Genomic DNA, 72,089 nt, shown 5'->3' with positions numbered 1-72,089 from the left:
CTGATCTGTTTTGGACCGCTTGTGAGAGCCCTGAACAGATCTCACAAACGGAAACCAAAACGCCAGTGTGAAAGTAGCCTAAGTCTCCTGCTGGACAGTTCTGATCTGCAAGTTACTTTTCAAAAGTATAAAAAAAATCTAATACTGTGGCCAAGTGGAATTGATTCATGGTCATATCCACTATCTACATATCATTAGAAAATTATGGGTTTGTAGAAGGGGCCCCTATTCAGAACCTCAATTAATAAACCAGGCTGGAGAGCAGCTAAAAACAAGTGCTTGGGAAGACCTTGCCTGTCCACCCATTACATGGACACCTCATTGATTTCAATGAGAACCTTGTAACTCTTCATTTACCTAGTGGTGGTGCTTCAGAACAATTAATCACTTCATCATGATCTTTAGCTAGTTAAAGGGTTATACCCTTAGACACTGATTTTGAGTTGATTTGATTCAACTTTATTGTCATTACACATGTCAAGTACAGGGTAAAGAAATACAGTTTGCATCTAATCAGAAGTGCAAAGGGCAGCAAGTGCAATAAAAACAAGTTATATATAGATAAGGATAGTGTAGAAAATAGGAATAGTTATGTACAGATTATGTACAAATGAATTAAGTATACAGGTGTTTATATTGCTATATAGAGAGCAAATATACAGATGTACTATGGACAAATATACAGATGTGCTGATGTATACATATATACAGATAAACTGTTCTATTGCTATACAGATGGCAAATACACAGCTGTACTTTGAACTAGTATACAGATGTACTATGAACAGTTATACAGATGTGCTACATATATACAAATTTACAGATGTATAGTAAACAGATGTGCAGAATGCTATGAATATAGCTCCAGAAGTGGAAGAGTAGCGCTATGGACAGACTGTAATAGTGAACAATGTGGTGTAAGTACGTACTATAGCAGAGACTTATGCTATGACAGTTTCCCAACTATAGCAGTAACCAATATGAACATACTGTGAATGTTGAGAATAAATGAATGACAGTCATGGTCATAGGAAGGGATGGAGGGAGGAGGAGTGTAGAGTATGGATGAAAGGGTTCAGCGGGGGACTGAGTTCAGTAGGGTGACAGCTGTGGGGAAGAAACTGTTCCTAAACCTGCTGGTTTTAGTCTGAAGGGTCCTGTAGCACCTTCTTGAAGGAAGTAACTGGAAGAGTTTATTGGCAGGATGAGCGGAGTCCCTAAGAATGATGCATGCCCGACGTAGACATCGCTTGTTGTGAACATCCTGAATAGTAGGAAGTGGAGTCCCTGTGATACGTTGGGCGGTTTTCACCTTGCGGTCAGCAGCAGAGCAATTCCCATACCAGACTGTAACACAGTTGGTCAGGATGCTCTCTCTCGCACAGCGATAGAAGTTATCCAGTATATCAGCAGTCAGGTGGTTTTTCTTCAGTGTCCTCAAAAAAAGAGGCGCTGATGTGCCTTCTTGACAAGGCTACAGATGTTGGTTGACCAGGACAGATTCTCAGAGATGTGGGTCCCCAGGAACTTAAAGCTGGAAACCCGTTCAACAGCCGTTCCAATTATGTGGATGGGGTCATGGGTGTGCAGCGTCCCACTACCCTCGTGGGTACTGCAAAGTTGTTGTATTGTACTTTTTATAGCCTGTTTTTATACTGCAATGTGTCCTTATGCACAATCCCTGCTAACAGGTGTATTAGAATGCGTTTACACTGAGCTTACCACTAGGGGGAGATAATACCTCCCATATATATAGTTCAGCTCAGGCCTAGCCAGGGCAGACAAGTTCCTGTTGAGTCTAGAGTGGCAGTTGAGAGACCAGTTGTGTGAACTGCTGTCTGCAATCTTTATCCCTCAGCTAAATTTCAGCCCAGAGCTGAAGAGCTTTATTCACTCAGAAAATACTATAGAAAGGAGACCCCCAAAGGGTTATGGACACATCTTACTAGTGCCTTAGGACCTTTGGACTCCACCGTGAAGGATTTACCAGCCTTTGGCCACTTCACCAGCCTGAACCAGGATCACCAGGACCATAGAAGAAATTTTCTTCTGTATGGCCATACAGTATTATCAGGGGCTTTTCAATGCAGGTACATCACTTGTTTCACCATACGCAATACGGGTAGATTCACTCTCCCTTCCTCAGTGGTCTACCCGTAACGCGTATGGTGAAACAAGTGATGTACCTGCATTGAAAAGCCTCCGATAATACTGTATGGCCATACAGAAGAAAATTTCTACAGTAAAGGATTAACTATTCTTATCGTCGAAAGCTGCACCGAAGGAAATTGCGGAACAGAGTGGCAACTCCCTCGATCTTTGGAACTCCCGCGAAATTTAAACCAGCTTGCTGTATGGAGCGACTGAATAAGCCGGCAAATATTTAAAGCTCCATTGAAGCAATAGGGAGACAACAGACGCTAGACGGTAAGCCAAATATCGATTTAAAGTTTTCTTCGATTCAAAGCTCATATCGACCTTAAAAGGATATGCTATAAGAGACTTTTCACATTATCAGGATTCCTGTGGACACTTTATGAACATATTACGCTCCCAGTGAATACACCTACAACATTTTCAGTGACATTCAGTTTCCCAAATTGGGATAGAGCTCTAGAAGATAATACCCCCTCTTTCCCAAATAACAGCATATACTTGAAGTTTTTTGGTGTGATATATATTATTGAATTTATCGACACTATTGAGTGGTATTGAATATTCTATCGAATATTTCAACATTGAATTTTCTACTATTCAATTTATTGAATATTTTTATCGAATATATTTTTATCGAATATAGTATCGATTATATCTACCACAATATATGTGACTGTAATGTTGTATATTATTGCTACATTGTTCTTATAAATTTTATTACGTGTATTTTATGGGGATTTAATAAATATTTTCTGCACATGTCAATCTGGTTGCCAAGTGTATGAGTGCTCGCTCATTTTCCTATTACTACATTTGCCTTTGAGAGGGTGGGGTGATTCCCTCTATATGAGCTTGCAGCACCATACCTTAACTACTTGCTAGTGAGCCACCACAACCTACCACTATTTCATGGTAGGAGACATGTTGATGAAATTTAGGTATCACTGACTTTAGGTTGGAGTGGTTATAGTCACCAGCTACAATAAATGCAGCTTCAGGGTGTGCAGATTGTTGTTTGATGACCGCATAAAGTTCATTCATAGCAAGCTTGGCATCAGCATCCGGTGGGATATATGCAGCAGTTATTATAGTGGAGGTGAACTCCCTCGGCAGATAGAACGGTCTACACTTAACCATGAGATACTCTAGGTCAGCTGAGCAGTGTTGTCCAACAATGACAGAGTTCGTACACCAAACCTTGTTAACATAAATGCACAGTCCTCTGCCTCTTGTCTTACCGGAATCATCTGCGATTCTGTCCGCCGGAGAGTATGGCGTCTGACCAGCTCGACAGCACTGTCAGATATTCCGCTGTGTAGCCATGTTTCCGTGAGTATCATGACATTACAATCCATAAGTGTCCTGTTGTCAGCGATCCATAGTCGTAACTCATCCATTTTGTTCACCAGGGACCGTACATTAGCAAGAAAAATGCTGGGTAAAGAAAGCCGATACGGTGTTAGCCTTAGCTTAGCTCTTAGCCCGCCGCTCTTCCCCCGCCTTTGTTTGCGGTCCCTGCGCCGTATTCGAGCACTTCCGGTCGGCCGAGAAGCCTGCAAATCATTGGGTGTTCTTCTTATTTCAGGGATGCTTTGAAGGTTACTGATAAAACAGTCGGAGTTGTGTAATCCTATATCCAAAAGCTCTTGTCGGGTGTTGGGTGTAAAAGCGAAGCTGTTCTGAACGAACAGACCCGAAATGAGCGGAAATAACACTGCTAACTTCCAAAATCTAGAGACACTGGGCCTCGTGTGGTGCACGCGCCCCCATCTTATTCTATGGTCCCCCGCATATTGCTAGGATATGTCGTCAATGTTAGATAGGTGCGGGTCCCAGAAGCAAGCTCAGCTATTTTTGGAAGTCCCATAGTGGTGAATGGAGAGCGCTCCTTGCATACATGGCCACCTCTCCATTTACTGCTAAAGGATGACTAGAAATAGCCAAGCCAGTTCTCGGCTATTTTTCTAACTCCCACAGCAGTGAACAGGAATGTGGCCGTGCATGCACAGTGCGCTATCCTTTACTGTGGGGACCCATTCTGGAGATAGGAGAAGGTCCAAGAGGTTGTCTGAGATGGGAATACTGCTTTAAATAGAGATCATGGTGTTCATCTGAAATTGCCAATGGAAGCCCTGAGCACATGTGGCCCAGGGGACCAAGCTCAGTGTGGTTCCAACAGTGGGGCTACCTGAGATTAGTTACTCTCATAGGGAAAATACTATGAAAATGCCTTCACCGCTGCAGGAAGAATAAAGCATTGGAGAGGAAGGGGGGGGGGGGGGTCCGTTGATATTGTCTGTGGATTTCTTTGAAGGTCTGCATTCCTCAAGGTTTTACCGTTCTTTGACCCGGTTCACAGCTCGTACTAATAGGCAGACATTGTGAGGTGTACTCAGTTTCTGACAACCCCATAGGAATGTTTTATTTATGCCCAAATGGATGAAAATTGATAAGATGATGTCTACTATTGTACAAAGTTGAAAATGGACTAGCTGCCCGTGCTGCTACTTTGATAAACAGTTTTCTATACGTTCAGTCCATATCGTGTATATCTCAGGACGGCTTTGAGTTCCAGATAGCATACATCTCATCTGGATGCTGTATAGGTTTGGACTGTCCTTTAGATAGACTTTGAAGAGTTTCTGTGTATCCTATTGCTGAGAACAACTCTTGTAGTTGAGGTTTCATTACTTTACGATGCTGCCATACTGTTCTGTCTAATGTAGCACTTCTGCATCACGATGATTGCTAATGGAGTCCATTACTGCCGCAAATCCCAATCTTCGTATCCACGGCCTTCCTTAATGGCACCTTGTTCTGGTGCCAGGGCTTTTAGATGTTTTCCAGGTTTTAACATCTGGTACATAAGCAGAGCAGCCTGGAAGTGACCAGCATCTCGTTATTTAGTCATTTTATACTTTTATGTCCTGGTCCATGTTGTTAAGGATGTTTTTGGCTTGCTGACGGACCTTCATCACTGTCTCCAAAAAAGGAGAATAGGAAAAAGTTTGTCTCTGCTTGTATGAAGCATCAGCATTGATTGCCAATGAGTGGTGGACAGGGGCGTAAGCAAGGGCTTGTTAGATTGTCAAATCCATATTATTTATTTTTGCGGAGACTTTTACCTGTATACAGGAACTTAGTGCCCCTTTTGTCCCACATAGAGCTAAAGGGTCTCCCTATCAGTGGCGTACCTCCAATAGAGGCAGACCACGCTGCTGCTATGGGGCCCCTGGGGGAAGGTGGCCCGCAGTGGAGGATAGGCCCCGCCCACTAATTACACTTGTATGGCTACCTGAGAAAGTAAGAGGTGGCGAAGGACCTTTGGTGATGTCATCAACCATGTGACCAGTGCAGGAAGCCAATGAATAGTAGAGCAGCAGAAGTCTAAAGGACCTTTGGTGATGTCATCAACCATGTGACCAGTGCAGGAAGCCAATGAATAGCAGAGCAGCAGAAGTCTAAAGGACCTTTGGTGATGTCATCATCATGTGACCAGTACAGAGGACTGGTGAAAGACCTGTGGCATATCACTGTGAGGGGGCGGGGCTTCTGTGTGGTGCCTGAAGGAGAGGTTAGTGGTGTTCTGGGATAACATAACATCCTAGAAAAGTTGGGAGTTGTAGTTTTGTCGTATTATATGTTTCTCAATGTAATTTAAACGTATGCCCTAGTACAGGCTGGTAATGCTGGGAGTTGTAGTTCTCTCCTCTTATACCCCCTCTTTGGAATGTATACTGATGACCCATAATAAGTCTGGCCATACTGGGGGTCATAGTTATTTCTTTTTAAAGCTCTTACCTGGCACAACTAGATGATGTCCTATAATCTGGACATGCTGAGAGTTGTAGTTCTCTTTTCTTAGGCTGGATTCTCATCACAGTTTAGTTTTCCGTTTTGCATGCAGGACTTTTTTCTGTCTAAAATAACGGATCTCTGACAGAAATGGCATAAAAGGATGCCAAATGTGCAGAACTGATGCTTGAAATACAGGATCATTTTTTTTTTCTTTATTTTTCTGTTTATCTGACGGATCAGAAGAACTGAAAACTAAACGGTGATATGAACCCGGCCTTATACTCTGTATAATATCTACTTGTATCTGATCATAACAGCCTGGACAGGCTGGGAGTTGTAGTTCTCTCCACTTTCACCTCTCCCTGTGTTGCTCCCTAATTTCCAATAATAATCTGGTGATGATGAGACTTGTAGTTCCCTTGTCACTATTATAATGTTCTGCAGCAGCTGAGGTGTGTATTACTTGTTCACTTCTGTGCTGGTGACGGTCGCTGTTCTGCCGTCATAGGAGCACAACAACGAAAATCACTGCAGTTCCAGATCTGGCACTTCATGGACGACAACACCTGACGGATCCTGCTGACTATGATGAGATCTGTCAGGTTTCCATCTTCCAGGCTATAAAATTGTGTCCAGCATTTATGACCTGATCCACGAATGAGGCCCCAACACAGATGTGAACGAAGCTTTATATGTTCTGCAGCAGCTGAGGTATGCATTAGGAGGTTCTGACAATTCATAAGGCAAGGGGGGGCTATGGTGGCACTGGTATACTATTATGCCAGCACCACCATAGCACCCCCTGTGTGCTGCTTATAGTGGACAGTGCCCTCAGACAATGAATGGGGACAATCAAAAGCGGGTTTTTTCCCGGTATTGAGACCCTATGACGGATCTCAATACCGGAAAATAGAAACGCAAGTGTGAAAGTAGCTCCTAATGTCTACACGGCTGCAACTGCTGGGGGTATGGCAGGGGAGAAGCCAGGGCAGGTGGTGGGATGGGCCAGTGGACCGAGTTAGTGGGGCCCCATTAAGATTCTTGCTATGGGGCCCAAGGATTTCTATGTACGCCCCTGGGCACTATCATAGTGTAGGAGCAGTAAAGGGGGCACCATTACTAGGCAGAGGGTGCTAAGGGTACACTATTACAGTGTAGTGGCAATAAGATGGCACTATTACTGTGTAGGTGTAGAAAAAGGTCACTTTTACCGTGCGAAGGGCACTAAAGTGGTACTCTTACTGTGTTGAGGATAGTATTACTAAATTGTATTGATGCCACTAAGGGAGTACTATTACTGTGTTGAGCAAAAAGGTAGGCATTATAACTGTGTAGTGGCAGTAAGGTGGCACTATTACTATATAGTGGCAGTAAGGTGGCACTATTACTGTGAGGAGGAGAACACTAAGTGGGCATTGTCACTGTGTAGAGCAGAATGGTAGTCACTGTGTAGGGCATGGGGGAGTATTATCACTGGTGTGGGGTATTATTACTATATGTGGCACTGGTATATTGGTATTACATGACAACTGTATGACTTATTTCGAGGCGTGTACATGCTGTACAGCCTGCCCTGGGACAGAACATTTGCTGATTATGACAACCCCTAATACATATGGTCTCCTAGTGCAGCGTCCCACTCAGGACACGTGGGAACTGCAAACTTACTGTGAAACGACATTATCATATTGCATGTCATTTTGTATTACAACACCTGTTGTATCCCTGTTCATAGGCTTGTCTGGTGTAATTTATACATCCCACCACTAGATGGGGATAGCACTTAGGTCATATAAATACTTAAGTCGGGCCTAGTGTAGAGAGGAAAAAGGTGGAGAAGCAGTGGCGTACCGCCAATATAGGCAGACCACGCCGTTGCTATGGGGCCTGCAGCGCAGTACTAGTACAAACACACACTGTGGGCGGCGCAGGCACAGCGCAGGCCCGCGGCACTTGCCTTTGATTGGCGCCCGGGCCCCTCCCCTTGTATTAACCTGCTCATGCTGCCTCACTGCTTGAACTTGATTCTCCCGCCCGGCCAGCCTGCAGGTGTGTTCTAGTTTTCACAGACACTGGCCAATCAGCGCAAGTCAGCAGCACAAAGAGGCAGCTGCTGATTGGCCAGTGCATTACACATTCATTCTCTGAGTCTGTCTGACCTGAGCTGAGCCACGACTCGGGTGAAGTAGGCAGCCTGCACCCTGCACCCTGCATCGATCCCTTCCCAGCCCCAGACTGAAGGACTGCTTGCCCGCTCCTGACCAGACACGGTTGGTGCCGGTGGTTTGTTATATTGGGAAGGGTCCCCAGGGATAGATAGGATAATGCAGGCTGCAGCATTGCAGGCCCAGGCAGCAAGAGAACTCATAGGGAGGGGGGGCCCATAGAGGACATTCTGCTTTCCTCCTACTCTGTCCTGTATGAGCCGCCCCCCCCTGAATCCTCTATGAGCCCCCCTAATGCCCCCATTACCCCAAAATGTCCAGGGGGGGAGGAGTAGGAGGAAAGCACACTGTCCTCTATGAGCCCCCCCCCGAGTCCTCTATGAGCCCCTCAACCCCTAATGCCCCCCAAAATGCCAGGGGGGAAAGGAGTAGAAGGAAAGCACATTGTCCTGAGCATTTTGGGGGGCATTAAGGGTTTGGGGGGGCTCATAGAGGACAGTCTGCTTTCCTCCTACTCTGTCCTGTATGATCCCCCCCCCCCCCTGAATCCTCTATGAGCCCCCCTTATCCCAAAATGTCCAGGGGGGAGAGGAGTAGAAGGAAAGCACACTGTCCTGAGCATTTTGGGGGCATTAAGGGTTTGGGGGGCTCATAGTGGACAGTGTGCTCTCCTACTCCTTTCCCCCGGGCATTTTGGGGGGCATTAGGGATTCTTTAATGGGGGTGTGGCATGGGAGGAGCCAGGACAGGAGGTGGGATGGGCCAGGGGTGGGTAGTGGGCGGGGTTAGGGGGCCCAATTCAGATGCTTGCTATGGGGCCCAGTGATTTCTATGTACACCCCTGTGGAGAAGGTAGAGGAGGAGAGCCAGTTGTTAAGCTGAGGCTACACACCACAGAGTAGTGGGTGAAGCCTGATGCAGAAATGAGGTAGAGCCAAGTTATGAGGCATAGGAGAGCGTTTTCCTCCTGTGATCCTCTTAGTTCCTACATCCTACAACCAGAGGATAGTGTTTTCGTCCATGGAAGAAAACCAAGTAGAGAGACATCGGTGATAACTGCCACTACCTAAGACTTAATGGGAACCTTTGTACATGGTGAAGGACAATCTAGCTACAGGCAGCCTCACCATACATTGAAGAATACAGATTAGCTACCTGATCCCCAAAGATCTAAGGGAGCTGTTTTCTAGAAACTACACCCCTCTCTTGAGTCGGATTAGGGAAGACCTTAAAAGATGGTCCAAAGGCCTGTATACTTGGTTTGGCAGGTGTGCCATATTTAAAATGAATGTCCTCCCGCGCCTGTTATACCTATTCCAAACTCTCCCCATCCACATACCTTCTAGTTTCTTTAATACTGCACACCGTGACATCTTCAAATTTATCTGGGCGGGAAGAAACCCGAGACTTTCTAGATCCCTGCTACATGTTCCGAGGGATAGGGGGGGACTGGGGAGACCTGACTTAAGGAAATATCATGCTGCTTCCATGTTTCAGCGGGTGGTAGATTGGTGCCGACACGTTCCATTCAAACAATGGATCTCCATTGAACAACTCTCATCCCGGACCCCGCTGGCTCTACTGCCATGGACTGACTACAATTTCCTCCCACCCTATCATAGGCTCCACTCTACTTCAATTCCACAAATACCAACACATTCCCACAATCCCCCTAACACCATCCCTAATGTTCCCTATTCTGGGACATCCAGACTTCCCAGCAAGTAGTTCGGGAGGCCCATTTGTGCAATGGAGACTGAGTGGAAGGTGTCGAGCGCCTTTCTTTAGAACCTCTGGACGGTGGTTCACACACGCTGAACTCTTGGGACAGTCTGAACCCTGTACTCTCGGACCATGGAGAACTAGGCAATTACACCACTTCCTTTCCTCTATTCCCTCTTCCCCGGGCTTTGATAGAGCTCTTACTTCTTTTGAAAAAACATGCATAGGCTCAGGAATATACCGCCATTCTCTCTCGGAACTCTATAAAACGTTGGTAACGCCCGAAGTAGATTTCCACCCCTCCTATTCTGACAAGTGGACTCAAGATTTGCAAGTTGACATCTCCTCCGACCAATGGCTCAAAATATTCCAATTAGCTCACAAATCTTCCATTGCCAGTAAGTATCAGGAGGCCAGTTATAAAATACTATCAAGATGGTACTATGTCCCGACCCGTATCCAGAGAATGTTTCCGACAACGTCCCCTTTGTGCTGGCGTTGCGAAACGTCCCAGGGCTCGCTTCTCTATATTTTCTGGCAATGTGACAGTCAAGCATTTTTGGGACTCAATTCATAAGGCCTTGGCATCTATCCTCTCTTTTCCCATACCACACAAGCCAGGATTTTTCTTATTTCTCTCAGATTTACTACTGAGCTTATTCCGTCGATCCTGTCTGCGCCACTTGGTCATTGCGGCTAGGTCTTGCATCCCAGTGAAATGGAAATCCCCTATTTCACCATCCACTGAGTTGTGGATTCAAAAAGTGGAAGAGATCCGGAGAATGGAGGAACTAACAGCGTCCTTAAAGAGTAATCACAGAGCCTTTGTTACTACTTGGACCCCTTGGTTTGTCTTTCAGGATTCAACGGAGTACCAATCCTTACTGGCCTGACGGGGTCATCACTACCATTTTCGTCTGTTTAACCTTTCTCTTTTGCTTTCTTTTACCATATGTAACCTATGCTTCCTTTTGTGGGTTTGTCCTGTCTTCTCCCCAGCTGTATTCAGTCTTATTGTTATTATGATGAGGCTACAATTGTTGTACCACTCTCAGAGCGGTTTGTATTGTTTTCTTTTTTTTCTCCTCTCTCCTTCGTGTTACTCATTCATTATTATGGCTATCATATACTACATGTGTTTGGACCTTGTTGTCAGGATATCAACATGTTACTCATGACTGTTTGTCGGCCTGGTTCCGACTTTATCATTCTGTTATATGTGAATCAACATATTACAACTTTTATCATATTCTTGAAACTTATAAATAAAGAATTTCAAAAGATTAGCTACCTGTTCAAGGGCTTGGAAGATACAGAAACATACATGAGCATACTAATAAGTATTACAGGCAACCTCACCAAATTATACTGGTTTAAAAAGGACCTTCAAGCGAAGTTAAAACCCAGCCAAACCTATTAACAGTGGATCAACAGAATTCCTCTAAATCACAAGAGACTGTATTCTGTCTGGATGTATATGCCGCAACTGGAACCAACATCAGTAAAAGTTGTGAGTTGTATCCTACCACTGTCTACCTTATTCTTCAATATTACTACCACTGGTTGTACCACCATTAACGGTACTGGTGTCATGACAAATACCACCAAGGGACCCAGCCGCCACAAGCACCCGAAACACCACTGCCATCAAGGGCACCTCAACCTCCATCTTGGCTGGTGCTCCCCTACCACAGAGCGTGCCCCAGAGGATTTCGTGCTGTCCACCTCAACACTGTGCTTCCGGCCCAGGGAGTAAACCGATGAACTGTACTATTATTTCTCTCATCCTCCCACCGTGCGCCTCACGTGTGCCCCTGCGGTTCTGTCTGGCTGCATATTTTTATTGGCGTCACGAACAGGATTTTAACCCTTGCGCCTTATTTGAAAGACTGTCGCATGAGAATAAGCCCCTTTATTGCGAGACTTTTACTTATTACACGCTGTATTGGGCCACAGAACTGTTTAAACTGTTAGAAAATTGCATGGAAGTGTTATACTAGTCATCAACATAAAAATCGCAGGATCAAAAGTGAGAAAATCAGACATTTGTGTGTTACTATAACGGCTTGCTGTCATTGAATAGACTGTTTTTATGCATTTAAGATGGCCGCCGGAAGCCTTCTTGTTTGAAAATATACTGCGCCATCACTGTGGATAAGTTAGTGACACCCCCTGAAGAGCGGGAAAACCTAGTGCCGCCCACTTATGCAAAATTGTCCGGCCAGCCTGTCCTACCTTTGCTGTATCAATTCTGGGAGGCCGAACCTATATGCAAATGCAGCGCCACCTCCTGTGCCCTATGAAGAGTTCTACCATAAAGACAAAATGGGTGGAACCATGTGTAGAATATCGATGTGTCCACCTATTGGATGTTGTGACAAAAACGCAGCCACTTATGAGTATCTTAATGCACAAAAGACTGCTCCATTATTGTCTGTCACCAAACCACCAAACCCAATTGGAATACTGACCATTGTTTCTCCGGACGCCCGATTCCCTGAGACCGCCCCTTGTACGGTGGATAATGGTTGCGTCGCCCCTGTCATTCATACAGACCTAGGAAGAGCGTGACGTGCGTGCGCACGTTGAAAAGGGAGACGCGGATTGCTTCCTAAAGAGAGAAGTGTATTGCCGAAGCAGCATGGCGGAGAAGCGAGTGAGCTTTGTGCAAGAGACTGGATCCAAAGGGGACCTTGTCGCCGCACCGACATGGACCCCTACGCCCATTACTCCTGAACTACAGGTCCGTGTCCAGGACTTATGGGATCGCCACTGGAGGGAACGCAGTGTGGATCGCAATGCTGAATCGGCGGATTACAGTATAGGTCAGCATTTTCTCCCAGGCTGTGAGCTGTGCGCTGTGATTGGCCAGCGCTGCAGCCTAGGAGAAGGAGACGCCCACAGGACAAGGGCAGACACCGCCTACTATAACTTACAGAGCAAAGGTACCAGAGGGCATAACGGGAGAACGGAGCGGCGCCCGGGGATAATAGTAAGTGCAGTGAGATCCCTGGGCGCCGCTCTACATGGCAGCATACTTAGTTCACATAGTTTATACAAGTTAAAGGTCCTCTTTAACCTAACCCCTTCCCTTCTGCCCATGGTCTTTCGGCTGCCCCTCTCTTGCCCCTACCTGGTGCTGCCTGAGGCGATCCCTCACCTGGCCTCATTGGTGGTGCACCCCTGGAAGTAAGAGTTAATTGTTCATATTGAATTTTTATTTCAACCACGGTTAAAAAAATGCTTTGTACGCCCTTTGTATCCTACATTATGCATACAATCATAAAGCATTGTAAATGTTCTGAAATTCCATCTACAAAGTGTCATTAAAAATGTGACCACCAAACAGTAGCACAAATAATGATGTGTGGCAATAGTGTATACCGCACCAAACTAATAGGACCACACATGTAATCCAAATACATACTTTATTACATAATATCAAAATAGACAGTACAGATATACAGTAAATTAATAAAATCTATTACAAATTACAGTACAGATAGGCGTTATGTATGATAGTGCGCCAGCCAGACTCAGGGTCTGCACTGCCCCGTCCTCTAGGATCCCTTTACATACATAAATGGGGTAGTGTTATGTATAGGCAGTGAGCCAGATAAAAAAGTGTATGTACAAGCCCTGTTATGGCTAAATCCCAGGAAATTATATAGTCTAAAGTGCAAAAATCTTTCACATAATATGATCCAACAGGGGCATAGAGATGCCAAATCAAGGTACAGTATATCTACCAAACACAGGCGGAAAAATATATTAACAAGTGCACACTGGATAAGTCAATGATACAGACGAAGAGCCTTGGGGGGCCAGCAACCCTGACGTATGCTTCGCCTCGCTTCCTCTTGGGGTCCATATTCATTTAAACCATTCCAACACTTTATATATCCTACAGGATGCAGATTATCCCTCCCTTTTAATAATCACACCACCATTCACCTGTAGCATCTGAAAATGGAGGTGAGCCATGTATCACCGCAAGTAGCGTCTCACAAGATGGTGGCAAGATCGCGCAATATCTCGTAAAGGTCACGTCTGAAATCACGGATATGTGACCTTAAACATCGCGATATTGTGCAAAGTTTCTCCCGGGCTCACTACCTGCATAAGGGTCCATTCACATGTCCGTCAATGTGTCCGCAGCCGTTCCGCAAGTTGCGGAACAGGTGCGGACCCATTTATTCTCTATGGGGCAGGAATGGATGCGGACAGCACACAGTGTGCTGTCCGCATCCGCATTTCCGGAGCGCGCCCCCGATCTTCCGGTCGGCCGCTCTGGAAAAAAATAGAACATATCCTATTCTTGTCCGCAATTGTGGACAAGAATAGGCAGTTCTATGGGGGTGCCGGATCCGCAATACACTACGGACGTGTGAATAGACCCTAAACTGCATTAGTATGCGCATGAGAGGACACAGAGAGGAGGAGACCCAAGCACCAACCCCACAGCTGCAAGTCCCACCTCCTACTCCCATGTGACACGTGATACGGATAAACACACCATCTTGGAAATGGGCAATCTGCCAACATCGCAATACTATGTCATTATAGCCGTATGACCACGCAGGTAAGAAACGCCATCTTGGAAATGGGCAATCTGCCAACATCTCAATACTGTGACATTAAAGCTAATCCGTAATCAATTAATTACAATCATCTACAAGCCAAGCATGTTAATAAATGGTCAACAATATATTCCTAATCCCGCCACCTAGGCATATAATCGTCATATAATATCCATGGGCATATGGGTAGGGCTTTATTTTCCCAACTTCTGTCTATCGAATATGCATAACTATAAATATCAACAATGGAAGTTCATAATAAATAATCCATAAGTATAAATCATTATAAAAAAAATACAGTACAGACCAAAAGTTTGGACACACCTTCTCATTCAAAGAGTTTTCTTTATTTTCATGACTATGAAGGCATCAAAACTATGTATTGACACATGTGGAATTATATACAAGTGTGAAACAACTGAAAATATGTCATATTCTAGGTTCTTCAAAGTAGCCACCTTTTGCTTTGATTACTGCTTTGCACACTCTTGGCATTCTCTTGATGAGCTTCAAGAGGTACTCCCCTGAAATGGTCTTCCAACAGTCTTGAAGGAGTTCCCAGAGATGCTTAGCACTTGTTGGCCCTTTTGCCTTTACTCTGCGGTCCAGCTCACCCCAAACCATCTCGATTGGGTTCAGGTCCGGTGACTGTGGAGGCCAGGTCATCTGGCGCAGCACCCCATCACTCTCCTTCATGGTCAAATAGCCCTTACTTTCAAAGTTTTCCCAATTTTTCGGCTGACTGACTGACCTTCATTTCTTAAAGTAATGATGACCACTCGTTTTTCTTTACTTAGCTGCTTTTTTCTTGCCATAATACAAATTCTAACAGTCTATTCAGTAGGACTATCAGCTGTGTATCCACCTGACTTCTCCTCAATGCAACTGATGGTCCCAACCCCATTTATAAGGCAAGAAATCCCACTTATTAAACCTGACAGGGCACACCTGTGAAGTGAAAACCATTTCACGGGACTACCTCTTGAAGCTCATCAAGAGAATGCCAAGAGTGTGCAAAGCAGTAATCAAAGCAAAAAGGTGGCTACTTTGAAGAACCTAGAATATGACATATTTTCAGTTGTTTCACACTTGTTTGTTATGTATATAATTCCACATGTGTCAATTCATAGTTTTGATGCCTTCAGTGTGAATCTACAATTTTCATAGTCATGAAAATAAAGAAAACTCTTTGAATGAGAAGGTGTGTCCAAACTTTTGGTCTGTACTGTATATATAATATGATAGTGGTCCGGCCACCACCAAGTGCGGTTCCCATAGAAGTGAATGGGAGCACACCGCACATGACCGCCCCCGCTCTCATTCACTATGGGTTCGATGGAAATAGCTAAGCCAGCACTCGGCAATTTTCAGCAGCCTCATAGAAAATGAGTGGAGGGCGGCTGCGCATGCACAGTGCGCCCTTCACTACTTTCGGGGATCCATTCTCGATGTAGGTGAGGGACCCCCACCTATAAGACAATAGGGGCATATCCTAGTGATATGCCCCCATTGTCTGTGATGAGACAACCCCTTTAACCCACCTTCCCCCTCACCAGAAAAGAGAGAGAGCTCTTTGACGGTTCACACCACCAGTGTTACACTGGAGTGCCTAGGGTCCACCTAGGGCTAATATTACCTGACCCCAGTACACAAACTCCCAGACTATGAATTCTCCATACACTTAAATGGAAAGGTGACTGTATTTGTGTACTGCCATGTCTCCAATTAAAGGGGTTATGTCACGAAAACTATTTTACATTTTTCAAATCAACAAATTGATTTAAATACTTTTGTACATGCATGTAATTAAATATTTAGTATAGCCAGTGAGCCATTCAATACAATGTATATGTGTAGCGCCACCTGCTGGTTGTTCTTTTCCGTATTTCTTATCCACCTCACTGTGCTGGTCGCACATGCTCAGTTTATATTTTCAATTATTACCAAGAAGCTGTGGCAGTTACAGGGAAATTGCTGCAGCAGAAAGGACACATCCCCTGAGATGCCAGCTTGATATCAATCTAGCAGAACAATTGGAGCAGTGAATGTGGAGATCTCTGGACCCATATGAGGTACAGGGCTGGTTCTAGATTGTGATGTACTATATAAGGTCTGATTTTGATATTTTACATCAATCATGACATAACCCCTTTAGGTACTGTATATGAATATGCAGGTAGGAATTGGTGGAGCAGCATTGTGCAGATAGGTGATAATATCAGAGGGGTGCAGTTCTTATATTGATAGCCAGCAGTATCACTCTCAAAACCCCACGATCATTAACAATCAATTTTAATACAGATTTGTGTTAAACCTGAATCTCAGTGCGTTTTTCAGCTTCCGTGTGTTTCCATGTCCTTCCGGGTCCATGCCTCCATGCTGCACACAGATTGCAGATTGCGGACCCATTGAAGTGAATGGGCTTACACCGCAATGCAGGGAGATGGCAGCGATTTGTGTGAATGCACCCTTAAGAAGGTTCCTTGTGTAATGTAATCTGTGTGGGAACCACTATTCCCAGCAAGTACTGAAGTCCTATAGCTGTCAGGGGATTCTAGGAGTTATAGTTCACCATGCAAAGTTAAAGGGGCATGGGGGGCTGGAAGTCCACTCCTGTCTGCTGTGGGCCAGTCCAAGCCTAGACACCACCCTTGGAAAAGTGGTGGGTCAACATTAGCTGAGGTCTTCCTTCTGCATGGGCGCCATATCAGCTTCAGGGGTTTCCTTAATGGCAGGGATGCTCAACCTACGGCCCTCCAGCTGTGGTAAAACTACAACTCCCACCATGCCCTTCTGTAGGCTGATAGCTGTAGGCTGTCCGGGAATGATGGGAGCTGTAGTTTTGCAACAGCTGGAGGGCCGCAGGTGGAGTATGCCTGCTTTATGGTATATATGCCCCTATATATGTTTACTTGGAGTTTTTTTTTGTGATTATTTCACTGTAGTTGTGTTCGTCACCTCTTCCATGGCTACCTAGCGGCCTAGTGACTCACCTGAGCTGCACAAACCTGTGAAATGTGATCAAGTCTAAAAATGACTATGGCTATGAATGAAACATGAAGCTCAGAGACCGGTGCTCCACTATATCGCTCTGGTCTTCTCTATACACTTTTCATCCAATCTTCAAGGGGCTCATATTTCCTATGTTTCCTGTGTACATTGCTTGTAAAGTAACTTGGACTAAGGGAGTCTCTGCATTCATTCCATACGTTTGTCGGAGGTGTCAACACAGCAAAATGTTATTTTGCATGAAGCCAGGGCTGCCATCAGGAATTTCAGGGCCCCATACAGGCACATTTTGTGGGGCCCCACCCCTCGACCTGTGGGGAGGTCACCTTAGGAATGTGGGGGGCAGTGTATGTTGTGGGGGTCATCTCAGAGATGTGGTCGCTGTCTCCCCCTTTCTCCAGGATGCCCAGGCGCGGGAAGCCACTCTGCAGCCGGCATGGCAGCTCCTTCTAGCCCAGGCTGGTCTCCGCCGGCTTGTCCGACTCCCACATCCTGCACACAGTCCTGGCACGGCCACTTCGCACATCTGTCATTTCCCACCTTCCTTACAACACGTCCCCTGATGTCACGGCTCGTTTATTCAGAGCTGCAGCTGCTGTCGGCAGCTCCGTTACCGCCTGCCAATAGCTGTGTGTTGTCCAGCGCCCTCTCCTGGAGACGTATGGCAGTATGACGTTTCATGCATGTGGGGCCCCTCATTTAGTAGTAGTGATCCGACCAGGGGCGTAGCTAAAGGCTCATGGGTCCTGATGCAAGAGTCCAGCTTAGCCCCCCACCCCTTCTCTCAGTGCTTTGTGGCAAGGAGCAGTGGTGAACCAAGCCTTTCTGCTGCCTAAGGGAAAAAATTAAAAACGCCCCCCCATGCCAAATTCTCAACCTAACCCCTTCCCTCCAGCCCTACTGTTAAAGGGGTTGTCCTCTTTTTAACATTGATTACCTATCCTCAGGATCGGTCATCAATATCAGATCGGTGGGGGTCCGACCCCCAGCACCCCCACCAATCAGCTGTTTGAAGAGAAGGCAGAGCTCATATGAGAGCTGCTTTCTCTGCTCTGCTTACCTGCTTGCCGCAGAAATTGCAGTGTTGAGCAGGTGTAATTACAAGTATGGCGTCCCCATTCGCTACTATTGGACTGCTCTGTCTGTAGAAGTGAATATTACAGAGCCGTCCTATAGAAGTGAAAGGGGACGCCATATGACGAGCAGGTAAACACAGCAGAGAAGGCAGCGCTGCCTTCTCTTCAAACAGCTGATCGCCGGGGGTCCCGGGTGTTGTTCCCCGCTGATCTGATATTGATGACCTATCCTAGGTCATCAATAGTAAAAAGCGAACAACCCCTTTAAATACATACTTAGAAAACATTACGTACAGCGCTACAGAACATACAGGGTAATACAGCGCCCCATACCTCTTACATTCAGTGACATCTCCTCCGATGTAGATTTTGTCTTTCCTCATCTTCTCCTTTCAGACCAGACCACCATGATGACACCATGATGATTTCTTTCAGCCATCTCTTCTCTCTGCAGAGTTTGACAAACAGACATCTTATTTTCCAACTTTTCCATCATCCTCCCACCTTTTAAGCACCCCCATCCTGCCACCCCCAATATTGTGTCTGCTGTGCACCCCAATTGTCACGAGGGTGTCAAGAGCCACGTCTGACTCCGTTATACCCGGTTTCAGGAAGTCGCAGCGGGTGGCTGCGCGTTCTATGTATAGAGATAGTGCTGTTTCGTAATTGTAGCTTTCTGGGTTTGCCTTGCAACCCTTTTTGGCTCACTCAGGGATCCGTAGCTCCTTCTCCTCAGCTGTTTCTTGTCCAGCACTCCCAACCTCCTTATATTCCCCTCTCTCACTTCTCTGGTTGCCAGATATAGAGCTTCCTGCCTGGACTTCTATACTGACCCACTGGAGCTGAGTAGCTGAGATCCCTGGTTGTTGTTCCAGAGTGTTACCCTCCGGATCCCTGTTGGGCCTTGGTGGTCTGCTGTTGTCGCCCACCTGGGATTATATGTTTGTCTGTATTGTCTGTCCTCTCCCTGGTGTTTTCCTCTTAGTGTCAGTGGTGCGGACTAGTGATCCCACCGCCCCGTTCACTACTTAGGGCTCATCTTAGGGAAAGCCAGGGTTTAGGCACGTGATCGGCGTACGGGTGAGAAACCCGTCTAGGGACGTCAGGGCAGTCAGGTGCCAGCCGCAAGGTGAGTCAGGGGTCACCACCTTTCCCTCTCCCTTGGGCAGGGCCTTCCCATTTCCCTCCCTGTGCGTGACAACGGTCATTACACCAATACTATACTGCTCCGTTTCATCCTCCTGAGCTGTGGTAGGTGGAGCATGGACACGCCCCCTTAGCTGTGTTAGGGAGAGCATGGGCACGCCCCCTGAGCTGTGATAGGGAGAGCATGGACACGCCCCCTGAGCTGCAGCAGAAAAGACACTCCCCTTGAGCTGTCAGCTTGATATAAATCTAGCAGAGCAATGAATGGGGAGATCTCTGGATCCATGTGAGGTACAGGGCTGGTTCTAGCTGTGTTAGAACAAGATTGGCATGTACTATATGATGTCTGGTTTGAATTTTTTACATTAGTCATAGGATAACCCCCTTAACTCTTTGTGATGATCTCCTGGGTCACTGCACATGCACCATATTTGGCAACTTTTTTTTACACCACAATAGCAGCATAAAAGCTTTAATAAATGTCCACATTATCTGTTCAACCATATATTGGGGGAGATTTATCAAAACTGGTGCAAAGGAAAATTGACTTAGTTGCCCCTAGTAACCCATGAGATTCCACTATGCATTTTTCAGAGCTCTTTTGGAAAATGAAAGGCTCACTATGATCCTTTGCTGTGAATAGAGGATGGCTGCGCATGCGGGGCTAGATTCCCTTCAGTTAGGAGGCCCCGTTCTTATGATAGGAGGGGGTGCCAGAGGTGGGACCAGCACCTAGCTCACATTTGTGGCATATCCTAGACATATGCCACAGATGTTTAGAGAGAAATACCCCTTTGATTATGATGGCCCAGACATAGTCCCAGTGGCAAGAGATGGGTCATGGAGTCCAATGAGGAACCATAATTTGACCCTAATTTTAACAATAGTAATGCATGCTGTCAGTCATAACCTCAGGTTATGTATGGTGAGCCACATGTGGCTCCCAATTAGTAAATGAGGACCACTGGATACTAAAGCGATACTTACCTACTCCTCTCTTTTTCTAATGCCACTCTACGTTCTAAAGATCCTCCTCTGCACAAGTTTGTAATCTTCTATTATTTCTATAACGTTCCCAAGAAATAATATAATCTGTCATTTTTTTTTGTAAAGTCTATGACCCTGCTGGGAAGGACAGTTACAGCTCGGATTACCATCTCAGTAGTGTTCAGGAAAGGTATCTCCCCTGGGAGCTGAAATCTGAAAATCCTAAAAACTAATAATTGGTCCTGCACCCTTCTGAATCTGCTGCATGTTCTCTTCTGACTTCCTGGAGGCTGACATAGTGGCTGGCTATAGGAGATAGAGGGAAGGTTTTAGTCTGAAGAGACACATGAAAAAATAATTGATACTTTTTTACTATATTTTATTCAACGTAGCAAAGACACAGCTTCATGGTGCTGATCGGCAGTGGAGTCCGATCCCCCACAGTCAAATATTGATGACCTATTGTAAGCATACAGGAGCATAATGTAGTGACAGACCTACTGATTTCAGTGATTGGTCCTTCCTGTGACAACATTGAGCACATTAAAGGGGTTATCCAAGACTTATAATGCCCCCCCCCCCCCCATATGCCCGGGGGGCCCCTCACACAGATTGTACTTACCTCGCTCCCCGGCACTTGTGTCGCTTCCGATGCCGGCACAGCCGCTGCATCTCCCAGTCGCGCGGTTTAAAACATCCGGCGACGGGGTGGTGGGGATTCAGCCAATAGCAGGCTACGACTGGGACGAGCCTCCCTATCATCGCGGGTGACAGATTTTGGTATTTTCATGGTTGCTTCACTAAAGTGAGATAGGATGGGGTTTATAGATTGAAACCCTTACATGATGAGAGGATGGAATACATAATGAGGAAGGATGCATGTCCCAACTCCAAGAACATTTTTTACGTTCCTCCTGCAGCAGACAGGCTTCTCAGGAATCTGTCTGCCAGGTGCTTTAGGGCTCAAGCACATGACATAGCTGCGTGCACTTACCTTATATAATACAACATGTGATAGGACAATTTTTGAGAAAAACAACTGGCGTCCTTCTGTATAAAATGAGAAAAAAACCAGAGGTGTTGGATGATCCGCAGTCTAGGATCTAGCAGACATGCATTGTGTAGTCACAGAGGACTCATGTATCAGCACATTTATTGAACAGAGCTCTAACCTATTTTTGCTCCTTTAGCCCCTTGCAGACGAGCGTGTGCGGATTAGGTTCGGATACGTTGCGAATGCGTTCAGTGAAAAATGCGCGATTTCGCAAACAAAGTCATTCAGTTTTGTCTGCGATCGCGTTCAGTTGTTCAGTTTTTACTGCGCGGGTGCAATGCGATTTAATGCGTTTTTCATGCGCGTGATAAAAAACTGAAGGTACACAAACAACATCTCTTATCAACCATCCGTGAAAAACGCATCGCATCTGCACTTGCTTGCAGCTCCATTCACTTCTTTGGGGCCAGCACTACGTGAAAAACGCAGAATATAGAGCATGCTGCAGGAAGAGAGAAGGGGGATGGCACGTGCATACTGCGCACGCCGTCTCCTTGTGCAGCTGATCGGCGGACCCCCACTGATCAGATATTGATGACCTATCCTGAGGATAGCCCGGCAGGAAACTCCTTCTTCTGTACCTGACATGATAACACTACATTTTCATGCAGCTGCCACTAAGGGGAGCTCAGCGCAGTCTATTACAGCTTCCATTGCAGTCAATAGAAGCTGTATAAATTCCTATAAAATGTGCCCCCCCCAGTGGCGGCAGTTTAGTAATGTATTATATGAAGGAGAGCAGTGATTTAACCATTTATGCCATTTGTCTGGTGTGAATACATTGGCAATCTGGGTGGGGCAGGGGGGCCCATAGTACATTTAGCTGCGGGGCCCAATGAGATCTGTGTATGCCTCTGGCGACTCCCCCGTTCCCACTGAAAATGTACGTTGTATGGGGAAGGGTGTCAGGAGGAATAGCTGTAGTGTTTGATCAGATTAATGAATAGTATAAATATTCATATAATACATTTTTATATAATAAATACTGTTATAATATTCATATGATACATACTCAGAATATTCTTTAAAAAGGGGCAAAATGGGTTAAAAACCCCAGCAAGCAATACTTCCCTGATCCCACGCAGAGGCCGAGACATCACTTATTGGGGCCCCGCTGCCTTTTGACTCACAGGATCAGCGAGGTGAGTATCGGTTTATTTTTTTTTAACCCATTCTGCCACTTTTCTAAGAATTCTTTATCTGATGGACAAGCCCTTTATAAAGGGGTCGTTTCACTTCAGCAAGAGGCATTTATCATGTAGAGAAAGTTAATACAAGGCACTTACTAATGTATTGTGATCGTCCATATTGCTTCCTTTGCTGGCTGGATTCATTTCCCCATCCTATTATGCACTGCTCGTTTCCATGGTTATGACCATGCTGCAATCCAGCAGTGGTGGCCGTGTTTGCACACTATATAAAAAAAAGCATCCGCCTCTCTGGTGGCCGGGACCGTGAGGAGTGTGCATGGCGCCTGTGCTCGCTCCTACAGTTACCAGAAAGGCCAGAGCTTTTTCCTATACTGTGTAAGCACGACCACTGCTGATGGATTGCAGGGTGGTCATAACCATGGAAACGAGCAGTGTATAATGTGATGGAAAAATGAATCCAGCCAGCAAAGGAGGCAATATGGACAATCACAATACATTAGTAAGTGCCTTGTATTACCTTTCTCTACATGATAAATGCCATTGGCTGAAGTGACACAGCCCCTCCGCACATATCTGTCAGGACGGAGGTGCAGTCCTCCCTCGGCTTCCCTGTCAGCCAGGCGGGCATTCTGCTGACGGATCTGGTAGGCGCCTGACTGGGAATTGGGATGACATGTGTTTGGCTGCCAGCAGGGGGCGCTCCTACACACAGTCACTCTTCTCTGTAGCCGCTCCTGAGAGGTTCTGCAGCAGTCGGCTGGGCAGGGCTGGGGTTGGCACTGCCTGCCGTGTGACTGGCCCTTTAACAGCTGAGGAAGGGGCTGCCCCCGGAGGAGGAGGAGGGAGCTGCCTCTGTCTGGTTTGTTTGTATCTGCCGTACACTGCTGTGGATGTGCCGGACATGTAAGCATCGCCTGCACCGACATGGACCGGGCCAGCCTTCCCGGGGGCGTGCGGGGGGACCCGGGGCAGCTCATCCACAGAGCCCTGGACTTCAAGACCCACGGGGCGCAGTGCTACAAGGACAAGAAGTACCGGGAGGCCATCGGCAAGTACCACCGGGCGCTGCTGGAGCTGAAGGGGCTGCCGGCGGAGCAGGACGGCCAGGAGCCCCGGCTAACGGAGGAGCAGCGGAGTGCGGCGGAGAGCATCGAGGTGGACTGCTACAACAGCCTGGCAGGTGGGTGGCGGCGGGCATCACTCATCCTGTGGGCATAACGGTGATGCCACTCGTGCCAGAGCACCTGCGTCTAGTGATTATGTCTCCCTGGGCAAAAGTGGCTGACTGCATACTTCATCTCTGGGGGAAGATTGCTGGCTGTCCTGCCCAACCTGGGCACAGTGTCTGGCAGCCATTCATCTCCTGGGCACAGTGTCTGGCAGTGATACATCTCCTGGGCACAGTGTCTGGCAGTGATACATCTCCTGGGCACAGTGTCTGGCAGTGATACATCTCCTGGGCACAGTGTCTGGCAGTGATACATCTCCTGGGCACAGTGTCTGGCAGCGTCACATCTCCTGGGCACAGTGTCTGGCAGCGTCACATCTCCTGGGCACAGTGTCTGGCAGCGATACATCTCCTGGGCACAGTGTCTGGCAGCCATTCATCTCCTGGGCACGTGGCGGGCAGTGATGTATCCCCTGGGCACAGTGTCGGCAGTGATGTATCCCCTGGGCACAGTGTCGGCAGTGATGTATCCCCTGGGCACAGTGTCGGCAGTGATGTATCCCCTGGGCACAGTGTCGGCAGTGATGTATCCCCTGGGCACAGTGTCGGCAGTGATGTATCCCCTGGGCACAGTGTCGGCAGTGATGTATCCCCTGGGCACAGTGTCGGCAGTGATGTATCCCCTGGGCACAGTGTCGGCAGTGTTGTTTCCCCTGGGCACTGTGTCTGGCAGTGTTGTATCCCCTGGGCACTGTGTCTGGCAGTGTTGTATCCCCTGGGCACTGTGTTTGGCAGTGATGTATCCCCTGGGCACTGTGTTTGGCAGTGTTGCATCCCCCAGGCATGTGGCAGGCAGTGATGCACCCACTTGGCACAGTAGTGATGCACCCTCTGGGCAAGTGACGGGCAGTGGTGCATCCCCTGGGTAATAGCTGCTGACTGTGATGCCTCCTTTGGGCACCAGTGACTGTGATACACCCCACTGGGAACAAGACCCTGACTGCTACCCCCCCTTACCCTGACCCAACACTATTGATCAGCAGTGATGCCCTTTGGGCAAAAGCAAGTGGCTGCAATTTGGCTCAGTAGCTAAAGTGCATGGATGGGAAGTAAAAAAAAAAAGTGTCTGGGTGAAGTGTGGCCCCCGGGCAGAAGCATCTGTGTGCGGTGCCCCCACATAGCAACAACAGCTCTGTATGATCCCCCTAAAAAAGCTAGATTCGATGCTGGATGATCCCCGCTGGGCAAAAGTGAATTACTGTGATGCCCACTCTATGCAAGGTGGATGATGGTGGCCCCCTGATGGGCAGCTGCTGCCCCCACTGCGATAAAGGACTGGTATAATGTTCCTCTCTGGGCAGAAGCAGCGTCCTGCAATATCTGGGCTGTCAGGTCCTTCTATGGATATTTTCTTTTAATTGGATTGTAAATCAGTACAGATGTTATCCTGAGACGTGCCCACATACCTGAGACGTGCCCACATACCTGAGACGTGCCCACATACCTGAGACGTGCCCACATACCTGAGACGTGCCCACATACCTGAGACGTGCCCACATACCTGAGACGTGCCCACATACCTGAGGGTCTGATATGAGGAATTTCCTCTCATAAGACCAGGTGGCAGCGATACCCATCCTCCTGTGGTTCTATGGTGATGTTGGTTCAGTAGAACCACCGTAGGTCTGGTTACTGCCACCATAGTACGGACACTACAATAAGCCCACATTGTGGCCATCTGGAAGCAGCCTACCTCAGGATGAGCTAATGGGCTATCTGAAAATGGGTTTTCCGAAGAGGGCAATTGTTGCATCTAGGGTACAATCCTGGGAACCAGTTAGAAAACAACCCAAAAAGTAAGGCCCCAGCAAAGTGCTAGGTTCATTGACTGTCAGTGACTAGGAAAGTTCTTCTTGCTGGGGTACCAAAAAAACTATGAAACAAGCTCATGGAGGGGTCTGACCAAGACAGATAGATTGGAGTTCATTGGCACCATCATGTGGGTGCCATGTGATGCTAGACATCTGCAGGGGTGAAGTGTAGAAACCAGCTGCTTCCTCAGGTTCTGTAGAACCACCGATCTTCTCATCTTATGTGGGGCTGCTTTAGCAAAAGGCAGTTGTTCTCATGGGACTAGGCCTTTCATGGCCACCACTGGGCACTGCTTCGCTGACGGCATACACTGATAATTGGTAGCTGGGCACCCACAGCTGGTCTTCATGCCCTGGCCGACAGCTGGGCACCAGATTTGTGATCCAGGCGCTCTTCTCATTCTCCGAGCAGCTGTTCTTGGCTATGGACGGGCGGGGGGGCTCTGCTGGAGAAGTTGGTCAGTTCCTTGCTGTAGAGGACCATGCTTCTTCCAGGATTTGCACAAGCTGGAGGGACAGCTGCTCCTAAGATTAGGGCTGCAGGATGGCCATTTGGCTATCCACACAGATGTCCTACTCGGAGACATGTCATGGTCTGTCATGCTCGCCATAGTGAGGGATTTAATTTTTAATGGGGTTCACTTACTTTATATGATAGCTGAAACAAAGCATGCAGTTACTTCTTGGCCTCAAGTTCTTATCTTCTGGACCTCGGTCCACTTTTTGGGTACATGTTTATATGGACATGGAGGGAGATGTATCAAACTGGTGTAAAGTAGAACTAGCTTAGTTTCCCATAGCAACCAATCAGATTCCATCTTTCATTTTACACAGCTCCTTTGGAAAATGAAAAGTGGAATCTGATTGGTTGCTGTGGGCAACTAAGCCACTTCTACCTTACACCAGTTTGATAAATCTCCCCTGGTGGGTGCTTTCATATGTCCCATTCTGATGTGTGTTTTTTTGTTTTTTTTATATAGAAGCCGTAGAACCAGTAGTGAATTATAAAAAATAGAGGTAAATAATTCCCCATTTATGATTATTTCAGTGTTTTTCAAATAAAAACACTATAAATTTCAAGCATTTTTTTTAAAGGTAAAAAACACTTGAAATTTATGTTGTTTTTTTGTGACTTATTTATTTTAGGCACATTTAAAGCATTTGTACTTTTTTGTTTTATTTTGGGACATTTAAAACATTTGTACTTTTTTCCTGACATTTTTAAAAGCCTACAAATAAGATACCGCACCAGAGCATGCTGCTTTGTAAGAAAAAAAAGCCACAAATCCGAAAAATGTATGGGGTTGTCCAGGTTTTCCTTCCATTTCCCTCCCAGGTAGAGGGATCTGTGGAAAAAGCCATATTTAGGCTACATGCACACGCCCGTATCTGTTTTGCGGTCCGCAAATTGCAGATCTGCAAACATAAAACGGATGCCATCCGTTTTTTATGCTGATCCTCTGTAACAATGCCTAAAACGTACAAGAATAGGACATGTTCTATTTTCTTTGCGGGGCTACGGAACAGACATACTGATGCGGACGGCACACGGTGTGCTGTCCGCATTTTTTGCAGACCTATTGAAATGAATGGGTCCGCATCCTATTCACAAAAAAAATACGGAACAGACACGGAAACAAACAACGTTCGTGTGCATGTAGCCTTAGGCTAGTTTCACACTAGCGGCAGGCTGTTCCGGGGGGTGAACAGCCTGTCGGATCCGTTCTGCCGCTAGTGCACGCGTGCCCCCCGGACTACCGCTCTGGCCCCCCTGACTATAATGGTGGCGGGCCGGAGTTCCGGTGGCAGCTTGGCAAACATGCCGAGAGGCGGGCGGAATAAAAGTACAACATGTCGGAGCGGTAGTCCGGGGGCACGCGTGCACTAGCGGCAGCACGGATCCGACAGGCTTTTCACCCGCCGGAACAGTTTGCCGGAGTTCCTTGCCGCTAGTGTGAAACTGCTCCGATCCAGATCAGTGGCTGTTTTTGCTGCACTTCCTGTCCCCCTCTGTCAACTTCCTGCACAGACATGTCACATGCTCTGCTGCAACCAATCACTGGCCTCAGTGGTGGCGTTTCCCCAAGCGTCATGGCTTGGTGACATGTCAGTTCTGACACCAGTCATTGGCTGCAGCAGAGCATGTGACGCATCTGTGCAGAAGTTGACAGAGGGGGACCAGAAATACAGTGAAGAAGAACGATGGAGTGGCAGGGATCAGGTGACTGATGGCTAGGGGCAAATGAAAAAAAATAAAAATAAAATTGGCAACTCTTATCCCTTTATACCGTGATAATTAAAAAAAATGAAAATATAATCTCATATACCGATAGTACATGACAATATCTTTCTAACAAATTTATAACCAGCCCTCAGGGGAGCTTGTCCTTTCTCAGGGGAGCTTGTCCTTTCTCAGGGGAGCTTGTCCTTTCTCAGGGGAGCTTGTCCTTTCTCAGGGGAGCGTGTCCTTTCTCAGGGGAGCGTGTCCTTTCTCAGGGGTCATGTCTTTTCTACTGCAGCTGGTGGCAGTTGACGGATGGAACTGAGCATGTGCTTTCATCTCATTGAGCAGGACAGAGACGTTAGAAAGAGAGCAACCAGCAGGTGGCGCCATACAGATAGATTTCATCAAATAACAAATATGGTGGCCATTCCTTTCGAGAATTACTGCCGCACTTGGAAAATTACCAATATCTCTCTAAGCAGGAGAAATGTAATTTCCAAATTTGACCTACGACCAGAAGTTGGGATTAATCTGTCACCATGTTAGGCTTGGGGTAGAAATCCCGTACAGTGTACTTTGTATCGTCTGCATCTCATTGCTATAGGTCGGCTTAGCACCATGTAGATTGCAAATGTATGCAGATGAAAAACGAAATAAAAATCCAATTCCCGGCATATATGTCAAAGGTTGTGTGTTAGCGAGTAGTTATACGCCGTTCAGTCGCAGATCATCACGCCGTCCGTTCCCCTGCTGCAGATTACTATGTTCTGCTCTTCTCTATCATCTGCGCCGTGTCTCATTCATGATTTTCAACGCCTGTTTTAGGCGTAGAAAATGGTCTAAATGTGAGACAGCTAGGAAGCTGGCTTACCTTTATAGTGGTGCTGGATGCGCCAAAGTTATGGAGAGGCAGGCACCTCTTCATAACTATGGCGGATCCACCGCCAGCTATAGGGGTGTTGAGACCAGTGTCTAGAACGCCAGTCTTAATAAATGACCCCCTTTGTCTTTTGTATTTTCTCGTAAATGGTGCAATAGACCAACCGTTGGGGCACCCGCCAAGCACGAGAACGGAAGCCTGTGTTTCCCCCATTTGAAGGGAGCAATGGAAATGCATTCAGCTCTATGAGACTGCCTGGGATAGCTCTCCATAGAAGTGAATGGAGGTGTAACACGCATGCATGCCCACTGCTCCATTCACACAGGGGACACCAGCCCCTATTCTCGTGATCGGTGCGGACCCCAGTGGTCAGACCCCCGCTGATCAGACACTTATACCCTACCTTGTGGATGGAGGATAGGTTGTTCTAATAGGACAACCCTTTTAAACATGTTAAGTTTCCAAAACGCGTTGGTTCACAGTGGGGGACAGGTAGGAAATCAGTTTGCCTTGAGGCATAGTGGTAGTGCCCACCTGAGGTGGCGCACAGACCTTCTTTCCACCCTGTGCAGGCAGCTATGCGAACCCCTGTCTGAAGCTGCCAGTGGACCAAATTATCTTTTACATCACTGATACCTTTTGCCACGCGGATATTTCAAGGGATTTCTGAGACTTTTATACTGACGACCCATCCTCTGGATAGGTCGTCAGTATGTGATTGGTGGGGGTCCGACACCCGGTACCCTCACCTATAAGAAGGCACCGGTGCGCACAGTAGGTTTGCAGCACAGCGCCGTCCATTTACCAGCGGCTGTGCTTGGTATAGCATTGAAGTGAATGGGGCTGAGCTGCGCCTAGGCCACGTGACCAATGAACGTGTGGTCACTGGTCTAGGCTAAGCTGGAGAAGGTGGCAGCTCTACTGCCAGCGTCGCTGCCTTCTGAAACAGCTGATCGGCGGGGTCCAAGGTGTCAGACCCGGATCAATCAGATACTGATGACCTATGTGGAGTATAGTCTTGAGAAACCCCTTTAAATGGCAGAGTGTTGCGCATTAGGTTGGCGCTGTGGGTGCAGTGGTGCCACTAGTCTTAGGCCCCCAGATTGAACAATTTACTTTCTCTTCCCAGAATATTTTTGCAGGCTGCTTTATTCTAGCTATTTTATACCGCTTTTACTTTACACAGTGACATCCTGGATTTTCTGGTATTGCCAAGTTTGAAATGATTAGAGCTGAGCCGCCATACCACAGTGAGCCCGTGGGCAGGTGTGGCAGTGTTTATGGAAGCAGGCAGCCGTTCTTTTGAGCTCCTGGACAACCCCTTCATTGTCCCCGTCCGCATGGTGTTTAGGTGGGGTTCTCTTGTGAAATCATGTCTGGCAGCTTTCAGTTGTGACAGATTTGTGTTCCTGGAGAAGCCGCGCCACTTGGACAGCTGTATTCCAATGAGCATATTTTGTCAAAGCCTCCCAATCACAAGTGGCAGACTACATCTGCGTTCCCCGCACGTAACACTTTGTAGACTGTTCTCCCTGGGTGCAATGCCAACATTTATTTCAGACGTTCCTTTAAGATTTCTTATTTAATGTGGCCGTCCTTGTGTCAGTGAGTGGGGCTATAACCGAGGGCTTGTGGTGGGAGCATCGATCAGGACCTTCTGTAACGTGTCTCGGCCCGCTTTACTGTAGCAATTAATGGAAACAATGCAGAAGAGATGTATCCTGTCCTTTCCTGTGATGCAATGTACTCCCTCATATTTCCTGCCTATCAGGATGCCTCCAGGACAAATAACGTAGCAGAGTAGTTCCTGCAAGATTTATGGCTGTTACTGGCGGTCATGAGACGCCTCACCTGCTTCCTTGGTTCCACAGAGACTAGAATTGTTTGGTATAGATGTCACGTATTTCGAGATGCGTAAATAAACATGCATAGAGAAAATATTTTGTATGTTTTGTTTTTGCGTATCGATGAGCCTTGTGTGGTGGTATAATGATGACATCCTGGACTTGGGCACCTGTTTCGTCATCTATGTAAACTCTACAAGATGATTGTCAACAGCCAGACTAAATCCCTCCCAACAACAAGGAACTGCTGGCCCAAAAAAAAAAAGTCCAGGACGAATGCAACTGAAGTGATGGTGGTGCAATAGTAAGAAGGGCCAACAATGTTGAAGTGGTGGATGACCATGTTGGTCTTCACAGGAGCAGGGAGATCCAGGGTGGTCACCTGCTGGCTGTAGCATTGAACAGCCCGTTTTGGATACTGGCCACCAAAAACAGCAGATGGGCAAGATATTTTACAGTGAGTCAGAAGCAGGGCTGTGGAGGAGGAATCGGTAGAAATGTACCCACTCCGACTCCAGCTTAAAAAATATTACCTGTTATTAATATTGTGTAATTAATTATATTTTTAAGAAATCATACTTTCATACAAATTTAGAAAAGTTTAGATATGTTAATCAATATTTTTTTATGTTGTAATAAAACTAAGGTCCTTTTTTTAATCAAAATCTGTGATAAGCAGGGTTTTCTATTTGGTGTTAGTCAGTTCTCACCTCTTCTGTCCTTATACTATAATCAGTGATAAGCAGGTTGTTCTAGTGGCGATAGATAATCAGTTCTTACCTCTCCTGTGTTTTCTTCTGTCTTTATACTATAATCAGTAATAAGCAGAATGCTCTAGTGGTGATCGATAATCAGTTCTCGCCTCTCCTGTGTTCTCTCTGTTCTTATACTATAATCAGTGATAAGCAGGGTGTTCTAGTGGCGATAGATAATCAGTTCTTACCTCTCCTGTGTTTTCTTCTGTCTTTATACTATAATCAGTAATAAGCAGAATGTTCTAGTGGTGATAGAGAATCAGTTCTCAGCTCTCCTGTGTTCTTTGTCCTTATACTATAATCAGTGATAAGCAGGGTGTTCTAGTGGTGATGGATAATCAGTTCTTACCTCTCCTGTGTTTTCTTCTGTCTTTATACTATAATCAGTAATAAGCGGAATGTTCTAGTTGGAGATAGATAATCAGTTCTTACCTCTCCTGTGTTCTTCACTGTCCTTATACTATAATCAGTGATAAGCAGGGTGGTCTACTGGTGATAATCGGTTCTCTCCTCTAATGTCCCTTATATTAGATATCTTCATGCTGCACTAAGTCCCTTAGTTACTATGCCTGAAAATGTGGTGTAGCAGTGAAGACCAGACAAGTAAGTTCTCTGCTGGGCATGCCTGCATTCATCTCGGAACTGCTAGATAGAACAGGAAGACCGGTTGTCTGGAAATAAGTAACTTTTCACAGGTGTCAACAGGCTGTCTCTGCTATGGAAAGTATCATACTTACCTACTCTCTGCCTCTCTGGTCCTGCATGCTGTCTTCCGTGTGTCCATCTTCCACTCCGCAGCTTGTTTAATTCATCTCCGACTTGGGCATGTTCTTCTATTAACTGGCTTCAGTGTTGATGTGTCTATTATGGACGTGTCACCTCTGAATCCAGCCATTACATACTTGCAAGACCGTGATAAAAGGCCCGATGTTACCATTTTACTACTGTCAATTTGTCATTACTAAATTAATGGCCATTTATGAAGGAATCAGAACTTTGGCTTGCCGGACTCCACAGCCCTGGTCAGAATGTCTCATTCCCCCAACATTGTCTTCTACTTGTGTCCTGCTATTTTAGATAGTGTTGCCTGAAACCCAGCTGTGTCACCTGCTACATATGTTTGGGTGGGTGGTCTGTGTGGGTCATTTAACTGAACAAGATCAGTTGTTTGTTTGGTCCAGATCCAACTCTTTGAGCCAACTTCTGCTGGATGGAGGCAACTTTGTGCTTAACCTACATTCAGCCATTTGCAGAAATCTTCCTATTGACCAAAACCTCACAGATAATACATTTACCCGAAATCTACAAAGACTTTTCTGTCTTCAGTCGGCCAAAATCCTTTGAAAATCATCCATATTCTCAAACGCTGCTGGATGTCTATCACATTCATTGCTGAAGTGTCCTTCTGCAAATCTAGCGACTGCTTTTTATGGTTGGGCATGCAGATTAGCTCTCTTCTGGGAGAAAGTAAGAGGTCTCTGTAGTGCCACCTGATGGAGGTAGCTTCCCTTATAGTCAATGTCTAAACCTTTAACGGGCCTTGTAACATGACCTAGGACAGAGAACAGCAACCTCTGGCAATCCAGCTGTGGTGAAACTAAGACTCCCAGCATGCACACTTGCGTGGTTGGTCTTGGGACTCCCATAGAAGTAAATAGAGTATGCAGGGGGTTGTAGTTTTTACAACAGCTGGAGTACCAGAGGTTGTTTAACCTTGACCTAGGATATAAGCCAAACCAAGAGCCATCTCCAAAAGAAAGGAAGGCCCTCTGCAGACCGCTGTTTCAGGGTTCTTGCCCCTCTTCAGGACAGAGCAGGATGCTGGGTCGGTGGCCTTTTATGTAGGTCTTGAGGAAGGGGGCGGGGTGCCAGAACTAGTGTAGGTAGTCTTGTAGGCCGTGCAATTTTCTCTGGGATTGAAGATATGCTGATTAGATCTCCTCCAATGGACAGAATTTCTGTCTGCCAAATGGAACTGGTGTATTTTTGTCTTCCCTTTGAGTAACAGAAAGTTCCTCACAGCTCTGCACAGTCTTGTTGAAGGATCTGAAACAGTATGCACCTGACAGGCGGATGTCTCCTACTATGTTGTCAACTCCCAATTTCCTGGAGATCATAGACAAGGTTGACTGGTGTCTGAAATGTACCTTAAATCTCTCCAAGTTGCCATTTTCTAGTACCTTGGAGAGCTCTCACGGCCATTTCCTAGGATCTCACCTCTCCCTGCCCCTTCTATTCACCACTTTGCCACAGCAGCAAATGGGATAAAATGTTCACAATCCAACGGCGACGTCTAATCTCCAAGGTAATGCCCGTTATCCTATTAGGCTCTTTAAATTCCAGATTGAGTTTGCAAAGCGGCATCCGACTTAAAAGCTCATTGAACACCACTGATGTTTGTACCCGCTGCAGAACTCTGCCAGTAATTGTATGAAAGCCCTGGACGTGCAGATGAAAGTGATCCGCATTTCATTGCAGATAGAGACATTGCTTTTGTTTAACTATTCTGTATGTAGTCAGATACGAGGGACACCAGGCATTGTTCAGAATATGAAAGCGGGCCCTTTATTACGACTGACGTGTCCTGATATACACTGTAATATCAATAAATAACAACTACGGTGGATAACCTTATTATAGGTGTAAAGCCTTGATGGGCCATCTTCCATAGGACGGTATATTACGGAGGAGTCCCTGCAGGTCTGTTCTGTGCTGCTCCCTACCGCACCTTATTACAGAGAGATTCTCCCCTTGAAGCATTGCTTTTATGTGAGAATAACTCTGAAATACGGTCTCCAAAGGATCATATAAAATCTAAGGAGAAAAGCTCCTGTGTGAGTTTAGTGGTGTATAGCGGTACAGCAAGACTACACAGAGCCATAGTACGGTACTGTGCAAGTCCAAAAAATTATCTCATTCTGTTTCCGAGTTAGCAAGATATTTTGCTACGATGAGAAAACGGCTTCCATTGACACTTAGGGCTCATGCACACGTGCCACCCGTTTCGGTGCATTGGGGAACGCAAATTGCAGTCCCCAATTCACGGGCACCGCCCGTGTGGCTGGCACAGACGGACGCAGAACAAGTTCTACTTTTTTGCGGTGCAGAGGCACGGGCCGGAATACCATGGGAGCTGTCTGTAGTGCTTCTGTGGCCTTCCGCTCCATGCCTCCACACCATATCTTCCAGGTTGCAGACCCATTTAAGTGAGTCCACATCCGTGATACGGTGCGGACCGCCCGACAACAGCCTCATGCATGGCCCTTAGTGAATGTTGTCCAAATAATAAGTATTTTTAGGAATAATCCTAGAACTGCCTTTGGATTGCATTGCAGCACCACCTGTAAAAGCCGCACTATGGCTATAGTCACACAGTCAGGTTTCTTGATGCAGTTTTGGAAGCCAAAAGCACAAATAAATTCCATCTGTCTTTTATACTTCCTCTCCTTTGGTGATCCAGTCCCTATTTTGGCTTCTAAAATACCAAAAGACAACCTGACAGTTCGGCCATACCCATGGGCCTTCTTCACACACTCATTTCTTGAAAGGGATTATCCCATAATTAATCTAAAAAATTAAAATCAGACATCGTATAGTACATGACAGTCTCTTTCTAACAAAGCTAGAACCAGCCTGTACCTCACATGGGTCCAGAGATCTCCCCATTCATTGCTCTGCTAGATTTATATCAAGCTGACAGCTCAAGGGGAGTGTCTATTCTGCTGCAGCTCAGGGGGCGTGTCCATGCTCCACCTATCACATCTCAGCAGGCAGTTGAAGGATGAAACTAAGCATGTGCGGCCTTCTCAGTGGGCTGGACATAGAAATAAGAAAGAAACTAGCAGCAGGTGGCGCTATACAGATAGATTGTATTGAATAACTCAGTGGCTATGCTAAATTTTTAACTGAACTTGAAAACTGAAGAATATTTTTCATGGGACGACCCCTTTAATGCATGTTATGAATTTTTATTTATTTTTTACAGGTGTTTTTGGTGGCTTTTTTTTTATTGTGCTACAGTTTTTTCTGCCATTTTTCAAGTCCTATAGAGAAGCCTATGGTGAAAATTAAAGGAAAAACCGCCACACCCAGTGAATATTTATTCTGACGTGCTTAAGGATCCTTCCAAAAATAATTTTTCGGGTGGCTCACCCATGGGTAACTGTAGTTGCTATTCAGTCCTTGTACCCGGAGGACATACCAAAAATATAGTAGACCCTGTAGACCAGCGCTTTAGACTCTACAAAAAATAGTATATACACCAAAAGATAAATATGAGCATTCATGTTACCTTAAGGCCAGAGGTGATTATGTCCATTCTATCACACCAAAAAATTCTCATTAACCTCCAATTGTTACAAATAAATTGTACTTTATTGAGTAGAATACATACAAATAAAAAAAATATAAAAGAATTCCTAAAAACTTAGCAACCCCTACGGAGGACAAGGAGGGGGCGGCAGAGTCTGTCCACCACAATCATTATTCACTTAGGACAGTAGCTCTCACAATGTGCTAATGATACACAGCTATAGGTGTATATGAGGCCCAAAGGGGCCGTACAAAAGGAAAACCCGATGTTCTTAAGTAGTAAGCAGCAGCAGCAGTGTCCCAAACACATAGCACCATCAAGATATAGCAGTATTGTGTCGTGCAATAAACAGAGCAGCCAACCATTATAGCCATACCAGATGTGGGAACGTGGCTCTGCCACTGCCGCCTCCACCCGACGCCTTTTCGCCAACCAGGCTTCTTCCGGGGATAAACTACAAAAAATGGGTTTGATAAACAAATGGACAAAATATCAGTTTTAATGCCACGTAGTTATTTGCTCCAAATGATATTAAACATAAAAACAATTATGGATCCATAAAGTAAATTATTATATGTAGTGGTCTAGTTAACGATCCATCATTTGTTTATATAATTTTTATAGAATTTTGGAGTCAAATACCTACCACATAGTATGAAAACTGATACATTTTGTTTTATTGCATTCATTCCTTAGTTTGTAGGCTAATGCCAATTGATGGGGTCCATGTCCTGATAGGATATCACAGCAACTTAAAGCCTTGTTCACATGACGGTGAAAAGCAGCGACCACACCGCCGTTTTTAGACCCAATTAAAGTCAATGGGGCGGTTTGTTTGTTTGTTTTTTAATTTGTTTTGCAACAGTCAAAAAATAGAACATGTCCTCTTTTTGTCTGCTTTTATGGGCAGACTTGAGGCAGCAGGACCTGCACTCCCAGCATGATGACCTCATATGATCCCGCTGGGAGCGTAGGTCCGCTGCAGTGAGGAGCAAGTGTTCCTGTGCATGCAAGTGGTTGCGCTAAAGAGGGCAATTTATAATACCAGGGCCACAAAGGGTGCATTTTATAATACTGGAGTGCACAAAGGGGGGTCGTTATCTACACTGGGGTGCACAAAGGGGGGTCGTTATCTACACTGGGGTGCACAAAGGGGGCCATTATCTGTACTGGAGGACACGAAGGGGCCATTATCTATAATGGGGGGCATTATACTAGGGGCCACAAAGGGAGCCAATATCTATAATGGGGGGCAGTATCAGGGGCATTATCTATACTAGGGGACTCTATGGGGGTCATTATACTGGGTGCACAAAGGGGCTATTATCTATACTTGGGGCACTATGAGGGGCATTATCTATACTGGGGGGCAGTATCAGGGGCATTATCTATACTGGGGGGGCAGTATCAGGGGCATTATCTATACTAAGGGACACTATGGGGGCATTATCTATACTGGGGGGCATTAACTATATTGGGGGGCACAAATGGAGCCATTATCTATACTGGGGTGCAGTATCAGGGGCATTATCTATACTAAGGGACACTATGGGGGCATTATCTATACTGGGGGGCATTAACTATATTGGGGTGCACAAATGGAGCCATTATCTATACTGAGGGCAGTATCGGGGGCAGTATCAGGGGCATTATCTATACTGGGAAACACCATGGGGGCCATTATCTATACTGAGGACACTGCATGGTTTGGGATAAAAAAAAAAAGTCTATGAAAATCATCTGTTTTTAATTATGCAAAACGGCATTGAAAATGGATAGACGGCCAGAAAATGTATGCATGCACTGATGTAAAATGGCCATGAAAAACTGACAGTTTATCTGTTTTTAATGGCAGTTTTTTCCCCCCGCTGTCTTGTCTACACGGGTCGGCGATCAGGACAATTATTGGGCCTAGGAATACTCGATTGTTCTGTATAAAGGTGCTGACGATCACACAATGAATGAGCAAATGCTGGGTGGAAGCGTAGCTGACACGGACACCTAAATCGCCATTTCTGGGTAGCAGATCATCCAGGGACCAGGGATAGCAGTAGCAATGCCTTGTACCCATACAGAGGAGATGGTATTTTCTTATGACTCTGTTTTGCCCTTCCTGTTATTCCTCCTAGAAGTTTATACAAAAAAAATGGACACCTGGATGTCACCATTCCCCTTGTCTATACATACTCTGATACTTTCAGCACTGATTGGACAGTGTCAGACTGGGGGGTAACACACCTCTAAGTGGTAACACTCGGTTTTCTAATTAGTCATACATTTCTAGCAGGAGTAACAGAGGAATGGCACAGTGGAGAAGTCTAAGAAAAGATGCTCCAGAATTTAATTAGGAATTAAAAGAAATTGCTTAACGGACATGTCAGGAGAACTATTTGACCTATTCAGTGACTCTTCATATGGCAGCCAGCTTGGTACTTCAGTCTGGATGAGATCCCATAGTAACAAGCACATTGTTAATATATTTATAGTTTGGTTTAAACTCTTTCACCAAATTCCAGCAGCCTGCAAGCATTCTGTAAATGTTTGGGTACCTCCTTGCCCCCCCCCCCCATCCCCTCCTCTTATGACTCTAATGTGCCATTCCTTTATTATTCCTGCTGGAAGTTATAAATGAATTACTAGCAGTTTGCTGTGAAGGTCCAGATGAGTGCTGAGGGTGTCCCTGCACAGTCTGAACTGGCAGCACTGATTGGATAGCGTCAGACAGTGCAGGGACACCCCCTTGCCCCCCAAACTGGTAATACCCATCTGGACCTTCATTGCAAATAGCTAGTAATTCATTCATAACTTCCAGTAGGAATAATAAAGGAACAGCACAACACAGACTAGATGCTCCAAAATTATTTCATGGGAAATGTAAGTACCGGACATGTCCGGAGAGACGACAGGTCCTGTCTGTAACCAGGAGCCTGTTGGGATTTCATGCTGACAGGTTCCCTTTATATTCTCTCTCTACAGTAATGTGTCCATCCTCCATTTTGGTGGAAGAATGGCGATTTTATAGTATTTTGTTCATTTTACTCCGGTTTTCATGTATGTGTTGATGACCAGTGTATGTAGACAGTGAGGGGGGTGCCGTACATCATGTAATGTGCTGCCACCTGCCCTCCTGTGATCAGATCTACAGCCTGACATCTGGATCTGAAGACAAGTGCTATTGCTGTGGATAAAACGTTCATGTATATTTTAATGTAACACTTCTACATTATGAAATATTCATATTGCTGATCAGCTTCCATTACAATATCTTGTTAAAAGAATAAATGATTCACAATGTGTGAGGTCTTCGAAACTCTGCCCCTGCAAAACCAGAAGAAAAAGTACTGAAACCCTGTGCAAAATGACCTTGTTTTTTTCTCTTCTCTTGTGTTTTGGATCTGTATAGTGTCTATACTATGAGTGATGCAGCTCTCACTCCCCTCTACCAGCGGGAAGTCCTAGCACCATCTCTGGCTCCAATGAGCTGCTGAATTACATCCACGCAGTCCTCTTCTGATGACAGGCTGCGGAGTCCTCTTAGTTAGTGGAAGTGGTTTGATTGACTGAGATAGAAGCTTCTAAAAATCAATTAGTAATATATATATATATTAAAATGAAACTTATAATGTTTTCATCTAAGGCTACTTTCACACTGGCGTTTCTGGGTGCGCTTGTGAGATCCGTTTCAGGGCTCTTACAACCGGCCCAAAACGGATCAGTTCAGCCCCGATGCATTCTGAATGGATAAGGATCCGCTCAGAATGCATCAATTTGGCTGCGTCTGGTCTCAGTTGCGTTTTTTTAGACGGTCACTAAAACGTAGCTTGCATCGTTTTGGTGACCGTCTGACGATGCGGAGACAAACGAATCCGTCCTGACTTACAATGTAAGTCAATAGGGACGGATCCGTTTTTCACTGACACAATATGGTGCAATTGAAAAACGGATCCGTCCCCCATTGACTTTCAATGTAAGTCAAGACGGATCCGTTTTGACTTAGACTTTTTTTTTTTATGAATAATGCAAACGGATCCGTTCTGAACGGATACAAGAGTTTGCATTATTGGTGCGGATCTGTCTGTGCAGATACAAGACGGATCCGCACCAAACGCGAGGGTGAAGGTAGCCTAAGTTGTATATAAATGTAGAATATAAATTTCTTGGGGTCCAGAGATTTGCATACTGTGCGGGGTCCACAACAGCATTGGATCTCCTGTCCACTATGGAAGCCCCAATCCCCAGCACAATGGATACAGACGGTGCCTGACAAAATCGGTTTGTCTTATAATGGGGTCTATCGGGGTTGCTGTCGTTTTGACAGCTACAATGGCGCGGCATACTGCACTATTACTGTGGAAGGTGACCCCCAAATGTGAACACTGTCTAATCTATTGAGAGCTAAGGAAGGGTGTCCCTAATTTATCCCTATGAAAACAATTTTCTAGCAGATTTAGATTTAGCCATACTCGGGTAACCTTACTGACCTGACTAGTATAAAAAGCATAGCCAGCCCATACTTGCACCAATACATATTAGTTGAGTTCTTCTTGCAAATGCAAGTGCCATGGGGGTTGTTGTCCAATTATCCTAAGCTTCTTAAATGGTGTCGGTGTTTGTATTTGCCATGTGGTAGCATTGAGGTTCAGGGCTCGAATAAAGCTGGGTGACAAGGAACTGTGATGGCGACCATATTGTAGCCACATTGACTATTTTAGAGGGGCATGTTCTTGCCATACGCTATATGGAGTAGACTTGCTTTGGACATTGCACATCTTTCCAGATGACCGGGGAAGGATCACCGGTTGCCTTTGCTTCTTGATGGACCTGTGTTTGTACAGCGGCGTGGCACCTGGTAATGGTAGGTTTTGGCCACGACTGTATACTAGTGTGTAATTCAGAATCCCATTTCGAAGTGAGATTACAGAGTATAGCCTACAAAATAATGGTGTAAAGGCGGACATGCTGTGTAGGACATGTTCTCCACTGAAATCACAGGGAGCCTTTCTCTCCGCGCCGTCGCCTCTTCAGTACTGTTTGGTACAGATTTAACACCGTGTTTCGCAGTGATTTCCTGATGTATGCTTCTCACTGCTTAGGCACATCCATCGCCCATAGGCGAAAAAAAAGGACATTTTCGCTGGTGTATGCCGGCACAGAACACACTCTTGACCTTCATCAGGAGCATCTGTGGAAAAGTAGCTGTAGTAGACCGGGTTCTCTCTCCTGAAGGTTGGGGGACCATTGGTTTTTGCCTTATGACCTTTTATGAACACGAGGGTTTGTATTTATTGCAGAGGACGATCACATCTGACCGTGTGAAAACAGGGATCAGCCATATTGGCCCTTCTCATACACATCGTTGTCTCCATAGCTATATTAATAGGAGGATGTAGAGGCCAGGATGAAAATCGCAACCAGTGATGGGGGTAACTGGGAGACCCTGGAATCTGTAGTCCCTTTTCGTTGACAATAGAGGAGTTGTGGTTGTATCGGAAGCCTAAAGTGACTCCATCAATAAACTTGTGACAGAGAATCCGGTAGAAACGCAGGGTCACTCCGAACCCGAGCAGTGGGCTCCGCTCAATACAGTGCACATGCTCGTGTTCATGAGCTCCCCAATAAAAGCTCTAGATCACCCATACAGTATGAGGGTGGTCTGGAGCTTCTCTATAGGGTTCCCTTTATAGTAACATTTCCTAAAATGCTGGAAACTTTTATGTTGAGTCACATCAGATTGCAAATGCCTTTATGCCTTAAGGACACATGTCTGCATTTAAAGGGGTTCTCCAGGATTCTTTTTTTTTAAACCGTGTAGAGAGCAGGGGGCTGTATGGAATGAAGAAAAAAGTTATGCCCACCTTTTAAATGTCCCAGAGCTATTGTACCACCACTCCGATTCCCACCGGACCCTCAGCATTCAATATTAAAGAGTATGTGATCACTGCAGGACTAGTGGGGACCAGAGCGGCGGGATATTTAAAAGGTGAGCATGGGCCATTTTTTTTTTTTTCATACAGCCCCCTGCTCTCTGCGTTTAAAAAAAAATCTTGGAAAACCCTTAGGTCCATGAGTGGGATATATAGACATGGAAGAGTAATCGTCTCTGCATCCGTAGGAAAGAAGATGGCTTCCTCTGCTTTTCCTGTGCAGGAGCTGAACATCGGCGTAATGTGTTTGGCGCATGCGCAGATGCAGGGCATTCTGCTGCTTATATATGTACATGCACCGGACACCTACAGATCCCCTTCACGGACAGCAGGGGGCCTTCCACTGACGAGCTGGGGTAAGGCATAAGGCCCGTTACAATTTTATTTGACATACAGTCATGTGAAAAAATTAGGACACCCTTTGAAAGCATGTGGTTTTTTGTAACATTTTTAATAAATGGTTATTTCATCTCCGTTTCAACAATACAGAGAGATTAAAGTAATCCAACTAAACAAAGAAAACTGAAGAAAAGTCTTTTCAAGATCTTCTGTAAATGTCATTCTACAAAAATGCCTATTCTAACTGAGGAAAAAGATAGGACACCCTCACATGTATTCCCTCTTAAATTGGCTCAGATCTCACACAGGTATATCACACCAGGTGCACATAATTAGTAGATCGTTACTCTGCATGTTGAATGAGGCTTGCCCTATTTAAACCTCAGACATTTAGTTTGGTGTGCTCCTGACTGTTGAAGTGAGAGTGAGCACCATGGTGAGAGCAAAAGAGCTGTCAGAGGACTTCAGAAAAAAGATTGTAGCAGCCTATGAGTCTGGGAAGGGATTTAAAAAGATCTCAAAAGATTTTGAAATCAGCCATTCCACTGTCCGGAAGATAGTCTACAAGTGGAGGGCTTTCAAAATAACTGCCAACATGCCCAGGACTGGTCGCCCCAGCAAGTTCACCCCAAGAGCAGACCGCAAGATGCTAAAAGAGGTATCCAAAAACCCTAAAGTGTCATCTCGAGAACTACAGCAGGCTCTGGCTACTGTTGATGTAGAAGTACATGCCTCTACAATCAGAAAGAGACTGTACAAGTTTAACTTGCATGGGAGGTGTGCAAGGAGGAAACCTTTGCTTTCCAAGAGAAACATCGAGGCCAGACTGACATTTGCCAGCGATAAAGTTGACAAAGACCAGGACTTCTGGAATAATGTTCTTTGGACAGATGAGTCCAAAATTGAATTATTTGGACACAACAGCAGAGGACATGTTTGGCGTAAACCAAACACAGCATTCCAAGAAAAGAACCTCATACCAACTGTGAAGCATGGAGGTGGAAGTGTCATGGTTTGGGGCTGCTTTGCTGCAGCAGGACCTGGTCAGCTCACCATCATAGAATCCACGATGAATTCTACTGTGTATCAGAAGGTGCTTGAAGAACATGTGAGACCATCAGTTAGAAAATTAAAGCTGAAGCGGAACTGGACCATGCAACATGACAATGACCCAAAACATACTAGTAAATCAACCAAAGATTGGCTGAAAAAGAAGAAATGGAGAGTCCTGGAATGGCCAAGTCAAAGTCCAGATTTGAATCCCATTGAGATGCTGTGGGGTGACTTGAAAAGGGCTGTACGTGCAAGAAACCCCTCAAACATCTCACAGCTGAAAAAGTTCTGCATTGAGGAGTGGGGTAAAATTTCCTCAGACCGATGTCGAAGACTGGTAGATGGCTACAAGAACCGTCTCACTGCAGTTATTTCAGCCAAAGGAGGTAACACTCGCTATTAGGGGCAAGGGTGTCCTATCTTTTTCCTCAGTTAGAATAGGCATTTTTGTAGAATGACATTTACAGAAGATCTTGAAAAGACTTTTCTTCAGTTTTCTTTGTTTAGTCGGATTACTTTAATCTCTCTGTATTGTTGAAACGGAGATGAAATAACCATTTATTAAAAATGTTACAAAAAACCACATGCTTTCAAAGGGTGTCCTAATTTTTTCACATGACTGTAGTTCCTAAAATGTGATCAGCAATTATCAAGCAGCCTTTCCCTTTTAGAGGGGTTGTCCAGGATTACGAAGAAGTCTGCTTTATCCAGAAATGGCGCCACACTTGTCCATGGGCTGAGTCTGGTATTGCAGTTCAGCATCATCATTTGCTTGAATAGGCCTGAGCTGCTATACAAGAGTGTTTCTGGATGTAAGCAGACTTATTTTTTTATAACCCTGGACAACCCCTTTAAGTGGAAAATGAGGATAATAACGGGTGGAACTGTAGTCGTTGGGTTAGGCACAATAATCGTCCTCTTCAGTTTCATCCATTTTCCGGCATGTGGCTGTCCTGATCCGTCACTTTAAATGATTCAGCAGGTAATTAACCTATAAAATAAAGTAATGCTTCACTTTAAAGCCCCCATTTGTGCATTCACTTGCGCTAATTTCCCTCTGTCACAGTCGAGGCGTGCTTACACCTGTTTTTCGGAATTCACCCCGAGGTTACTTACATGTCCTGATTCTGTGCCTTGTATAAGTAAGATGATGGCTGGTCTGAGAAATCCTCTCCCGTCAGCGCGTCACGGATTGGGGCATATGTACATGGAACTATGGCTCTGTTCACACAGAGTACTGAACAGTACGGTGACACTGGTCTCAGCCAGGATCTCGGGGGCGTCGCAGTGCAGCGGTGATCCTATAGAAATGAATGGGGCCGCAGCACAAGTTGCACATGTGCTGTAACTGCAACCCCTAAATCTGGCAGATTTGGATTTTTTGCAATTCAGGGGTCGCAGTCGCGGCACACATGTGACTGGTGCTGCGACCCCTTCAGTTCTATGGAACCACTGCTACACCCCTGCGATCCTGGCCATAACCAGTGTCGCCGTCCCCTAAAAGTGAATGTGGTTGTACAGGAATCCCTGGTGTGCTCCGAATGTTGAATGTTTGCTCTGGGTTTTTGGCATTTTGCTTTGTATTGCTGCGAATCTGATGCAAAATCTGCTTGTCTGCAAAAACACCTCTGCAGTTTTATTCCACGGTGTGAATACTGCCTGACTTGCTGTTCCTTTTTCTGGTATGTAACCATAGTGTAGCATGCATCGACTGATCAGCATGGCACACGCTGCGTGATAAGCCCCTCAAAGCCTCTGAGCGGTGTCACCTGGCCGGGAAAGTGGAGGATCTTTAAATAACTATATCTAATTTGCTGCAGTAACTTTGCCAGGCCACTACACAGTGCATGGAGCTACGTAGTTCTAGCATCAAAACAGCTGATCGGTCGGGGGTGCCGGGGGTCAGCCCTCACTAAGGCCTTATGCACACAACCGTATCTGTTTTGCGGTCTGCAAATTGCGGATCTGCAGAACACGGATATCGGCCCTGTGCATCCCGACTTTTCCCCTTCCCCAGATGCCTATTCTTCTCCACAAAACAGACATGGGACGTGTTCTATTTATTTTTTTGCAGCACCACAGAACAGACATGGATGCGGACAGTACTCAGCCCCCAGTCCCCATCATGCCTGAGGCTTTATCCTAAGGACAGGTCATCAATAAGTTACTCCTAGAGAGATTACATAGATCTATCTGTATGACGTGGAATACATTGGTTGTGTTGAATAGTACACTGTGTCACCCTATTCCTATACTAACAGATAGTAGACCGCTAGAGGCCAAAGGACTCTTTTGGCCTAGGTCAGGGCACGGACCAAGATGTCCATCGGCTGCTGTGTGAATGTTATTAAAAGGGTTTTCGAAGATTTTACTGGATAGGTCATCAGTATCTGATCGGTGGGGATCCGACCCCTGGGACCCCCGCCCATCAGCTGTTTGAGAAGCCACCGTGGCCTTCTCGCAGCTCACAGTGCCGTCCATTATATAGCAGCTGTGCTTGGTATCGCACTCGGGCCCGTTCACTTTTATATGGGGCTGAGCTGCGCCTAGAGCATGGGACTGATTAACGTGTCGTCACTCGGAAAATCCAACCTGCATTATCTGGGGGAGGGGGGTCTAAGGCTGACCCTCATGTAGTTTCGGGGATCCCACTGCTGATTAGCCCCACTCATTGTGGGCTCCCCTAGTGGTTTCCATGCTGAAAACAATATGCCGCTGTATGAGCAGCAGCGCAGTGAAATGCATGCGAAATGGCAGGTGAAATACATGCGGTTTTTCCATCGGATGCCGGTGCAGAGTACAGGACATAAATGGCATGGAAAATCCACCGTGTGAACATGCCTTTACTGAGCACCATTGCTCTGTCTAATTGTGGGGGTTTTCAAATGCCCGACAGTTCCTTCCAATCCCCCTTTACATATGTCTGCTTGGCATAGCCGAGCATGCAAGTGTTCACAATAGAGGGAGGAGAAAAAGCCGCCGTCGGACACTTCCAGCAGGGATTTATCTTCCCAGAGAACAAAAAAGATCAGGCATGTTAAAATTCATCATGGCTGACCCTTCTTTCCCTGGACATCTACAGTCAAGGGGCAGTCAGGACATCACTATGTATATTAGATCAGGGGTCGGCTACCTCCAGCACTCCAGCTGTTGTAAAACTACAACTCCCAGCATGCTCTGTTCAATTCTGTGGGAGTTCCGAGAATAGCCATGCAAGTGTGCATGCTGGGAAATGTAGTTTCACAACAGCTGGTGTGCCCTGCATTAAATGGTCAGCGGGTTCGGCCAACATCTTGTGTGTGTCCGTCTTAAATCAAGGCTGAGCATCAGCTGTCCCTGCTGAAGAGACCTGTGACCACAGACATTTGGATAGTGCTGTTATTACTCACTATACGGTATAGTTATTTTACACTGTATGAGATAAGGGGAAAACTGGAGGAAGTTAAATATAGTGGCAACTATGGGAACCTAATGGAAAGCTTCACTTCTAATATGAAACCAGCTTTTCCCTATCGGAATGTTGCATGGAAAAGCATTGTGTGATGCCATCTCTGTACCCAGTACTGGTAGGAATAGGGCCGGCTGTGATGACCTTTTCTTAACTGTGTAGTTACAAAGGGCATCTCATGGATGGTGCCTGATCAGAAGCGCTCCTCTAGGTGCCTTTTACAGGCTGATCTGATGACGGTCATATGAACACTCCTTCCCGATCATTTCTCCATGTAAACAAGGCAGTGATCAACTGAAAAATGAGAAAACTCTCATATGCTGGATGAGTGTAGAATAAATATGCTTTCAGGTGGGTAGTATATCTCCACATGTAAATCAAACGTGCTGCCGACCGTATGCAAACTGGGGACGAATGATCGCACTAGTGATTCCTTATCCCCTTCAGTTGAAATCGGCCCCTCTGAAAGGTCCTTTAAATGAGTGCCAATAAAATCTGTATGCTTGCCACCAATAGAGTACAACTGATTGCTATCATGGTAGCAAGTGCCGATCAACCGGTGCTGCTGAGAGATGGCACTACCATGTCATTGTCAAAGCAAACTGCTTGGTGCCACATGTCCGGTTTGTGAAAATGACGCAGCTTTTGTTGGACAAATGGCATATTCACAGAAATAAGCTGCAAGTGTACTAAATATGGATGTACATCTGTAGTATTGGATATGGGGGATCGACATCCGAGCATGGAATAAACCGACTGGCAAGTATTTAAAGGCTATGGACACCTTTGGGTCAATTTTTGTCTATAATAGAATTGTACTCCGTTTTGGGCAAATTTTTTTATTTTTATTTTGGTCTTTATTAAAAACTTTCAGCAGTTTTTGTGATACATGCAGTTAAAAATCAATCCATTTGCAGAATGTCCTTCCTGAGTTTGTGTAAAGCCTCATCTCTGATCTCCTGACCTCATAAACACTCATTTTAGGAACATGGCTTGAATCAGTGTTTTTGAGGTCCGGAGATCAGGCTTCATATGAGACTGATTTTTAACCACATGTATCACAAAAACTGCTGAACATTTGTTAATAAAGACCAATTCAAAAAAACGATTTTTAGCCACCCAGAATAAATACAATGCAATCATTAAAAATGCCATAGCCTTTAAGACATATCTACATACATAAACTGAAGTGCCACAGATTACAATGCCAGTGTGTTACATTTCACCCTACAGTGTGTGCCCGCTCTGGCCTACAGGGTTTTGAAGACAGAAATGTTTCATGCAGTTTATAAATGTAGTGTCATTCCACTCCACACCCTCCAAAAGAGGTGTCCTCCACGTGTAAAAGAAGGGATACAAAATGTGTATGTGTGCCATAGTGACTGCACCAGCTTTTGATGAAGACCAGGAAGCCGCGGCCTAAGCAACCCAGAGTAAAATTAAGTGCGGAATGTATTAGGCGCCGTTCATACAAAATTTGGCATGAATTCTATGCGAAAAAGTTGGTAGCGGTGGCCTGGAATCCGTCTCCCATAGTCTTCAATGTAAGGCTGCACAGTTATTCATGTGGCTCCGGTTTATAGCCACAACCGCGCCAACATGTCCTTTCCTGGTGCTGCGTCCGGAAAGACGCCGCTGGAGATCGCTGCAGGTGTCCAGTCGCAGTTTAGCTCCATTCAGTGGGGCTAAACCACAAGCGGGCCCATGGCATTCACATTTAAAAAAACCTGGTAGAAGAAGGAGGATTTCTGTCTGGCAGATTTTTCCTGTGCAATGTCCGCTGTGTGGACGGGGCCTAAATGTGACCACAGGACTATAATAACCATAGAAAATATATGATAATCAAATTGATTGATTTGTGAAAGTGTGATTTACAAAATGGCCTATTTTCAGAGACCAAATAATTGCATTTTCTTTCCAACTTTTTAATATCTTCAATTTTTCCTTTTTAAAGGAAAGTATTAAAGGCCACCTGTCAGCAGATTTGTACCTATGACACTGGCCGACCTGTTGCATGTGCACTTGGCAGCTAAAGACATCTGTGTTGGTCCTAGGTTCTCCTACAGCAGGGATGCCTAACCGGCGGCCCTCCAACTGTTGCAAAACTACAATTCCCAGCATGCCTGGACAGCCTACAGCTATTAGGGCAAGCTGGGAGCTGTAGTTTTGCAACAGCTGGAGGGCCGCAGGTTGGGCATCCCTGTCTTAGAGGCTTAGCCCTCTCCTCAACTGCCACACCCTCTGCACTTATATTGACAGGGCCAGGCGTGGTGACATTTTCACTGAATGGCCCTGTCAATCAAAGTGCAGAGGATGCATCAGTTGCAGAGAGAGCAGAGCCTCTAGGTGTAATGACAACGCCCCCGTTGCTCCTAGAGGCTCATTTGCATATATTAAAACATCCCCAAAAAAAGTCGCCACTAAAAATATTTTGTTGGACCGCCTTTAGCTTTGATTACGGCACGCATTCGCTGTGGCATTGTTTCGATAAGCCTCTGCAATGTCACAAGATTTATTTCCAGTCTGACCGCTGCACAAAGCCTTCTCCAGCACATCCCAAAGATTCTGAATGGGGTTAAGGTCTGGACTCTGTGGTGGCCAATCCATGTGTGAAAATGATGTCTCATGCTCCCTGAACCATCCCTGAGCCCGATGAATCCTGGCATTGTCATCTTGGAATATGCCCGTGCCATCAGGGAAGAAAAAAATCTATTGATAGAATAACCTGGTCATTCAGTATGTTCAGGTAGTCGCTGACCTCATTCTTGGAGCACATACTGCTGCTGAACCTAGACCTGACCAACTGCAGCAACCCCAGATCATAGCACTGCCCCCACAGGCTTGTACAGTAGGCACTAGGCATGATGGGTGCATCACTTCATCTGCCTCTCTTCTTACCCTGATGCGCCCATCACTCTGGAACAGGGTAAATCTGGACTCCTCAGACCACAGGACCTTCTTCCATTGCTCCAGAGTCCAATCTTTATGCTTCCTAACAAATTGAAGCCTTTTTTTCTGGTTTGCCTCACTGATTAGTGGTTTTCTTACGGCTACACATCTGTTCAGTCCCAATCCCTTGAGTTCCCTTCGCATTGTGCATGTGGAAATGCTCTTACTTTCACTATTAAACATAGCCCTGAGTTCTACTGTTGTGTTTTTTCTTCGATTTGATTTCACCAAACGTTTAAGTGATCGCCGATCACGATCATTCAGGATTTTTTCCCCGCAACATTTCTTCCTCGAATACGATGGGTCCCCACTATCCTTCGTTTTTAATAATGCGTTGGACAGTTCTTAACCCAATTTTAGTAGTTTCTGCAATCTCCTTAGATGTTTTCTCTGCTTGATGCATGCTAATGATTTGACCCTTCTCAAACAGACTAACATATTTTCCATGATCACAAGATGTGTCTTTCGACATGGTTGTTTAAGAAATGAGAAGCAAATCATTGCACCAGTTGGGGTTAAATAACTTGTTGCCAGCTGAAAGATAATCGTCCATGCAGTAATTATCCAATAGGAGGCTCATAACTATTTGCTTAGTTAAATCTAGGTGGCTATTTTTTTGGACAGGCAGTGTATATGATCAATAGAGCAGAATATGGAGGCTCATCTTATGGGGTTGTGCTAGAGATGGGCATAACCCTATCGTAGACTTTTTGGTAAAAAGAGCTTCAGTTGCCAGATATGCAGCCGCAGAAGTACTATCTTTAAGATAAGATGCCCAATCCAACAAAGAGATGCATAGGAGAAAAGGAGTTACTGCTCTGGTGCAAAAACAGTGGCATAGGTGATTTATGAACTATCGCCTATGCCAGTGTTTTTGCGCCAGAGCAGAAACTCCTTTTCTCCTTCAGCTGCCAATCGCACATGTAACAGGTCAGCCAGTTTCATAGGTACAAATCTGCTGACCGTTTTTATGTACTGTATTTATATCTAATTTTACATTTATTATTTCCATCATTATTTTCTCAGCGTTGCAGGAAGCACACAATTTACTTGTCTATGCCGATCCCTGATCCTATTATATAATGAATTATTATATAAAGAACATGCAGAGAAGATCTGGATTGTGTTGCTTCCAGGCACAGGCTGAGGCCATGGAAATTCTGTATAACTTTTATATATATATATCGTTACCAAATATGAATCATTTGTACTGTATTCACTGTAGTGTGCACAATGTTCTCCAAAGGGGCTGGAGATGACCATTGAAGGTCTTGGCAGATGGATTTTCTCATTTCTTTGAAAAGTCTTCAGTATGAGCTCAGTCCAGTACTTGGGCGGCTGTGGTACATTACAGTTATTTTCCATTCTTCAGAAATGCTTGGAGAGCTACACTTTATGACATAAGGACTCCACCATTACTTACAGCATTTTGATGCTTGTATTGATAATATAGAAGATGATCGGTTTGAGACCTTGAAAATTCAGACCTGTTCTCTTCCTCACATCATAAATTATAATTTCCTGCACCTTTTTCTGTCTGCTTTTCCCCCGACAGCATGTCTTCTGCAAGCTGAGCTGGTGAACTATGAGCGGGTTAAGGAATACTGCCTGAAGGTCCTCAAGAAGGAAGGAGAGAACTTCAAGGCCTTGTACAGATCTGGAGTAGCTTTTTACCACCTGGGAGACTATGACAAAGCACTGTTCTACTTGAAGGAATCCAAGAGCCGGCAACCAACAGGTACAATTACTTTGTAATGGAGAAATGTAGATGTTGAACTGGTGCAGTACCACACTTTCTTCCTAGGCAGATTTTCTTGACCAAGGTCTGAAGCACCCTAGATAAGATATGCTTAAACATGTCTTTATTTGGGAATCCCTGACAGAGTGGAATGAGTACTGATAACCTTTACACAATTCTCCCTTCCCCCATATTTGCTTGGAATACTGACCATTACTTTGGACAGCTCACCCACTCCATGACCTTTGGGCCAGTTCCTTCCTGTTTGCTAACCTTGTGGAGATGGAGGAACCTGGGCAATGCTACACCACCTATAGATGAGGCCAGTGAGCAGGTACCCTCGGGGTCAGCTTCTATAGTACTATATGTAATGTACCTCTGCAGGTTCTAAAGCCAGATCTATGGGCAAAGGGTACAGAATAATTCATCTGTTTGTTCCGGACAGAATCTGTCCTCTCTGACCCCAATATTCCCGCAGTTGACAGTACTATAAATAATTACTTGGGATGATGGAGGTTTTCAGCCTTCTATCTCTGTGAAGCTGTACAGTCATACCCATTGGCTCTGCCAACTCATTGAAATTGCAATTTTCCTGCCAGGATTTGATAGATGTGCTATTTACATTCTTTATCCTCTGCTAAATGTCTCCTAGACACACGTCCGCCAGAAAGATGTGCAGATCTTCTCCCGTCTGATCACCTTATGTCACACAATACACAGTTTGTTTGTCCCTTAATTAAAGAGGTATTCCGGTTTTAATGATTACATTTCTTTATTTACAGAATAGGACGATGAACCCTTTTGTAATATACATCTATTTAAAATTATGCCAGCAGACCTTTATTAAATCCATGCAGTACCCTCTCTAAAGAAAAAAAAAATGGTTTGGTCCATTTTAGTCCTTTTAAAAAGCATCCATAGAAGATCTGGATAGAACTGAATATGGCGTCAGTCATGTGACCCTTATATGTGTCATGTGATCTGGCTTTCAGTTAACTGCTCAAGCATCTAACAGGTGAATTTTAGTGAAATGAGGAACTGAACATACAGTATATACAGCATTACTATTGCACGTCTGTGTTTTTATTTTTTCTTACAAAAAGCTTTTTATTAACCATATAACATCACCACCTAGAGACAAACAGCCATTTTACAAATCACCTAGAGACAGGCAGCCATGTGAATACGCACAATCAATAAAAATCATTATTCCACCACTAGCCAAATTTAGTTATTACATGGATGTGTCCTGTGTTCTGACCCAGCACCTGTATGTCGGATAACACTGCTGCTTACTGAATGTCAGGGATTATATGATGTGAAGAGATTGATGCCATGTTTCAGTTAGACCATGGATGCATTACACAGGACCGATACATGGCCTATACCAGGCATGCTCAACCTGCGGCCCTCCAGCTGTTGCAAAACTACAACTCTCAGCATGCCCGAACAGCCTACAGCAGGGCATTGTGGGAGTTGTAGTTTTACAACAGCTGGCGGGTCGCAGGTTGAGCATGCCAGGCCTATACCATTCTATTGCATATAGGGGTCAACTGCCTAATATAAAGGTATACATGTATAATAGAAAATTGCATGATTTCCTATTTGACACCAAAAAAATAAAAAACGGAATTCCCCTTTAAAACCTAGGGACACAGTTTACAGGGCAAATGTATTTTTACATATGTTAGTAGTTACGTTGTATGAAAAAGAGTTGTACTAAGTTTGCAATATTCATTCTCAGGTTTACAACCTGGCCCCAGTTGCTGACTTTTCTCATGTGGAAGTGTCCTTCCCAATAATACAGGCTGCCCTCCCACTGGCACACAAACAGGATCAACCCAAAAAAACAATAGTGACGAACAATGCACGCTGAGGTGAATCTTGCTTTACTTGGTAATGGCCCTCACCACTCCCATGTACGGCAATAAATAACTTTTCACTGGTGCTCGTCTGCTATCACTATGGAATCAAGGGTTCAAGTATGTCCATCTTCAGGTCTGTGGCTTGTTTACTTCCTCCCCGCCATGTCTACCTGCTCCACTGCAGCCAGCCACTGGCTTCTGCGGTGACGTGTCTCTTTTGGACATGTCTCCACTGAAGCCAAACAGATACCACAATGCAACACAAAATACCTCTCCCATCAGCATTGTCCCCATTCCAAACCCTCCCCTGCTGGCAGAGCATTGCTCCCTTCTTTTTTACCCTTTCTCCACTGGCAGGCAAATTGTCCCTACCTTCTTATCCCTCCACTGCTGCCAACAGCATTGTCCTTTACACTTAAGGGGAAAAAAATTCCTTCCCGACTCCAATCAGACTAACTCCCTGGATCAACGACCCCTCTCTAGTCGCTATAGCCTGTAATAATATTACCCTCCAGAAATACATCCAGGCCCCTCTTGAACTCTTTTAGTGAACTCACCATCACCACTTCCTCAAGCCCATCATAGCTTATTTTACAGGGGTATTGCACAGTCAGAGCCTAAGGAAATATGTATTATTTACCCTCCCTCTAGCCACAGCTACCTTTTTGCCTGTCACCTCGCCTGCTGGTCCCCCATGTGTCCGCTTCCCTTTCCCCCATTCCCTGCTAGCATGTAGTATGACATTGCGCTGCTGGAGGGAATCGGCACCGCTTGTGTTCCTTCACAGCAGCGCGATCTGTCCGTGTACATCGCGCTGTTGGAGGGGAGAGCTGTGTTGTAGCCGGGATCGCGAGGAACTAGATGAGTATTTGGCTGTGTAGCTAAAGTATAGGGGGCAACTGGCTGTATATGTATATGTATGTGTGTGTGTGTGTATATATATATATATATATATATATATATATAACTAGAAAAATTTGAATATCGTGAAAAGTTAATTTATTTCAGTAATGCAATTTAGGCCTCATGCACACGGCCGTTGTTTGGGTCTGCATCCGAGCCGCTGTTTTGGCGGCTTGGATGCGGACCCATTCACTTCAATGGGGCCGCAAAAGATGCGGACAGCACTCCGTGTGCTGTCCGCATCCGTTGCTCCGTTCCGTGGCCCCGCAAAAAAAAATAGAACATGTCCTATTCTTGTCCGTTTTTGCGGACAAGAATAGACATTTCTACAATGGGCCGCACGTTCCATTCCGCAAATTGCGGAAGGCACACGGGCGGTTTCCGTTTTTTTGCGGATCCGCGGTTTGCAGACCGCAAAAAACGGAACGGTCGTGTGCATGAGGCCTTAAAAGGTGAAACTAATATATGAGATAGACTCATTACATGCAAAGCGAGATATTTCAAGCCTTTATTTGTTATAATTTGAATGATTATGGCTTACAGCTTATGAAAACCCCAAAGTCACAATCTCGGGTACCCTTTTCTCAGGGGGTATAGATTAATTACCTGACTAGAGTGTGACACTTTGAGCCTAGAATATTGAACCTTTTCACAATATTCTAATTTTAAGTTGCATTACTGAAAAAAATTAACTTTTGCACGATATTCTAATTTTTCGAGTTTCACCTGTGTGTGTGTGTGTGTGTGTGTATAAATATATATCTCTCACAAAATGTAGATAGGGTCAGTAAAGTAAAAGCATCAGAGGGAAAGCAGCACAGGTTACAATAGCAGATAAAACTAATGCTTACTGATTTTATGTAATTGCAGGGCTAGTCTCTGGTTAGCTGTATGTGAGAGGTAGTGGTGGAAGTTATCTGCACTCTGATTGGTCTTGTCTGTCTCTGGTTGTCTGTATGTGAGAGGATACACACTGCTTTGGGGTAGTGGGGAGGTTATCTGCACTCTGGTCTTGTCTTCCTCAGGTTAGCTGTATGTGCGAGGATACAGACTGCTCTGGGGTAGTGGGGGAGGTTATCTGCATTCTGATTGGTCCTGCTAGTTCATGTAAGGAGAGCTGCTAGTTCATGTAAGGAGAGCAAGGGCTAAGGCTCCATTCACACGTCCGCAAAATGGGTCCGCATCCTTTCCGCAATTCATTCTCTATGGGGACGGAATGGATGCGGACAGCACACAGTGTGCTGTCTGCAGCCGCAATTGCGGAGCGCGGCCCTGATCTTGGGCCCGCAGCTCCGCAAAAAGATAGAGCATGTCCTATTCTTGTCTGCAGCTTGCGGACAAGAATAGGCATTTCTATGGGGGTGACGGGCTGGTGTGTTGTGGACCCGCAATTTGCGGGTCCGCAACACACCACGGACGTGTGAATGTAGCCTTATGGGAAGTGAGGGAAATACAGGATGGCCTCAAGGACATGAAGTGCTGCAGAGGCCATTTTAGGAAGATGCTGAAATAGAGGGACAGAGAAATATGGTTGCTAAGGGCTGAATACAGACATCAGAAAGGTAAAATTAACTGAAAAATAAAGCTTCATCAATACCTTCCCTTCAGCATCACATATGTTAGGAATTACATTTTTGGTAGTGAAATGGCAGTTACACTTTAAGGCCTCATGCACTCGACAGTCAGTGATTTGGCTTCAGTGGTCCGTGTCCGATTTTGCTTCAGTTGTGTTTCCTTGTGTCTTCCTTTTTTTTTGTCTGACAGGGGAAAAAAAGGAAGGTTAATGAAAAGTGTAATTTTATTGCACCAAGGTCTTGTAGAAAAAACGGACACAGACACGGATGACATACCAGTTGTGCATCTTTTTTTGACGGACCCATTGACTTGAATGGGTCCGTCCTCCGTTTTCCACTGACAAGAATAGGACAGGTTAGATTTTTTTGACGGACTGGAATCAGGGACGCAGAGAAAAAACGGAGGACTATCAGTTTTTTTTCACAGCTCCATAGAAATGAATGGGACCTCCGCTAAACTGTGAAAAATGACGGCACGGACGCGGATGCACACAACGGTCGTGTGCATGAGGCCTTACTCTGAGAGAAGAAAGGAGAGAGCAGTCAGAAACTGGAGCGGTGGTCTACTGGATTTATGTCCGATTCTGCAGCACCAGCAGCCAGGTGAAGGACCTACACACACTCTATAGAAGCAAAATGATGGGCAATTTTTAATTGGCGATAATTTAGGAATTTGCTTCATTTTGCTTGTAGGAAGCAAATGAACAATAGTAAAACTTAGTGCAAAGATGTTTATAGCCTTTAAATGCTACTGTATGACACTGGTCAGACCCTCACTGATATTAGGATAAGCCATCAATGTTTGACAACTGGTAAACCCATTTAACCACTTAAGGACCACAGGTTTATACCCCCCTAAAGACCAGGCCCTTTTTTACAAATCGGCACTACACTACTTTCACCGTTTATTGCTCGGTCATGCAACTTACCACCCAAATGAATTTTACCTCCTTTTCTTCTCACTAATAGAGCTTTCATTTGGTGGTATTTCATTGCTGCTGACATTTTTACTTTTTTTGTTATTAATCGAAATTTAACGATTTTTTTGCAAAAAAATGACATTTTTCACTTTCAGTTGTAAAATTTTGCAAAAAAAACGAGATCCATATAGAAATTTTGCTCTAAATTTATAGTTCTACATGTCTTTGATAAAAAAAAAATGTTTGGGTAAAAAAAAAATGGTTTGGGTAAAAGTTATAGCGTTTACAAACTATGGTACAAAAATGTGAATTTCCGCTTTTTGAAGCAGCTCTGACTTTCTGAGCACCTGTCATGTTTCCTGAGGTTCTACAATGCCCAGACAGTACAAACACCCCACAAATGACCCCATTTCGGAAAGTACACACCCTAAGGTATTCGCTGATGGGCATAGTGAGTTCATAGAACTTTTTATTTTTTGTCACAAGTTAGCGGAAAATGATGATTTTTTTTTATTTTATTTTTTTTCCTACAAAGTCTCATATTCCACTAACTTGTGACAAAAAATAAAAACTTCTATGAACTCACTATGCCCATCACAAAATACCTTGGGGTCTCTTCTTTCCAAAATGGGGTCACTTGTGGGGTAGTTATACTGCCCTGGCATTCTAGGGGCCCAAATGTGTGGTAAGGAGTTTGAAATCAAATTCTGTAAAAAATGACCAGTGAAATCCGAAAGGTGCTTTTGGAATGTGGGCCCCTTTGCCCACCTAGGCTGCAAAAAAGTGTCACACATCTGGTATCTCCGTACTCAGGAGAAGTTGGGCAATGTGTTTTGGGGTGTCTTTTTACATATACCCATGCTGGGTGAGATAAATATCTTGGTCAAATGCCAACTTTGTATAAAAAAATGGGAAAAGTTGTCTTTTGCCAAGATATTTCTCTCACCCAGCATGGGTATATATAAAATGACACCCCAAAACACATTCCCCACCTTCTCCTGAGTACGGCAATACCAGATGTGTGACACTTTTTTGCAGCCTAGGTGGGCAAAGGGGCCCACATTCCAAAGAGCACCTTTCGGATTTCACAGGTCATTTTTTACAGAATTTGATTTCAAACTCCTTACCACACATTTGGGCCCCTAGAATGCCAGGGCAGTATAACTACCCCACAAGTGACCCCATTTTGGAAAGAAGAGACCCCAAGGTATTCGCTGATGGGCATAGTGAGTTCATGGAAGTTTTTATTTTTTGTCACAAGTTAGTGGAATATGAGACTTTGTATGAAAAAAAAAAAAAAAAAAAATCAGCATTTTCCACTAACTTGTGACAAAAAATAAAAAATTCTAGGAACTTGCCATGCCCCTCACGGAATACCTTGGGGTGTCTTCTTTCCAAAATGGGGTCACTTGTGGGGTAGTTATACTGCCCTGGCATTTTCCAGGGGCCCTAATGTGTGGTAAGTAGGTAAATGACCTGTGAAATCCTAAAGGTGCTCTTTGGAATATGGGCCCCTTTGCCCACCTAGGCTGCAAAAAAGTGTCACACATGTGGTATCGCCGTATTCAGGAGAAGTTGGGGAATGTGTTTTGGGGTGTCATTTTACATATACCCTTGCTGGGTGAGAGAAATATCTTGGCAAAAGACAACTTTTACCATTTTTTTATACAAAGTTGGCATTTGACCAAGATATTTCTCTCACCCAGCATGGGTATATGTAAAATGACACCCCAAAACACATTCCCCAACTTCTCCTGAGTACGGCGATACCAGATGTGTGACACTTTATTGCAGCCTAGATGCGCAAAGGTGCCCAAATTCCTTTTAGGAGGGCATTTTTAGACATTTGGATACCAGACTTCTTCTCACGCTTTGGGGCCCCTAGAATGCCAGGGCAGTATAAATACCCCACATGTGACCCCATTTTGGAAAGAAGACACCCCAAGGTATTCAATGAGGGGCATGGCGAGTTCATAGAAATTTTTTTTTTTTGGCACAAGTTAGCGGAAATTGATATTTTTAATTTTTTTCTCACAAAGTCTCCCGTTCCGCTAACTTGGGACAAAAATTTCAATCTTTCATGGACTCAATATGCCCCTCACGGAATACCTGGGGGTGTCTTCTTTCCGAAATGGGGTCACATGTGGGGTATTTATACTGCCCTGGCATTCTAGGGGCCCTAAAGCGTGAGAAGTCGTCTGGAATATAAATGTCTAAAAAATTTTACGCATTTGGTTTCCGTGAGGGGTATGGTGAGTTCATGTGAGATTTTATTTTTTGACACAAGTTAGTGGAATATGAGACTTTGTAAGAAAAAAAAAATAATAATTCCGCTAACTTGGGCCAAAAAAATGTCTGAATGGAGCCTTACAGGGGGGTGATCAATGACAGGGGGGTGATCAATGACAGGGGGGTGATCAATGACAGGGGGGGTGATCAATGACAGGGGGGGTGATCAATGACAGGGGGGTGATCAGGGAGTCTATATGGGGTGATAACCACAGTCATTGATCACGCCCGTGTAAGGCTTCATTCAGACGTCCGTATGCGTTTTGCGGATCCGATCCATCTATCAGTGCATCCGTAAAAATCATGCGGACATCTGAATGGAGCTTTACAGGGGGGTAATCAATGACAGGGGGGTGATCAGGGAGTCTATATGGGGTGATCACCACAGTCATTGATCATGCCCCTGTAAGGCTTCATTCAGACGTCCGGATGCGTTTTGCGGATCCGATCCATCTATCAGTGGATCCGTAAAAATCATGCGGACGTCTGAATGGAGCTTTACAGGGGGGTAATCAATGACAGGGGGGTGATCAGGGAGTCTATATGGGGTGATCACCACAGTCATTGATCACGCCCCTGTAAGGCTTCATTCAGACGTCCGGATGCGTTTTGCGGATCCGATCCATCTATCAGTGGATCCGTAAAAATCATGCGGACATCTGAATGGAGCTTTACAGGGGGGTGATCAATGACAGGGGTGTAATCAATGACAGGGGGGTGATCAGGGAGTCTATATGGGGTGATAACCACAGTCATTGATCACGCCCCTGTAAGGCTTCATTCAGACGTCCGGATGCGTTTTGCGGATCCGATCCATCTATCAGTGCATCCGTAAAAATCATGCGGACATCTGAATGGAGCTTTACAGGGGGGTAATCAATGACAGGGGGGTGATCACCACAGTCATTGATCATGCCCCTGTAAGGCTTCATTCAGACGTCCGGATGCGTTTTGCGGATCCGATCCATCTATCAGTGCATCCGTAAAAATCATGCGGACATCTGAATGGAGCTTTACAGGGGGGTGATCAGGGAGTCTATATGGGGTGATCACCACAATCATTGATCATGCCCCTGTAAGGCTTCATTCAGACGTCCGGATGCGTTTTGCGGATCCGATCCATCTATCAGTGCATCCGTAAAAATCATGCGGACATCTGAATGGAGCTTTACAGGGGGGTGATCAGGGAGTCTATATGGGGTGATCACCACAGTCATTGATCATGCCCCTGTAAGGCTTCATTCAGACGTCCGGATGCGTTTTGCGGATCCGATCCATCTATCAGTGGATCCGTAAAAATCATGCGGACATCTGAATGGAGCTTTACAGGGGGGTGATCAATGACAGGGGGGTAATCAATGACAGGGGGGTGATCAGGGAGTCTATATGGGGTGATCACCACAGTCATTGATCACGCCCCTGTAAGGCTTCATTCAGACGTCCGGATGCGTTTTGCGGATCCGATCCATCTATCAGTGGATCCGTAAAAATCATGCGGACGTCTGAATGGAGCTTTACAGGGGGGTGATCAATGACAGGGGGGTGATCAATGACAGGGGGGTGATCAGGGAGTCTATATGGGGTGATCAGGGGCTAATAAGGGGTTAATAAGTGACGGGGGGGGGTGTAGTGTAGTGTAGTGGTGCTTGGTGCTACTTTACTGAGCTACCTGTGTCCTCTGGTGGTCGATCCAAACAAAGGGGACCACTAGAGGACCAGGTAGCAGGTATATTAGACGCTGTTATCAAAACAGCGTCTAATATACCTGTTAGGGGTTAAAAAAAACACATCTCCAGCCTGCCAGCGAACGATCGCCGCTGGCAGGCTGGAGATCAACTCTCTTACCTTCCGTTCCTGTGTGCGCGCGTTCACAGGAAATCTCGGCTCACGCGAGATGACGCCTATTGGCGTTAGCGTAGCCTGGGGGAGCCGCCGCAATGACGCCTTTCGGCGTTACAGTTGCGGGAAGTGGTTAAAGGGTGATCCCATCATGACTCACTGATGATCAGTCGATATCTCCAGGGTAAGCCATACAACTCTGCTTGCTCACACATGAAACTGGATAGGCAGTGAATAATACAACATTCTGCAAGTGATACACGGTCATGTCAAGTAGGGTATATGGATTGAGGTTGTCCTGGTGAAACAAGAGCTTTAAAGCATGTGTTCACTGTGAATATATTATGGAGTTGCTTTAGGCCGGGTTCACATCTCTGAGAAGTGCTGGATTTCACCGGATCCAGCATTGCCGGATTCTGTACTTCTCCAGCGGATCCTCATGGACTGTAATGAGGTCCGGCGGTGATCCACCCACTTTCCAGCATAAATGCTGGGTTTCGACCAGACAAAAAAACGTTGCATTCAAAGTTTTTTTGTCTGGCCAACAACCGACGTTTGTGCTGGATTGACGGAGATGTGACCTCTGCTTTACATAGCAGTTTGGTCATTGGAATTTTAGCTGTGTGGACGTTTTGACTCCATGGGAATCGTACGTTCTCCATCAGGGCTTGTGAGCTGTTTACAGCAGCCTGTAGCTGATCAATAGCTGCCTTCTACATAAACCAGACAATATCTGCTCGTGCCCCTCGCATCTAATCATTGGCAGGCTGAAGGAATTAAAGGGAACCTGTCACCGGGATTTTGTGTATAGAGCTGAGGACATGGGATGCTAGATGCCCGCTAGCACATCGACAATACTCAGTCCCCATAGCTCTGTGTGCTTTTATTGTGTAAAAAAAACTATTTGATACATATGCAAATTAACCTGATATGAGTCCTGTCCCGGACTCGTCTCAGGGACAGGACTCGTCTCAGGGACAGGACTCGTCTCAGGGACAGGACTCGTCTCAGGTTAATTTGTATCAAATCGTTTTTTTTACACAATAAAAGCACACAGAGCTATGGGGACTGGGTATTGTGGATGTGCTAGCGGCCATCTAGCAACCCATGATATTAAACGCGTTTCCACTCTTTAGATATTGATGACCTATCTTCCACATAGGCCGTCTCCATATCAGGTCAGTGGGGGTCCAATACCTGGCACCCCCCCCCCCCTCCCCCCACAGATCAGCTGTTTTTGGAAACAAGACAGCAGACCGAGGCGGAGGCAGATGGCTCCATCCAGTGTGTAGTGGTCATCCATGACTGGGAGCTGAGCTGCAGTAACCACACTGTGGACCCAACCTTCTGCTACATCTCCATACCCTGTTTTGTGTCTGTCTCCAGCCAAAATAGCTGATCTGTGAGGGTGCCGGACTCCGACCACTCTGATTTTGATGACCCATTCGGAGGATAGGTAATCAAAATCTTAAGAGTGGAAAACTCCTTTAAATAAATGCTGATATGATCTAGAAAGGTGCATTTTGCTGCATGTTCTCCCAGTAGCTCAAACAACCTGACCCATAAGGCTAGGTTCACATCCACATCCGTTTCAAAAAAATAAGAAAAACCAAATGAACCTATTATAGGCAATAGATCTTTTGGGTGTCCATCGTGTTATGAATCCGGCCCGGCCTTAACTTTATTTTTTTCTGTTCCTATAAAAGAAATTAGAGTGCAGATGTGAAACGATGAGTGACATTTAAGAGCTGGTGTGATGCAGAGCTAAGCCTCCCCAGCATCACATATTTCCATCATGTCAGAGCTGTCCATGTCCCACGAGGACTAGTTTACACAGAACCAGTTAATCTCCAAGCACACCGAGCGCCGTCACTATGGGATCCCTTCTGAATAGATGGTTGATGAGGAAGAAATAATCCTATCAGCTTTTATGGGAAAATCTAGAGTAATTTTACCCCTGACTGTAAATGATGGAGTAGTCGCAGTGAGTATCTTGTACAGGTAATGATTGGTTTTATGCATGCAGATGTTAAAGGGAAGCTCCGCTCATGACGGAGTTTAAAATAAATATAGAATAGTGTAGGCAATTGTGCTGTTCTTTAAAGAGTAATCCAGTAAAAAAAAATATATAATATTTTTTTTTTATATAAATACGGTGTGTGTGTGTGTGTGTGTGTGTGTGTGTGTATATATATATATATATATATATATATATATATATATATATATATTTCAGTGAACGGTATACTATTAATCCTATGGGTGTAATCCTAATGCCCTCAACTGGGCTGTTATTTATTTATTGCAAACTGCTAGCAATTCATTTGTAACTTCTAGAAGGAATAATAAAGGAATAGCACAACATAGGCATAATAATAGATGCTCCAGAATTGGTTTTACATGGGAAATGCAAAGAGTTACTTTAACATACATGTCAGGAGCGGTGACAGGTCTTCTAACATTATTAAAGGGGCTGGATGAGGTTAGAAAAACATGGCTATTTTCATAATTGGCCCGAGCAATTCCTGCTATTGCAGCTTAGCCCCATTCTTTTGAATAGAACAGAACTGCAATACCTCACAGTCCATGTGACGAGAGAGGTGCTAGTTCTGGAAGAAGGCAGCCATGTTTTTTCTAATCTTGTACAGCCCCTTTAATAAAGGGCCCTGCCTGTGGAAATCGTCTGCACAAGACTTGCTCCATATTCTCGTTTTTCGTTCCTTATTACTTGCACAGGATCTGTTCTAAAATTCCCCTTGTATCTAGGGAGGAGACACCGAATTTTATCTGCATGGAGAAAATGGCTTATGCCAAATGGGTGCAAAGCCTAAATTCCAATACATGATAATGAACTAGAACATGTAAGCCCTTGTGCAGACCTCTGTAGAAAGCGGACATCCTGCAGAACATGTCCCGGCTGCTCGATATTATTGTGTATTAATAGGTAGAGCTTGTTACTTAGAACCAGCCACCTCTGACTACGACTACGTGTAAGTAATTTCTCATGAAAAGATGTTTATTTTTTATATATTTTTACAGAAAACATCAACTTCATAGAACAAAGCACACTGCCAATAGTGTAAAAAGCAAATCTTTATAAAATAAGTCATACGGTATATACCACACATGTAGAGATGAGCGAATTTCATATTTTGAAATTCGTTCACACTTTGTTTGTTGGTTAAAGGTGAATTGCGTTATAGATTCTTTTACCACGGACCATAACGCAATTCTATGACGGAATGAATAACGGAATGCCTTTTAGAGGGATTCCGTTATTCATTCCGTCATAATAGAAGTCTATGGGCTGCAAAACGGATCTGTCGCATTTCCGGGACGGATCCGTTTTGCAGCCCATAGACTTCTATTATGACGAAATAAATAACAGAATGCCTCTAAAGGCCTTCCGTTATTCATTCCGTCATAGAATTGTGTTATGGTCCGTGGTAACAGAATCAATAACGCAATTCACCTTTAACCAACAAACGAAGTGTGAACGAATTTCAAAATCTGAAATTCGCTCATCTCTACACATATGCATAGACACATAGACCACTTAAAATTCATAATAGATTCCATATAACGGTAGAAGATGGGGAAAGTACCCTTAACCCTTTGAGGACCAAGGGACGTATTTGTCCCATGTTTTTAATTGTTTGTATCATCTGATTAAGAACTTAAAATACTTTTTTTGGGGGGTTTGAGTCAAAATATTAGTTCTTATCAACAAATGGATGTAGCTTTATTTATTGTTCAAATACATTCTTAAAGGGAAAAAAATATAATTATTTTTATATTGATGACGGTAATCTTATGGTCGTTAAAGGGGTCGTCTCACTTCAGTAAATGGCATTTATCATGTAGAGAAAGTTAATACAAGGCACTTACTAATGTATTGTGATTGTCCATATTGTCTCCTTTGCTGGCTGGATTCATTTTTCCATCACATGATACATTTGTTTCCATGGTTGCGACCACCCTACAGTCCAGCAGCAGTGGTCATGCTTGCACACTGTAGGAAAAAGCACCAGCTTATGTGCAAGCACGACCACTGCTACTGGATTGCAGGGTGGTCATAACCATGGAAATGAGCAGTGTATAATGTGATGGGAAAATGAATCCAGCCAGCAAATGAGGCAATATGGAGAATCACAATACATTAGTAAGTGCCTTCTATTAACATTCTCTACATGATAAATGTTATTTGCTGAAGTGAGACGACACATTTAAATAATGTTAGTACAGAACCAGTTGTTACCATCAGTCCTAAAGTAGACAATAGTAATGATACATAAAAGAAAAGCCTTAATACCATACTAAGTAAATACAGACCAAAGGGCAACAGAAAACAGTCTAAGCTAAAGCTATGCTATAAATGACATTGAAAAGCGATGGAACTAGTTCAACAGACATGCATGTAAATGATCCCCGAGGCTGTAATAGTACAGATAGATAATGTGGAGCACATTCCTGTATATTACACAATAGCAGTGCAGTTCTGGGAGCGGTGCCCTCTGGTATTGATGACTACTGTTGTTAGTACTATACTGTATACGTGTCATTTTTTATTTTTTTTGCAAGTTTTTAAATACTTGACATTGTTCACCATCAGCCTGGTATGTATGTATGTATGTATGTATGTATGTATGTATGTCTCGATTGTATAGGTTTAACACACCAATATCGGTCTGATACTGGGTCAAATGTATCTAGCATCTAGAACCATCTTTTCTGATAACTATTTTTGCTATTCCTGTATTATTCCTCCTAGAAATGTATAAATAAATTGTCAACTGGGTAAAAGGTGGTCTCTCCACACAATCTGAACAGTATCGGAGTGTGCAGGGACACAGCTGGTAACACCCAGTTTTCCATTTCTTCATACATTTCTAGGAGGAATGACCGTAGAACAGCACAATGTAAGGCTACGTTTACATCTGTGGCGGAGGCTCAGCTCGTCAAAATAGTGGAAAGTAAAGTCCTGCATTCAGGACATTTTTCTCTGCTAAGAAAACTCTTCTTCTAGCGGAAACCTAACGGATCCCATTATAGTCAATGCGCTCTATTAGGCCCTGTTCCTTGTCCGTTATGTGCTGCATCCAGCACTTCCGTTATTTTCATTCTTCTGCTCCTATGACGAAGCAGAACAGAAATGGTAACGCTAATGTGAAAGCAGTCTGGTATGCTCCAAAATTGTATTAGGTGGGTGACAGCTCCTCTTTAACCTCTTAGTGACCATCCATATGCGTTTTTATGGCGGTCACTAAGGGGCCCTAGGCTGGGCCGCCGTTTTTTTACGGTGGCCCAGTCTAAGCGCTGTACGGGGGACCGTGCAGCGGGGACCCGGCTCTCACATGAGAGCCCCGGCCCTTCTCTAACAGACCGGACCAGCAGGAGTGCCAATCTGGGCTGTTTAACACTTTACATGCCGCAGGCAATGGCGCCCGCTGCATGTAAGGGGCTGACAGAGGGAAAGGACTCTCTCTGTCTCCCATCAGGACCCCGCAAATGCGATCGCGGGGTGCCGATGTGTGTAAAGGCTGCCTGGGGTCTGATATAGGCCCCAGACCAGCCTTGAGTAATTTCCAGCAGGCTGCACCTCTCTGGCGCAGCTTGCTGGTCAATGTCAGAATAGCATTGCCAATAAAATGCAATGCACTATAGGGATAGTGCATTGCATTAAAAGCTGTCTGTTATAGTCCCCTTGTGGGACTATTAAGTGGTCAAAAAAAAAAACATTTATTCAATTTAAAAAATCCCATTAAAAAATTATGCTTTTTTACCATTGAAAATCTTCCCCATATGTTTGGTACTGCCACGTCTGTAACGACCCAGACTACTTAAATATCACGTAAATTATCCCCTACGGTGAACGATCTGATAAAAAAAAAAAAGAGCATCTGACAGCAAGATCAACCTTATTAAACCAGGCATTGTCTGGTAGGGTTGATCATGCTGATAAAAATAAAATAAAAAATACTCTGGATTTATATTCATATGCAAATAAGCTTACTGAAGCCCTGAGGGGCTGGCCAGACGCCATGAAGCACCAGATTGTTACTCCCTTCTCTTGGATTGACAGGGCTAGACTTCTGGTCTAGCCTAGTCTTCTTTTGCCTTCTCCATGTTTCCAGTCTGTGCTTGGATCTTCTGCTGCTCTCCAAGCAGCAACTGTCACATGTAGTGCATTTCCTGGACTGAATATGTTCATGTTAAATTGGGCTAAATGTTATACTGTCTCACCCCAGTGCTGGATTCCCAGTTACACTGCTCAGTACTGTTGTCTAATGTCTCCTACCCGGGAAAGTACATGGATTTAAAGTATTTGCGCCTATTGGATAGATTCCTAACCATGGTCATTACCACAAGATATTTAGTGCACAGGAGAATGGACATTGTCAACAATACGAGATGACTCTTGATCTCTGTGGGCTGAGCCTATGTCTATGTGATCGTATCTGAAACCTGTTTCTGTCCACATTTCTGATTATTTGTTCTGTCTTTCCCCAGATACGAACGTCATCCGATACATCCAGTTGGCAGAAATGAAGCTCAGTAGATGTTCCCAAAGAGAAAAGGAGTTATCATAATTAAGAAATCTATTTGCCAATGGGATCACATGACTGTTTTATCACTGCGAGCTGTGCGGGTCAGGGGTCCTGTATACCTGACCAGTTCCACTGCTTTTTATTGTTTTTAGTTATTTGGGGGTACCTGGGCTGGATGCATCTTTGCTTGGGTCCCCTGAACCTTTACTGCCAAGACGGCCAGGAGACGCGAAGGACCTGGAAATGTAATTTACTGTATGTGTAATTCTGTCCTCTGCTGCAATGCACTCTGCCACCTGCTTGCACCCGCTATGTTGAAAAGGGAAGGAGGGGGTGGTGATGTCGACAGGGTGCAGATTTCACCTTAAACCCTCATTTATTTTTTTATTTGCTTATGGGTCAAACAGTTTTTATCTTAAAAGTGTCTTCTGCATCATGTGAAGTCTTTCCGGCCCGGCTTGTCACCGTAAGCTAATTTTATAGATCTGTAATTGTTAGAAACACTTCTACTGCTAAGGGCGAAAGCTCCAGCCCAATTACAGAACAGGGGCAGGAAGCGGGCACTTTACCAATGGCCGCAGTCCTGATTACAGAGTATATCCTGCCCACAGCCCATCCAGCACTGATTACAGGGAGCATTACTGTACAGTACTTCCCATAGCGATGCTAAGTTCTTCATTACAACAACCTGTAGCCGAAATCTAGAACATTTCATCTAATAGGGAACAGACGTTCCTGAGCTTTTAACTATACACAGGGCTTTCATGGCTCCCCGCTTCTGAGCTGCATGTTACAGATTGTTGTATGCTTTGAAGAATGAGGACACGTACCTGACAACCTGTCTTTTTATGTTAGATTGTACAGTTTTCGCCTTTTACTACTGCAATAGCCTGGGTTCATTAACTTGAATTAAAGAAGTACTTCGGGAAAACATGAATTCAAAGTACTAGATGTTCAGTTTGTTTTTTTTGTTGTTTTTTAATTTTTATTATATGACCTAGAACTATTCACTTCTTCAACCGATGATATAAGGTTGTGTATTGTTGTTTTTCCATCTTTGGATGTGACTGGTCTCTAGGGGTTTGGACTTGTTCTTATCTGCTGCTCATATATTTTAGATCCCTTTTACAATGGAGAGAGGCGAAAAAACAGCCGGCAGCTGCTTATCTCCTGCAGGACAAAGAATTTGGCAACCCAAGGTGTCTGACACTTCCTCCACCCCCAATATCCACTGTCTTTGGATAGGCAGCATATATGCATTCTATAATAGGCTCGTCCCTCTGCTCCAGACAGTATTTATCGATATGACCATCTTAAAGGGGTTGTCCGGTCATCAATATCAGATCGGTGGGGGTCCGACGCTCATCTGTATGAGGAGACGGCGCGTGCACGTGCAGTCTCCCATATCTCTTCCTGCTCGCCGCTGCTGGCTATAGCAAAGCAGGAACAGAGACGGCACATGCACAGTCATCTTATACATCTGATTGGTGGGAGTGTCGGACCCCCGCTGATCTGATATTGATGACCTTTCCCGAGGATAGGTCATCTATATTAAAAGCCCGGACAACCCCTTTAAGATTAAAGGAAGCAATGTACACAGTCCATAATACAGTGTACAGAATTGTATATAGTACATAGTTTATATAGGACTGACCCTTCCCCTAGTGCTTTCTAAGGTCAAATTCAGTCCTAGCATCTTTACACTGACTATCCAAAAAATAATTGAAGGGATTATCAAGGAATGAAATATTGATTACCTATCCTTAGGATAGGTCATCGATATCTGATCGGTGAGGGGCCAACACCTGGCACCCCCGCCAATCAGCTCTTTGAATGGGCTGCAGCACTATGGGCTCCTCATACTATAGCACATACATTGTCCAGTGGCTGCGCTTCATATTGTAGCCAAGTCCGCGTGACCAATAGACGTGACCGTGGACAGGCCTCTTCAAACAGCTGAATGTGCCGGGAGTCAGATCCCCTCTGATCAGATGACCGATCCTGAGGATAGATCAACTTAATACCCTTTAAATATGACCTCTGCACACCTTTATTATTAATGGTGGATTCTGCGCCCATTATATTGGAGAGGTAAGTTGGGGAGAAGTGTGCCTAATTCATTAAAGCCTCTGGTCCTAAGTGTCTGACTATTTTACGCCTGCTATGAGCAGCTGTGCATTTGCGCCTTAGCTCGAGATTTACGACTGGACAACGCACACTTCCCACTTGTTTCTTTCTCTTGTTGGAGTCAGAAGACAAACGTAGCAGGTTTTTTGATATGGGTAATTTCCAACAAAATTTGGCATAAATGCAATAATAAATGAGGGCCCAGGGGTAACGCCAAGTGGCAAATGTATCAACTTATAACAAGTAACTAAATTCTACTTCATTTAAAGGGGCTTTCTAGGACATTAATCTTGATGGTCTATCCTTAGGATAGGACATGAATATCAGATCGGTGGGGGTTCGACTCCCCACATTTAGCTGTGGTGCTCCTTACACAGTGTAGTGGCTGTAAAGGGTACTGCAGCTCACCCCCATTCAATACTGAAGTCAGACACTGTGCCACAGCTGTCCATGGGTCATACCTGTCATTGCAGTTCAGCTACATTCACTCCAGAGTTGACTGAGCTGCAGTACAATATACTGTCCATGGACACATGATGCATTTCTGGGGAAAAAGCAGAACTTCTTTGCTAACCTTTGACCAAACCGTTAAGTAATGATCACAATAACACAGGGTTCATGCCTGACTTGGGCCGTGTTCTCACTGAATTCACTTTTTTCTTTTTTTTTTAAAGAGAACACATGTCCTTTCCTGTCGGATATCCAGTCCATTCCTTTCCCTTTAGGTTTAGTATGTCACCTGTGTCTTTATTGTCAGACGTTTTCATCCTTTTCCTTTCTGGTTGGTTTTGTGGTTTTCTGTTTTGTTAGTGACATTGAATGGTCGGGTCTTTTATTCCTATTGAAGTGATTTTTTTTGTATTGTTCTGTTTTTGTTTAACTGTGAACAAAAGAGAAGATAAAAATGGATGACGACAAGAAATAAGCCAGTGCTGACTGTCCACGACGGGCCTGAAAACTGATGCTAACCCTGGCAACCGTTCTTGCCATCCATTGTGTTCTCTCACGTCCCGATGCAGAGCCATAGCGAGCGCCAATCAGTGATAAAACAAGCTGATTGGTGTTCTTTTAACATGCTTTTACACTGGCCAATGAAAACTGCATAAGGGGGATGAACAATCACAACTACGATTGTTCGTCCCCTATGCAGTGTACATTAGGTTGGTAGACAAGCGGGTATAAAAGATGCAATCTGCTGGTCATTTGGCGTCTGATTGCTGACCTGTTTATACTGAGAACACGCCTGATCCTTATCCTGTATAAAAGGGCCCCTCAGCGTCTGCTAAGCAGCCGTTCTTACATGGCCGCCCACTTATTTATAACCTATCCTGAGGATAGGTCACTAATATTTAACTCTTGGCACCCCTGCTGATCAGCTATTGAAAGGGGCCATGGCCTCACATCCATTGGTCTTATGACTTTTATACAGCTGTCTCATTCATTACATAAGCCGCAGTACCTAGCACAGCCACTATACAATGTACGGCACTGTGATTGGTATACTACAAAGAGGCTGCAGCGCTCATGTGAGTGCCATAGCTCCTTCCAACAGTGGATTTCTGTGGGCCTAGAAGTCAGACATTCAGATACTGATGGTCATCAATATTTAATGCCAGGAAAGCCCCTTTAATGGTGAGCTGTGTTTCTTTGAAATGATCACCCACATCCAGAGTGACCTCTTTACGTTTTACACTTATGACTGATGTCTTCACATATAAGATCGTGCTTTAAAAAAAAAAAAAAAAAAAAAAAAAAAAAAACCTTGACGGTACGAGAACCTGGGGAACCTAAAACAAGGACCTTCTTCAAAGCTTTCTGACCGTCTGTATAACACTGGTTGGTATCTCATGATGTTACTGTAGCTTCTGCTGAATTGTAAAGTGGAAGTGTCTTATTAGTGGTAAGTACTATAGGATTCGCTTTACAGCAAGCTGCCTTAGTGGAAGTCTGTACTTATCAATATGGCTGACCGCATCTTTATTCTTATAGTATTAAAAAAATAAAAAATTCTGATATTTCAACTATGGCATGATAGAGGATACCGTTACCTAATATTAATAAAGATTTAATACATTTTCTCCTACCTTAAGGAAATTGTAGAAATTGCTAATTTTAGTTTTGAAGGGTTGTCCTTCATTATATTTGTTTAAGGGCTCATTCAGACGGAACCGGTGCGACCCATTCATTTGAATGAGACCGCAATTCATTTCAATGCTGGCCACATCCGTAGTTCCGCTCCGCGAAAAAGATAGAACTTGTCCTATTCTTGTCTCAATCGCACACAAGAATAGGCATTTTCTATTACGGTTTCAAATTGCAGAACACACACGGGCAATATCCGCAAAGCACTATGGCCGTCTGAATGGGCCATAAGTCAGAGCTGCGGGGATCCAGCAGCTGATGCCACCACCAGTAAGTAGGACCCAGTCACCTGTTTCAGTATATGGGCTCTATATTGTATTCTCCTGTAGGTTTCTCAAACTATTACAGAAAATGTGTCTGCTCCCTTGTCCAATCAATACTTCTACACCAGATAAAATAAAAATTCTGGGGTGTTTTTACTTATAACTCTGCATTATGCCATTCTTCTGTTCTGAGTAATCTGATAACCGCACACCTTTATTATTACACTTGTGCGTGGTGTCCCTACACAGTCTAACAGTGCCATTGTAGT

The 72,089-nt window shown here is 44.8% G+C and overlaps 1 protein-coding gene across 1 annotated transcript; it reads left to right on the top strand.

Annotated features, from left to right (window-relative positions):
* Positions 1–23,619: 23,619 nt before the first annotated feature.
* Positions 23,620–68,234, top strand: TTC9 (tetratricopeptide repeat domain 9). Its single transcript, XM_040411237.1, has 3 exons — positions 23,620–24,025; positions 51,168–51,350; positions 67,251–68,234. Exons 1-3 carry the CDS (start codon positions 23,770–23,772, stop codon positions 67,328–67,330), a joined length of 519 nt encoding a protein of 172 aa, XP_040267171.1. The 5' UTR covers positions 23,620–23,769; the 3' UTR covers positions 67,331–68,234.
* The last annotated feature ends 3,855 nt before the right edge of the window (positions 68,235–72,089 follow it).

This window comes from Bufo bufo, chromosome 11 (assembly GCF_905171765.1).
Source record: "Bufo bufo chromosome 11, aBufBuf1.1, whole genome shotgun sequence".
Taxonomy (NCBI): domain Eukaryota; kingdom Metazoa; phylum Chordata; class Amphibia; order Anura; family Bufonidae; genus Bufo; species Bufo bufo.
The sequence above is the reverse complement of the archived record's forward strand: the minus strand, read 5'-3'. Positions and strand labels throughout refer to the sequence as shown.

Bases quoted from the DNA above. Each gene is read 5' to 3' on its own strand.
- TTC9 (XM_040411237.1), top strand. From the start codon at position 23,770: ATGGACCGGGCCAGCCTTCCCGGGGGCGTGCGGGGGGACCCGGGGCAG. The intron at 24,026-51,167 runs GTGGGTGGCGGC...TTCCCCCGACAG, and splicing joins CTGCTACAACAGCCTGGCAG to CATGTCTTCTGCAAGCTGAG. The intron at 51,351-67,250 runs GTACAATTACTT...GTCTTTCCCCAG, and splicing joins CAAGAGCCGGCAACCAACAG to ATACGAACGTCATCCGATAC.